The sequence below is a fragment of the Bombina bombina genome, chromosome 4, assembly GCF_027579735.1.
Source record: "Bombina bombina isolate aBomBom1 chromosome 4, aBomBom1.pri, whole genome shotgun sequence".
Lineage (NCBI taxonomy): Eukaryota > Metazoa > Chordata > Amphibia > Anura > Bombinatoridae > Bombina > Bombina bombina.
This window is the reverse complement of record NC_069502.1, coordinates 966,948,425-967,020,513: the sequence shown is the minus strand read 5'-3', so window position 1 is coordinate 967,020,513 and position 72,089 is coordinate 966,948,425. Positions and strand designations below refer to the sequence as shown.

General features: G+C 37.0%; 1 protein-coding gene across 1 annotated transcript; it reads right to left on the bottom strand.

Moving 5' to 3' along the window:
• Positions 1 to 19,768: 19,768 nt before the first annotated feature.
• Positions 19,769 to 67,701, bottom strand: SEC23B (SEC23 homolog B, COPII coat complex component). The gene is made up of 20 exons (XM_053711997.1): positions 67,565 to 67,701; positions 61,744 to 61,979; positions 54,271 to 54,328; positions 48,141 to 48,227; positions 46,622 to 46,858; positions 45,333 to 45,418; positions 44,225 to 44,369; positions 43,912 to 44,070; positions 43,416 to 43,531; positions 42,080 to 42,203; positions 32,775 to 32,855; positions 32,575 to 32,664; positions 32,032 to 32,138; positions 29,960 to 30,113; positions 28,690 to 28,767; positions 26,111 to 26,272; positions 25,929 to 26,015; positions 23,814 to 23,969; positions 23,358 to 23,423; positions 19,769 to 20,238 (listed from the first exon to the last, which is right to left on the bottom strand). Exons 2-20 carry the CDS (start codon positions 61,962 to 61,964, stop codon positions 20,149 to 20,151), a joined length of 2,304 nt encoding a protein of 767 aa, XP_053567972.1. The 5' UTR covers positions 61,965 to 61,979; positions 67,565 to 67,701; the 3' UTR covers positions 19,769 to 20,148.
• Positions 67,702 to 72,089: the final 4,388 nt, after the last annotated feature.

Here is a 72,089-nt window from a genome sequence, read left to right as displayed (position 1 = left end):
CCTTTTGAGCCTATGCATTCTTTGGATATTAAACTACTTTCTTGGAAAGTGGTGTTCCTTTTGGCTATCTCTTCTGCTAGAAGAGTTTCTGAATTATTTGCTCTTTCTTGTGTCACCTTTTCTGATTTTTCATCAAAATAAGGCAGTTTTGCAGACTTCATTTAAATCTGTACCTAAAGTTGTGAATTCTAACAACATTAATAGGGAAATTGTTTTCCCCTCTTTGTGTCCTACTCCTAAAAATTCTTTGGAGAGATCCTTACATTCTCTGGATGTTGTAAGAGCTTTGAAATACTATGTTGAAGCTACTAAAGATTTCAGGAAGACTTCCAGTCTATTTGTTGTCTTTTCTGGTTCTAGGAAAGATCAGAAAGCTTCTGCCATTTCCTTGGCATCTTGGTTAAAGCTTTTGATTCATAAGGCTTGAAGAATGAAGCTTCAGTTGATCAGATTTGCAGAGCAGCGACTTGGTCTTCTTTGCATACATTTACTAAATTCTACTGTTTTAATGTACAGGTAGCCCTCAGTTTACGCCGGGGTTAGGTTCCAGAAGGAATGGTTGTAAATCAAAACCGTTGTAAATTGATACCCAGTTTATAATGTAAGTCAATGGGAAGTGAGGGAGTTAGGTTCCAGGCCCCTCTCAAAATTGGCATAAGTAACACCTAATACATTATTTGTAAAGCTTTGAAATTAATGAAGACTTTAAATGCTAAACAGCACTATAAACCTAATAAAATAATCACACAACACAGAATATATAATTAAACTAAGTTAAATGAACAAAAACATTTACTAAACAGCATTATAAACCTAATAAAATAATCACACAACACAGACTTTACTTGCATTTTTCTGCAAACAGTTCTTTCTATGCATTCCAATCTGGACTGATTTATAGACAGGAAGATCTTGTTCCTTTGCAAGCTGCTCAATAGCTCAGGTCTGGTTAAACTGATTAATTTCAGCTTGCTTGGCTTGCATATCTTTGCTGCAACACAAGCGGACAGCTCCACCTACTGGCTATTTTAATCAATGCACTGCTTCTCAATGCTTTTCAATAGCAGTCACATGACTGGAAAAAAAGGTTGTTATTCTGAAACGGTGCAAATTGAACCGTTGTAAACTGAGGGCCACCTGTATTTGCCTCTTCGGAAGCAGTTTTTGGTTGAAAAGTTCTTCAGGCAGCTGTTTCAGTTTGATTCCTCTGCTTATGTTTTAAGTTTTTTTCTTTTCAATTATAAGAAAAACGTATTATTTTGGTTGTGGATTTAATTTTTCAGCAGAAAATTGCTGTTTTTATTTTATCCCTCCCTCTCTAGTGACTCTTCTGTGGCGTTCCACATCTTGGGTATTACTATCCCATACGTCACTAGCTCATGGACTCTTACCAATTACATGAAAGAAAACATAATTTTTGTAAGAACTTACCTGATTAATTCATTTCTTTCATATTGACAAGAGTCCATGAGGTCCATCCTTTTTATGGTGGTTATGATTTTTTTTGTATAAAGCACAATTATTTCCAAATTCCTTTGCTGATGCTTTTTACTCCTTTCTTTATCACCCCACTCCTTGGCTATTCGTTAAATTGAATTGTGGGTGTGGTGAGGGGTGTATTTATAGGCACTTTGAGGTTTGGAAAACTTTGCCCCTCCTGGTAGGATTGTATATCCCATACGTCACTAGCTCATGGACTCTTGCCAATATGAAAAATTAATTTATCAGGTAAGTTCTTACATAAATTATGATTTCGATCAGAAACCACTTTAGGAAGAAATCCCAACTTCTTACGAAGAACCGCCTTATCAGCATGAAAGATAAGATAAGGCGAATCACACTGCAAAGCCGAGAGTCCCGAGACTCTCTGAGTAGAAGAGATAGTAATAAGAAACAAAGGAGAAAAAACAAATAGCGCATCCGGATTCAAGTGTGTTTATTTACATAGATACATATGACACACGGACAGAGATACACTTACAATGTTCCAATTAAAACGTGCAGTTGGTTTGAGAGGTGTACAGTGCGATGCTGACCGGACCATTAACCACACTTTGACTTGCCACATTTAAAGGTTCCTTTCTTACCTGTCAACCAACTAGAATTATTGTTACCATTTTCCAATTCTTTTTCTAACAATAATTCTAGTTGGTTGACAGGTAAGAAAGGAACCTTTAAATGTGACAAGTCAAAGTGTGTCATGTGTCAACATATAAATAGTTCCCCTACATTTACGAACTCTGATCATACACAGAAGTTTAACATCAAGGTTAGAAGCAATTGTCACTCCACATTTGTAGTGTACCTCCTTGAGTGCGGGTGTGGCCTGTATTACATAGGCTGCACGAAAATAAAAATAAAAACGAGAGCACAAAGCTAATAAGGGGATAGGAAAAATTAACCTATGAGGAGAGGCTAGCCAAACTGGGTCTGTTTTCTTTAGAAAAAAGGCGCTTGAGAGGTGACATGATTACTTTATATAAATATATTCAAGGCCCATATACAGAGATGGCAGAAGCTCTGTTTATTCCAAGAAAATTGTTTCTGACAAGAGGTCATAATTTAAGGTTGGAGGAAAGGAGATTTAATCTCCTGCAACGGAAACGTTTTTTCACTGTAAGAGCAATAAAATTGTGGAACTCATTACCAAAGGAGGTAGTGAATGCCAATACCATAGATACATTTAAAAATAGTATGGATAAATTTCTGTATATAAACAAAATTCATGGATATGATTGCTAGTATTAAAATGGGTCACATTTCAATGGGGTTATTTAAGCTTAAAGGGACATTATACACTCATTTTTTCTTTGCATAAATGTTTTGTAGATGATCTATTTATATAGCCCATAAAGTTGTTTTTTTAAAATAAATGTATAGTTTTGCTTATTTTTAAATAACATTGTTCTGATTTTCAGACTCCTAACCAAGCCCCAAAGTTTTATGTGAATACTGTCAGCTACCTTCTCCAGCTTGCTCCTGTTTGTGTAAAGGGTCTTTTCATATGCAAAAGAAGGGGGAGGGGGGAGTGTCTTATTTGCCACTTGCAGTGGGCTTTCCAGCTACCTTTTCAACAGAGCCAAACTGACAGCTTCCAAGTAAGTCTTTAAACAGTTTTATACTGGATTTTTATATCAGTATCTGTGCATCTTATTCTTTATAGTAGTGTCTATTACATGCAGTTACATGAAAATGAGTGTATACTGTCCCTTTAACTGGAGCTTTTTGAAAGTATTTTAGATTTGTATAGGTTGAACTCGATGGACTTCAGTCTTTTTTTCAACCTTATCTACTATGTTACTATGTATGTATATGAGCATGTTTATAACATTAAAGAAAAATATCCAAAACACAGTGTACCCAGGCATTTTATGGATGCACATAACTGTGACCCCAGTAGTACGCATACAAGTGATAGACTGGGTATCTCCCAAAGAGAGAAACAGACTGCTGAAATTGCGAAAATTAGAAACTCTTTGGATATATAAGATGAAATGTTTAACACCTCTGGGAATGAACATTGATATAGATGTGGCAGCACACATGTAACTACACTGGATGGTCCACATATAAGATTTACAGATAGAAGGGAGACAAAAGGAGGCGCCACAATAGTGTGAAATCGTAGGTTAAAGGGACCCCCACAAAACGATTCAGGATCACTTACTAGATTTAAAGCACTTGAGAAGTGCCACAGGTGCAGGCTGAACTATTCAAAGCTGTCCAGCGAGCTTATCCTCACGGTCCAAAGGCCTAAGGGTTAACTTCAGATTCCCCCACACGTACTCGAATCAAAGATGAAGCCAAAAAAATAGTGGTAATGGATTTCCACTCAGGGAAGAAAATCCAGTTCAAATGGGGCTAAGAGTTAGTAAAAAAGTCAGAGCGACTTCATAAAAGCAATGATAAAACAAGCGTGATGACAGATAGGTAAAAATATAACCAAAAAAGTTTATTTAAACCTCATACACTACGCGTTTCCCGGTCACAACAACCGTTTCATCAGGTGTAAAAAGCTAACAGTCATCACGCTATTTAAAACAAATCTCGGCGTTCCTAAAATTCCCTTGCGCATGCCCATTGTAGCCATGAACCAATGAGATAAGATTCTGAGCCGGCACAATTTGGATAGGTCAAAAACAGGGGCGTGTGATACCAGCCCCCACCAGGAATGTTACCTGTCACTCAAATGACGCCACTAAAGAACACGGCTCGTATCTAATAACCAAAATACGCCGGCATTTATAACACTATAATAACTATGTTATATGGTCACAACGGGAGAGACTACAAAATTAAGATTCCCTCTTGTGATCCCGACTAAGGCAAAAATGTTTCTCTTAAAAAAGAGATTCCTTCTAATTCATCAATATATGATTGTTAAATATATGTACAGACAGTAGGGAATGAGTATATATAAAAAAACAAAAAGTGAATGGATATTATTCCTAACGAAAAATTAAAAATATAAAAATATATAAATATAAAAAATGTAACTCTTCTTGCGAATAGCCCTGAGAAGTATTCCTAGCCTTATATATACTCGATATGGATACATCCAATAAAAATACAAATAAGGTAACACCCCATAGTGGAGGTAGGTAACTTATATAATATAAAAATGTAAAATAAGTGTATTACCACTCGTATGGGAACAAAAATATATGACAGGATGTTGACATAGCCAGCTCAGGGATCATCTGATTGATCATAACTTAATGCTCAAATGTATTAATAGTCTAGCAACTAGGCATATGTATACATATTACATATATTGCACAAAAAAAGTTACATAAAAAATAATAATATTCATACTATGACGTCTAGACCCATAAATAATAACATAAAAATCTCAGATAAAATACATAGAAACAAATACCAAATAAGACAGATGAGAATATATAGTTACAAAAAAACATAAACATAAATGCCAAATAAGACAAAGAGGAATTAATAATGGTCACTCAATTAAAAGCTGCCATGTCAATGTTTTCATTTAGACCATGGGGTTTCAAAGTTTTTAATTTCCATATCCAATAAGTCTCTCTTTGTCGCAAGTATATAAACCTATTTCTACCCCATTTTGGAGCAACATGTTCTATAGGAAGAATACTATATGTATCGCTTTCTCCCAGATGGCATTGTCCCTTATGGCGAGGAACACTATGATTCATCAATTCTTTCTTTACATTTCTCATGTGTTCCCCCCATCTTTTTTTGATGGGTCTTGAGGTTCTCCCAACATACTGAACCCCACATTTGCACTGTAGCAAATATACCACAAACGTTGAATCACACGTGAAATGTGAAGAAACACTAAAAATGTCATTGGTGACAAATGACTTAAATTCGGTAACGTTCCCCATCGTATAGCTACATAGCCCACAGTTATTTTTCCCACATTTGAAGAAACCTATCTTAGTTGTTAAAAAAGACTTGGTATTATCTTTATTTACCACCCTATTTGTGCGCTTTTTCATTAGGATCTTACTCGGTGCCAAACTATTTTTAAGGGTCTGTGCTCTTCTAAAGGTGCAAATAGGAGTATCATCCAATATTTGTTTCAAAACTGGATCATTTTTTAAAATAAACCAATATTTCTGTAAAATATTCTTGATTAAATGATGATTATTATTGTACCTAGTAATAAATCGGGGATGATTATTGATTTTGGACTTAAATAGTAACCTTTCCTCTTCCGAATTAAATGTTTTTTCATATTTGTCCTTTTTCTTACTCTTAGAATTAAACAAGTCAGATCTTACTTTATTTCTAGCTTTTTGGTAGCCTAATTCTATAAGTTTCTGTGGATAATCTCTTGCAAGGAACCTCTCTTTTAATATTTGTGATTGCTCATCAAAAACAGATATCTCTGTACAATTTCTGCGTATTCTGCAGAATTGATTGAATGGAATATTTTCTTTCCACGGTTTGTAGTGGTTACTTTTAAAATTCAAATAACTATTTGTATCTACAGTTTTGAAAAAAGTCTTAGTTAAGACAGACCCCTTTGGGTCCCAATATAATATAAGATCCAAAAATTCAATTTGTTCCTTTGAAATGTTTGAGGTGAATGTTAAACCCATGTCGTTGGCATTCAGGAATTCCACAAATTCCTTTGCCTTGGACTCTGTTCCATCCCATATAAAGAGCAAATCATCAATAAAGCGACCATAGAAGACCAGGTTCGCCCCTGCTGGGGAATTGTAGATATATTCTTCTTCAAAAGCCCCCATAAACAGGTTCGCAAAGCTAGGGGCGAACCTGGTCCCCATGGCCGTGCCCTTTATTTGTAGAAAATTTTTTTTGTTGTTCAGGTAAATACATATCTCTAGATAGAAATTTATCAATGGAGTTGATCCCTAAGTCATGCGCTATATTTGAATAAAGTGCCGACACATCACATGTCATCCAAACTAAGTTTTTAATATCTAAATTGTTTAGTTTAGATAGTTTATTTATTAAATCTGGTGTGTCTTTTATATAGGATGGTAAACACTTAACTTCTTTTTTTAAAAACGAGTTTATGTATTCGGATAGATTACACGTGAGGTTCCCGATCCCCGATATAATCGGGCGACCGGGAGGATTATTTTTGCATTTATGGATTTTAGGGAGGTGGTAATAGTATGCAAGACTGGGGGTACCTGGGTTTAAGAATTCTTTTTCTTTCTTAGTAAGGATCCCTTTATAGTATCCATCATCTATAAGTTTAACCAAACCAATCATATATTTTTTGGTAGGGTTAAAAGATAATCTCTTATAGTACTCAGGATTGAATAAGATCCGGTTAGCTTCACCTACATAGTCACCCCAGTCCTGCAATACTATTCCACCTCCCTTATCGGCCTGTCTAATCACTAGAGACTGATCTTTCGCTAACTTTGATAGAGCTTTGATTTCATAAATATTCAAATTTGAGGCCTTACTTTTACTTCTATTTTGACTGTTCATGGAGCTAAACTCTTCCAAAACTAAATCTTGAAAGAGTTGAATATTATGATTAGTGATGGGTGGATTAAAACTGGATTTCAACATTAGATTGGAATGTACAAAATCATCGAACAGAGAATCACATAGATCTTCTGGTTCATAATAGATAATATCTGTAATGGGTCTTTCAGTCATGTCATTGGTAACTATTGGTAAACGTTTATCTTGTTTCAATTTTTTATCACAGAAGTATCGTTGTAACGATAGCTTCCTGATAAACTTATTTAAATCGACAAATAATTTAAAGATATTGTGTTCATTCGAGGGACAGAAAGACAGTCCTCTATTCAGAACACATATCTCTTCATTTGTCAAAACATGGCTAGAAAGATTGAAGATACCATCTTTCATTCTTTTAAGTTTCTCCTTTTTGGAAGATTTTGCTCTCCCTCTGCTGCCACGTTGGCGTATGTTCTTTTTCTTGGTGGCGGAATATAGAAACCTTCTTTTACATGATTTGTTTCCATTTGTTTTAATCTGATAGGTATTTGTCTTTGATGTTGTCTGTAAAATCTAAATTATGTTCATTTACTAATGACGCTGAATTAACATCAAAATGGCAAAATTTATTATCAGAGTGTTCTTTCAAACTAATAGATTTATTGATTGAACATAGAGAAATGTTGTTGAACAATACTGAATCTTTAATAGAAGAACTCCAAGCAGCTCTTCTTAAATATGAACAACATTCTGAATATGAGAATAAGAACAAAGAGATTTTAGAAAGAACAGATAAATACCAAAAGAAATTAATTAAGATTAAATCTAAGAAATTAGCCAGAGACGAAAAAGACTATTTAGAAGGATGTATTTATACAAATAAAAGTCCTTCTGAAATTGCTATGGAAGAAGGTATAGATTTAGAAGAGAACCCTAATATAAAAAATTCTTCTAAAAAAGAGGATTGGATCAAAGTAGAATACAAAAAACCAAAGGATAAAAGAAAAAATTTAAGTTATAAAAATGGAGAACATGTGTATCATAATAATAATAATTTTAACACTAACAAGGATTTCAATAGGGGATACAATTCTCCTAGACAGTATAACTCTACTTGGAGAAATAAAGAAAGTTTCTATCCCCAAGAACAACATAAAGAGAGAAATAATTTTAGAGACTATAGAAAAGAGGAAAATGATTGGTACAAAAGAGAACAAGACAGGGACTATGGGAACACGAGTCATTCTTACAACAATGGTAACACGAGTTATTATCATAACAAGGGTCACCATTTTAAACCTTCTAGTTCAGCATATTGTAATACAGAATCTGAACATAGAGCAGAAAGACCACAGGTTTTTCAAATAGACAAAAAACAAGATTTTTACAGACAACATCAAAGACAAATACCTATCAGATTAAAACAAATGGAAACAAATCATGTAAAAGAAGGTTTCTATACTCCGCCACCAAGAAAAAAAACATACGCCAACGTGGCAGCAGAGGGAGAGCAAAATCTTCCAAAAAGGAGAAACTTAAAAGAATGAAAGATGGTATCTTCAATCTTTCTAGCCATGTTTTGACAAATGAAGAGATATGTGTTCTGAATAGAGGACTGTCTTTCTGTCCCTCGAATGAACACAATATCTTTGAATTATTTGTCGATTTAAATAAGTTTATCAGGAAGCTATCGTTACAACGATACTTCTGTGATAAAAAATTGAAACAAGATAAACGTTTACCAATAGTTACCAATGACATGACTGAAAGACCCATTACAGATATTATCTATTATGAACCAGAAGATCTATGTGATTCTCTGTTCGATGATTTTGTACATTCCAATCTAATGTTGAAATCCAGTTTTAATCCACCCATCACTAATCATAATATTCAACTCTTTCAAGATTTAGTTTTGGAAGAGTTTAGCTCCATGAACAGTCAAAATAGAAGTAAAAGTAAGGCCTCAAATTTGAATATTTATGAAATCAAAGCTCTATCAAAGTTAGCGAAAGATCAGTCTCTAGTGATTAGACAGGCCGATAAGGGAGGTGGAATAGTATTGCAGGACTGGGGTGACTATGTAGGTGAAGCTAACCGGATCTTATTCAATCCTGAGTACTATAAGAGATTATCTTTTAACCCTACCAAAAAATATATGATTGGTTTGGTTAAACTTATAGATGATGGATACTATAAAGGGATCCTTACTAAGAAAGAAAAAGAATTCTTAAACCCAGGTACCCCCAGTCTTGCATACTATTACCACCTCCCTAAAATCCATAAATGCAAAAATAATCCTCCCGGTCGCCCGATTATATCGGGGATCGGGAACCTCACGTGTAATCTATCCGAATACATAGACTCGTTTTTAAAAAAAGAAGTTAAGTGTTTACCATCCTATATAAAAGACACACCAGATTTAATAAATAAACTATCTAAACTAAACAATTTAGATATTAAAAACTTAGTGTCGGCACTTTATTCAAATATAGCGCATGACTTAGGGATCAACTCCATTGATAAATTTCTATCTAGAGATATGTATTTACCTGAACAACAAAAAAATTTTCTTTTGGATGCCATTTCCTTTGTGTTAAAGCACAATTATTTTGTGTTCCAGGAGCAGTTTTTTCTACAAATAAAGGGCACGGCCATGGGGACCAGGTTCGCCCCTAGCTTTGCGAACCTGTTTATGGGGGCTTTTGAAGAAGAATATATCTACAATTCCCCAGCAGGGGCGAACCTGGTCTTCTATGGTCGCTTTATTGATGATTTGCTCTTTATATGGGATGGAACAGAGTCCAAGGCAAAGGAATTTGTGGAATTCCTGAATGCCAACGACATGGGTTTAACATTCACCTCAAACATTTCAAAGGAACAAATTGAATTTTTGGATCTTATATTATATTGGGACCCAAAGGGGTCTGTCTTAACTAAGACTTTTTTCAAAACTGTAGATACAAATAGTTATTTGAATTTTAAAAGTAACCACTACAAACCGTGGAAAGAAAATATTCCATTCAATCAATTCTGCAGAATACGCAGAAATTGTACAGAGATATCTGTTTTTGATGAGCAATCACAAATATTAAAAGAGAGGTTCCTTGCAAGAGATTATCCACCGAAACTTATAGAATTAGGCTACCAAAAAGCTAGAAATAAAGTAAGATCTGACTTGTTTAATTCTAAGAGTAAGAAAAAGGACAAATATGAAAAAACATTTAATTCGGAAGAGGAAAGGTTACTATTTAAGTCCAAAATCAATAATCATCCCCGATTTATTACTAGGTACAATAATAATCATCATTTAATCAAGAATATTTTACAGAAATATTGGTTTATTTTAAAAAATGATCCAGTTTTGAAACAAATATTGGATGATACTCCTATTTGCACCTTTAGAAGAGCACAGACCCTTAAAAATAGGTTGGCACCGAGTAAGATCCTAATGAAAAAGCGCACAAATAGGGTGGTAAATTAAGATAATACCAAGTCTTTTTTAACAACTAAGATAGGTTTCTTCAAATGTGGGAAAAATAACTGTGGGCTATGTAGCTATACGATGGGGAACGTTACCGAATTTAAGTCATTTGTCACCAATGAAATTTTTAGTGTTTCTTCACATTTCACGTGTGATTCAACGTTTGTGGTATATTTGCTACAGTGCAAATGTGGGGTTCAGTATGTTGGGAGAACCTCAAGACCCATCAAAAAAAGATGGGGGGAACACATGAGAAATGTAAAGAAAGAATTGATGAATCATAGTGTTCCTCGCCATAAGGGACAATGCCATCTGGGAGAAAGCGATACATATAGTATTCTTCCTATAGAACATGTTGCTCCAAAATGGGGTAGAAATAGGTTTATATACTTGCGACAAAGAGAGACTTATTGGATATGGAAATTAAAAACTTTGAAACCCCATGGTCTAAATGAAAACATTGACATGGCAGCTTTTAATTGAGTGACCATTATTAATTCCTCTTTGTCTTATTTGGCATTTATGTTTATGTTTTTTTGTAACTATATATTCTCATCTGTCTTATTTGGTATTTGTTTCTATGTATTTTATCTGAGATTTTTATGTTATTATTTATGGGTCTAGACGTCATAGTATGAATATTATTATTTTTTATGTGACTTTTTTGTGCAATATATGTAATATGTATACATATGCCTAGTTGCTAGACTATTAATACATTTGAGCATTAAGTTATGATCAATCAGATGATCCCTGAGCTGGCTATGTCAACATCCTGTCATATATTTTTGTTCCCATACGAGTGGTAATACACTTATTTTACATTTTTATATTATATAAGTTACCTACCTCCACTATGGGGTGTTACCTTATTTGTATTTTTATTGGATGTATCCATATCGAGTATATATAAGGCTAGGAATACTTCTCAGGGCTATTCGCAAGAAGAGTTACATTTTTATATTTATATATTTTTATATTTTTAATTTTTCGTTAGGAATAATATCCATTCACTTTTTGTTTTTTTATATATACTCATTCCCTACTGTCTGTACATATATTTAACAATCATATATTGATGAATTAGAAGGAATCTCTTTTTTAAGAGAAACATTTTTGCCTTAGTCGGGATCACAAGAGGGAATCTTAATTTTGTAGTCTCTACCGTTGTGACCATATAACATAGTTATTATAGTGTTATAAATGCCGGCGTATTTTGGTTATTAGATACGAGCCGTGTTCTTTAGTGGCGTCATTTGAGTGACAGGTAACATTCCTGGTGGGGGCTGGTATCACACGCCCCTGTTTTTGACCTATCCAAATTGTACCGGCTCAGAATCTTATCTCATTGGTTCATGGCTACAATGGGCATGCGCAAGGGAATTTTAGGAACGCCGAGATTTGTTTTAAATAGCGTGATGACTGTTAGCTTTTTACACCTGATGAAACGGTTGTTGTGACCGGGAAACGCGTAGTGTATGAGGTTTAAATAAACTTTTTTGGTTATATTTTTACCTATCTGTCATCACGCTTGTTTTATCATTGCTTTTATGAAGTCGCTCTGACTTTTTTACTAACTCTTAGCCCCATTTGAACTGGATTTTCTTCCCTGAGTGGAAATCCATTACCACTAATTTTTTGGCTTCATCTTTGATTCGAGTACGTGTGGGGGAATCTGAAGTTAACCCTTAGGCCTTTGGACCGTGAGGATGAGCTCGCTGGACAGCTTTGAATAGTTCAGCCTGCACCTGTGGCACTTCTCAAGTGCTTTAAATCTAGTAAGTGATCCTGAATCGTTTTGTGGGGGTCCCTTTAACCTACGATTTCACACTATTGTGGCGCCTCCTTTTGTCTCCCTTCTATCTGTAGATCGTCGCTGGTGCCATCAGCCGTGGAAGGAGTGTCAGCTGCCGCACACCCACTATATAGTGGACACCCGGAGGAAAATCTCCATCACATGAACTGTGTATAAGGACTATTCGTATATACTTTAATATCCGGGTACCTCATCATTGTATGTATTCTGTACCGCAATAGATCACCATTGTGTGTCCTCAAATATCCTTTGCTACTATTGTATGCTCACAATATCATTTGCATTGATAGTTATTTGGTCATAGGATCATAGCATTTGCTGCTGGAGCTACATTATATTTGTGTTCTCCATCAGAAGGACACATCACACTATATATATATATTTTTGGCACTGTATATTACGCTCACTGCGTTCACAGTATAATTTTTTATTTTGTATACATATATTTTTATTATATATATTTTTTTATATATTTTTTTTTTATATATTTTTATATATATATTAATTTTTTTTTATATATTCAGCACTGTTGTGAAATTTATCCACGCACATTCTTTGTCCTTTGTTGAAGAGCACATCAAGGACACTGAGATATACACATATTGCATGCACTGTATATGTGTGCACGCACATTTCTTGTCCTTTATTGAAAAGCGCATTAAGGACACTGAGATATACACATTTTTGTATGCATTTTATATGTGTGCACTATTTTTAGGCGCCTTCACTTTATCACATCACACATATAAGATTTACCTATGTATTTAATTTGGGTATGAGTATACCAAAATTTTATATTTTTAAATGGCATGTAAATTATTTTAATGTTGATTGTATTGTTTTTACAAATAGAGACCACTTTTATGATATAGTCCCAAAGGGTCCTTTATAATTCCACTGAAATCTTTTTTTAGCTTTTAGGTTTTCTTAGACAAACTAGATTTTAAATCTATTAATGAATTTGTGAGTATTTATGAATTTATGGATGTTTATATATATATATATATATATATATGTAATTTATCTAGCAATTCAATGAAATTTGTTTGATTATTGTGTAGAGTGGATATGAAAGGGTTAAGGTCTGACATCACATAGAAGGGGTGTGTCACTTAATGTCTAAACTGAAACCTGATTGGCACACTACAACTATATATCAAATGGTAATACAGGTTACATTCACCTGTCCTTTTGAGAAAGCCTGTTCGTTAAACAGGGGAAACGCGTTGAGGTTGCTGCTATACTTAATTGGTGTACCTGTACTGGCTGTCTGCTGTGGGGGTCCAGACATCACTTGGAGGGCTTGTGGTTAATGGTCCGGTCAGCATCGCACTACACCTCTCAAACCAACTGCACGTTTTAATTGGAACATTGTAAGTGTATCTCTGTCCATGTGTCATATGTATCTATGTAAATAAACACACTTGAATCCGGATGCGCTCTTTATTTTTTCTCCTATGTTTTTATCGCTGTTGGTGGAGTGCCTAAGATCTCCACATCTGCATCGGATAGTGCTGCACACAGCGTGGCCATGACGTCATCATCAGGCGTCTCAGAGGAACACTTCGAGCGAGGACGCCAATACTGGAGTTGCTCACGGAGCTCCCAGCCAGAATAGGTCTGGCCGTCTAACGAAAAATCCCAGTAACAGAAACCTGAGACTGCCTGACATACTCCCCAGAGACTGGTGGCTGCAAACGGAGGTATTTTTGCACATTTGTATTGAACTAATAGACTGCGTCCACCGGCAAGTGTTGGGACTGTGCTATCATTTGTGGCTACTACATATGAGGATTGTTGTTTTGAGGGTAGATTTATAATAGCGCGGAGTGTTTTCTTTTGTTTTTTAATAAGAAACAAAACCTTCCAAAATAGCAACCTAATATCTATGGAATGCAGTGGCTCAAACAGAGCCTGCTGCAAAACTTAAAGAACAAGGTTAAAACGTCAAGGAGGAGCAACAGACTTAAACACAGGCCTGAGTCTGACCAAGGCCTGACAAAAAATTGAACATCTGGCACAACCGCCAGACGCTTGAGTATCAGCCCTTCCTGGAGAAAAGACAAAATCCTAAGAATCCTGACCCTACTCCAAGAGTAGCCCTTGGATTCACACCAATAAGGATATGTACGCCATATCTTATGGTAAATCTGTCTAGTAACAGGCTAGTAACAATCATGGTCTCAATGACGATTCAGAAAAACTGCGCTTAGACAGAACTAAGCGTTCAATCTCCAAGCAGTCAGCTTCAGAGAAAACTTGATTTGGGTGAAAGGGACCCTGAATCAAAAAGTCCTTCCTCAGCGGCAATCTCCCAGGTGGGAGAGACGATATCTCCACTAGGTCGGCATACCAGATCCTATGAGGCCACACAGGCACTATTAGAATCACTGAGGCTCTCTACTGTTTGATACAAGCAATGACTCGTACAAAGGGAGAAAACTGAGGAAACAGGTATGCTAACCTGAAACCCCAATAGACCGCCAGAGCATCTATCAGAGCAGCCTGTGGATCTCTTGACCTTGAAACGTACCTTGGAAGCTTGGCGCTTTGCCGAGATGCCATCAGATCCAGCACGCCCCATTTAAGGGTTAGGGTTAAGTTGGAGAACACATCCGGGATGAAAAAATCTGGCTGCTCAGGAAATCCGCTTCCCAGTTGACCACTCCTGGAATGTGGATGGCAGATAGACAGCAATTGTGAGCTTCCACCCACTTAACAATCCGAGCCACCTCCTTCATGGCTATGGAACTCTGAGTTCCTTCCTGGTGGTTGATATAAGCCACTGAGGTTATGTTGTCTGACTGGAACCTGATAAACCAAGCTAAGGACAACTGAGGCCAAGCCATCAGAGCATTGTAAATCACTCTCAACTCCAAGATGTTTATGGGGAGGGCAGACTTTTCCCGAGTCCATAGTCCCTCTGCCTTTAACGAGTCCCAGACTGCTCCCCAGCCCGGTGTCCGTGGTCACAATCACCTAGGAAGGTCTCAGAAAGCATGTTCTCTGAGACAGATGTTCCTGAGAAAACCTCTACGGGAGAGTCTCTCGTCGACTGATCTAGGTCTATCCTCAGACAAATCCGCATGGTCCCTGTTCTATTGACTGAGTATGCATAACTGCAGAGCTCTCAAATGGAAATGAGCAAAAGGAATGATGTCCATGGCAGCAACCATCAGACCAATTACCTCCATATATTGAGCCACTGATGGCCGAACAGTAGACTATAGAGAGAGGCAATAGTAAAGAATTTTGGATCTTCTGACCTCCGTCAAATATTTTCAAAAGATAGGGAAACTATTATAGTCCCTAAGAAAACTACCCCTGTAGCTAAAACAAGGGAACTCATTTTCAGATTCACTTCCCTTTGTGGAAAGAGAAAGACAACAGGATCGCTGTGTGAGAGCTGAGCTTGCTTATTGACAAGATGGCGCCTGAACCCAAATGTCGTCCAGGGATGGCGCCACTTCAATACCCCGAAGCTTGCCAAGGGAGTCCCCAGAACCCTCCAGGAATTCTGGGAGCCATGGCAAGGCCACAAAATGAAAGGCAAATCTCAGGAACTAGAAGATGCGTGTCCTTCAGGTCTATGGTCGTCATGAACTGACCCTCTTGGACCCAAAGAGAAATGTAACCCATGGTTTCCATTTAGAAGGACAGTACCCTGAGAACTTAATGAGACACTTTAGGTCTATCCTAATCTATCGCAATACAAAAAGCCTCTCCTATATCTGGTCTGCAGATAAAACTCGAGAGGTGGAACCTACCTCTAGGAGGAAAGGTTTTAAATTCCATTTAGTCACCCTGAGATACTAAGTCCGCAGTCTATCTGGGACATGCCGTATCCATGTTTGAAGAAAAACAGAGAATTCAGCCCACCACTTAATCCAACCCGGGATCGGGGCAAAACCTTTCATGCTGGATGAGACTGAGCTGCAGGTCTTTACTCAGACATCCTGAAGGTCTATACAACTTGTCTTGTGGTATAACAGAAAATTCTGCTAGACCAGGATCAAACAAGGCCTTACCCTTGTAAAGAGACACTCTAAACATGGACATAGAGGAATAATCCATTGACCAAGAGTTTAACCATAGCACAATTAAATCAGATATCTTGGCTTCCAGCCCGAGAACTTAAATGGTAGCATCAGAAATAGAAGAATTGGCTAGCTTAAAAGCCAAATTCTGACCTGAATCTCCGCCAAAGGAGTCTCTACCAAAATTGAAACAGACAAGACGTTGCACCAAAAAGGATGCCTCACTTGACACCGTAGCTTATCCATTGATCGTTCAAGAGCAGCTATCCTCTATAGGGATCGTAGTTCTCTTAGCCAGAGTAGAAATGACCCCTTTTACTTTTAGGCAACGTGAGTCATGATATTTAATGGAGACAGCGAGGAGAAAAGGAATCCCAGACTTCTTTAATTCCTGTGACAAATCTCCTTGTACGGTCTGGAACAGGAAAAACTTCCACAATGAAATCCTAGTATATATTAAGTTTACTATATTTCCTAGGGTTGACAACGACAGGAGTATCAATGTCGTCCAAGTAGCCAAAACCTTCTATAACAATACACAAGGTGTACAAGCATACATCTGAAGGTTATCACTTCAGCATCAGATGAAGCAATTATACTGTCCGAATCTGAGATATCACCCCCAGAGGCTACCGGCGAATCCTCCTCAACCTATGACAAAGAGCAACCCGAGTAGCAGCAGGCAGAACAGAAACCTTACTATCTGAATCTTTACTTTTCCTCTTGCGATTTTCCTTTAGTATAGGAAAAGCAGATCATGCCACTGATATCGCTGAAGATACCTGAGCAGCAATTTCTGCTGGCAAAAAACTCCTCCAGGAGATTGAGAGGAACCGCAGGGCACTGCATGTGACAGCATGAGATGAGGACTTGGGACGCTTAAAGTGAAAGTTAATCCTAGCGTTTTACAAATGCTAGGATTTACTATTGAAACAAAAAAGGGCACTTTCATTCATGAAGTATAAGATACTTCATGTAGAAAGCTCCTTTATTTGATTCAATCGATCGCAGCTCTTAGCTCCTACAGCAGAGCACGTCTAAAAAACTTTTTGGTTTAGAGGTGACGTTTTCTCCAATGGGCGCCAAGCCGGATTTACCGCACGGCTATTGGCTAAGAGGTGAAAACGTCATCTCTTAGCCAAATTTTTTTTAGCTGTGGGCTGCTGTATCAGCTAAAAACAGCGATCAATTGAATCAAATAAAGGAGCTTTCTACATGAAGTAGTTTTTAAGGTTTATTTGTGTATATAAATGCTCTAATTTTGTGTTTTGAAGCCACAACCTAATAAAATGGGTTGAGCTTGTAGGTATAATCTGATCTTATTACTGTATCATATTGTGTACACATACATTCTTCTTTATATTATATCTGTCCATAAAACAAATCACCAGTACTTGGAGAGAACAATGGAAAATCAACATTTTATTACCTTATCTCTGCTATATCCCACTGGAAGTGTAATCTCTTCTGCTGGCTGTGTTTACAAAGCTTATCTATAGCTTGGACCTGCGGCCACAAACTATCAGAATAGCTAAACAGCATCATCCTGAGAGACATTGGGGCTCAGGAAAAGAAGAAGGAATATTCCTTTATTTTAAACAGTTCTCATAAAAATTAGGAGAAACAATCTTATAATTCAAGGCCAAGCAGATGTATGTCCATAGGAGCAGCTCTCGCTCCCTGGACAAAATTCACAGACAAAAGCACAACAAATGAAACATTTGAAAAGTTGTGCACTCACTTTAAATGATATAAAATTGCTTAATCACAAGAACAGACCCTTGTTCTAAAATAAAAATATATTAAAAACTCTTTAATATTACATGTACTGTCACTTTAAGAAGTCCTGTGAAAGCTTTAAACTGTTCTCATACAGCTTTAAAGGATCTATATAACCGTTGAAATACTTTATGTCCCAAATGGTTTAACAGTACCTTAGGATCACAGCCCCTCAGAGCACTTCATCTCTGACAATCATGGACAGAAGCCAAACTTCCTGCTCTGTTCTACGTCTGATAAGGCGGAGTCACATGACCAGGCTGCAGCAACATGCTGAAAGTGGCGCCACTCCAATATTCAGCTAAGAAGAGGAAGAAGGCGGAGTCATTTCAACAGGCGCGCAAACAGTGCACTCAGATTAAAACCTCCACAAATCCCCTTGTATTCAGAATTAAACCGACAACACTGCTCCAATGAGAAGCAGAAGGCATTAAAGACATACATGAAATCTGCATGAAAAGAGAGCTGCGCTTTAACAAAACGCGCGCTTCCAGAGCCAACAGATTCTGAGATACTTTCTGCCCAATATAACTGTTTAACCCCTTCATTACCAATAAAGGGTAAACAGTCACTTACATAACTGTCACATCAAGTGCCTGCACACTGCCTAAGAAATATCCTAACTAGGATATATAAATGTCCCAATAAATGTCTGCAGTTTAAAGTGCACCATCTCCCATACTTAGAAGACAAAAGGCATTTACCTGCGTCTAGCTGTCCGGTAGGACAGCCTACATAGTGTGAGAGGATGCCACTCCTCACAGAGACCTATAGGAAAAATAAAGATCAGAGTAAACCTACTCTGGCTTTCTATACCATGGGCAGCAAGTATGACGCAGCAAGGCCCACCTCACAAGTTCCTGACTGCTTTAAAGCCACCACTACCCTATTGAAGAGATTAACGTTGAGTACGGCTAGACCCAATCCTTGAACAAAGGGAATGGACAGAGTAAACCTACTCTGGCTTTCTACTAGGAAAAATCTTGCTTGAAGCAAATTAAATCCAATTTTCGTCAGACACCAAAACTTCACCTCCTCCATGCACCAAGGCAAAGAGAATGACTGGGGTTTGTGGGAAGGGGAGTGATACTTAACAGCTTGGCTGTGGTGCTATTTGCCGCATCCTGCTGGCCAGGAGTGATATTCCCAACAGTAAATGATAACGTTGTGGACTCAACATATCTTAGGAAAGAAATTATATATTTTTTTTTAAATTTAGGTGATGGTGAAAATTGAGCAGTAGGGTTTGCAATATGGAAATGATAATATTTCGGGTGGTAACTGTGGTTTGGAATTTATGTGCCAGGGGTAAATGGTGTGGGGACAGTTTATCTTTTTATTGAGGTCAGGTCACAGGGTTAAAGAACAGTAGCAGTAGAATTGCATAATTAACAAGTGCATAATAAAGACAATGCAATAACTACTCTGAATTTCAAATAAGCAGTAGATTTTTTTCTGACAACTTTTTTTCTTTTATTTTCTGTCACCCTGTATCATGTGACAAGCATCAGCCAAATACAGACTAGTATACGTATACCCTGTGAGATTGTGCACAGAAAGTGTGAATATAAAATATTTGATAATTCAAGTAAGTTGGTAAGTGTCATGCTCTATCTAAATCATAAAAGTTTATTTTGATTCAAGTGTCCCTTTTAATTACACCGGGGTGTGGTAAACATTAATAATATTTATATTATTTTATGGAGGAAAAAACAACACTTCTTTCACTGTCTCAACCTTTCACATTTATTGCATCACACACCATACAACTTTTTTGAGAAATTACTACAAATTTGGTTAGCTTATACACAGAGAAATGTAAAATTAACAAATGCAGTGTGGGGATATTTACAGCCATTATTATTATTGTGAAACGGACATTATGTCTGTATAACAACAAAAATACAATAAATTAGGACCTACAAAAAAAAAAAAAAAACCTAGACAGAAATTTTTCAACTTCATTTTTCATTTTGGTTTTAACTAAAAATGTTGATTAATTCCTTGAAACAACGTGAGGGAATGTTTTCTTTTTCTAAAATCATCATATTTGTAAGATCTTGTTGCCCGCAGCTGAAACGTTTTTTCCATAACTAAAATTAGGATGCAGTAGACACTGCCAGCTTTTTTAAGTGATCCATGAAGACTTGTAGACTGACATCATCTGTTAGGATTGGTGCTCCGGATTCCTGAAAAACATGTAAAATTATGTTAAAACTACCTGGATAACGGAATAGATCAATGTAATGTAATCTTATGCTCTATAATAGGTGCATAGTGACAGCCATACCTTCAAGGCTATTGCCAATATAAAACAATATATATAAAAAATATTTGGAAGCTTCTTGTTTCAAGGTACTTGTATTTGTAAAAAATGCCTGTGTTAAACATTATGACATCTAGAAATCTTTTAACATGCACACGACCTGCTGTCGATATGTCTGAAGGTTGTGCAAACGTGTATACTTATACCATTCCCATGTATGTTCTGAGGGCTGCTGCGAGATGGATCATGAGTGAGAGGAAAACACAAATGCACACAGCCTATGACCATATCAGCAGCGTATTGTGTGAACTTTAAAAAAAGAACATTCTAACGACGATACGTTTCTGACATGCGCATTCGTTGCTTTCGGGTAGCAACAAAGGCTGAATATGGTGGCTGCCAACAGCATTCGGCTCTATTCAGAGCGGGATATCTTCGTGTGAAAGTGCAACACACAAAGATCTGAAAAGAGCCAATCCCACTGGCAGCCGCCATATTCGGCATTCGTTGCTACCCGAAAGCACATGTCTAGTTTCTAACACAAACATGTTTGTAACACAAGTATATTGTAAAAACAAATCTAATTATATATGAATATAAATATAAATCACATAAAGAAACTTTAGTGGATGATACATCATATACACGTAGCCCTCAGTTTACGCTGGGGTTAGGTTCCAGAAGGAATGGTTGTAAATCTAAACCGTTGTAAATTGAAACTCAGTTTATAATGTAAGTCAATGGGAATTGAGGGAGATATGTCAATTTTGAGAGGGGCCTGGAACCTAAGTAACCTATAATACATTATTTTTAAAGCTTTGAAATGAAGACTATAAATACTAAACAACATTATAAACAGTATCAAATAGTCACACAACACAGAATATATCAAACTAAGTTTAATGAACAAAAACATTTTTCTACTTGCATTTTTCTGCAAACAAAGCAGTAAGGTCTCTGCATTGAAACAGTAGCATACACTGTTAGCTAATATCCGGTCTGCAGATATTCTATGCATTCCATGCTGGACTGATTTTTTTAGGCACCGTGACCTTCAAGAAGCTGGGAAGGAAGATGTAAAAGTTTCCCTCATGGCTGCTAGATCTTGTTCCTTAGAAAGCTGCTCCATTATCCATAGCTAAGGTCTGTGGTCTGTGTACACCGATTCATTTCAGACCTGTTAAGCTTGCATATCTTTGCTGTAACACAAGCGGACAGCTCCACCTACTGGCCTGTCCTTATTTTAATCAATGCACTCTGCTTCTCAATAGCAGTCACATGACTGGAAAAAAAATGGTGTTATTCTGAAACGGCACAAATTGAACCGGAGCAAACCGAAGGCTGTATGTATGTATGTATATATATCGATAGATATATTCTTCCTCTGATGAAGGAGTCGCTCAAGACTTTGAAACGCGTAAGGAACTTTATGAGTGGGCGGACAGGCCCTATTCCATTCGGCCACTTTTTAATTTTGCCTTGCATATTTACATTGCTTTTAGTTACATTTTCCTTGTAGTTTAGGAGTGTACCAACGAACTTTGCACTCACCATTGTGCCGCATTCTAGGGAGGATTTCAGCTTTCTTGAGCTAACTTTTGTGAGCCACTAAGTAATTATACGGGAAGTATTTATATATCCCGTTCAATACTACCTAATCCTCATCTATATGATACACTCAAGTACAGGACATTGCAGTACAGAGTTCCCACATACAGACTGGAGTACTACTACATGTGGTTAACTTACCTTGATTGAGGTTAAACAATGTAAGCACAATTTGTATACACTAAATACATTTTCCTGTTATATACAGTATCACGCTATGTGTGTATTCTTCTTTTCTCCTGCTGTACATTTTGAATGATCGCCTGAGGGGACGAGGTTGCTCACCACCAGTTGAAAGAAAATAAGAGAGTCCAGGATTTATATTGAAGCTACATCTGAAAAGAGGGTTCTACAGGCAGACCAGGATACTAGGAGACTCTTACACAAGAGACAAAGATCATCTTTACTCTCCAAGAGCTGACATCTTACCTCATAGGATTGAGGTACAAGTTGGTAAGCAGTGTAAACTTACCTTAAGTTATTAGAACAAGAAGTGGTCATTGAAGAAAAGAAAAATATTTGTACAAGACCTTTGCTCAAAAGCATTCAATAATTGTTTGAAAGGATCAGATTTGTATTTTTACAGAAAAAAAAAAAAAAAATCACATAGCTTTGCGCCTACCTACCTATCTGTCTGTGTGTATATATATATATGTGTGTGTGTGTGTGTGTGTGTGTGTGTGTGTATAACGGATTTGTATTTCAAGTTTGTTTAAAGAGAAAAAAAAAATTACATTGGTTGCAAGCAATAACTTTTGTGTTTTTAAATAAATACATAAATGCAACATTCCTTGTCCATAAATCAGGAAGCAGCAGCACTTTCCATTCTTTTAGCAGTAAATAAAACTATTTCAGTAACATTTCTGGGAAGAGGTCACTTTTTCTGTTAAATGTTCTTGTTGTAGAGAAAAGTCAAGTGGTAATATATTTCTTTACATTACAAGTGAAAGCACAATGTAAAATGCTGCATAGACTGAATGTTTGAAAGGGACACTAAACACATTTCATGTACCTCCATCTAAACATGGGTGCAGCCATTATGGAACCTAGGTTATACTGCAGGTATCTTAAGAAGAGTTGCTGCACATGTGCAAACACGTCAGCACTGGAATGTAGTGAAATATAGATTTCAACATGGCAAGCGGAACCCATGACTAGAGAGAGAGAGTGTAAGGAAATAATCTCAACACTAAGATTATAAAATGTATTTAGTATTTAATGTTAATGTCCCTTTAAAAAAACTAAATAGCACCACAATACCTAAAACTGTATTTTACTACCTCCAAGGAACAGGTTATAAATTTTACTTGTAGGATGAAATGAGGAAAACTATTTACCACCTCTACTGTCTTCTCATAAACCATTTTTTCTAATGTAGCATTCAGCATTGTACTCGATGGATTTAATAACAAAAACATTCTGTATTTTCCTCACCTGTCCCCAGTTGTACAGATTGTTGTGCGTCTGTGATGGATTTACTTTGGAGAGAAGAAATCTGGCCTATAAAAAAGGATAAAACAAACATTAGCAAAAAACAAAGATGTGAAATAAATCTGATTGATGATACTTCATTTGTGTCCCTATATTATTTTTTTTAGCATCTTGTTAATTATCTGTCATCATTATATACATATAACCTTGTGGCTCTAGTACTTAACCCAGTAACGACGACGTACCATGTACGTTGTTGATCGTTAAGAGCTTGCCTGCTAATAATAGTGTGCGTCTTGCTGTGAGTAGCAAGACCGCGCTTTTAGACCCTCCCTCCGGCAGGCTTCCTAAGATAGCATGGTCTAACAACCCCCATAGAAAGACCAGGGTACGTCACTGGTTGTTAAGGAGTTAAAGCAACATGCTAATGCAACATTTTAATTAAGAAAGATGACTTACTTGACTGCCTCCATGTTCTGTGTGGACATAGCGTGGCATTGGGAATCTGCTTTGTAAGATTTCTTGGGCATCATCTAATGGTGCTTGCAGAAGATGTTTGAAGTTCTCATATTCGGGCATGTCCTGATAACCAGCATTCCTCCACTGTGCAATTGTCTGGAAACCCAAAAGAAAAGAGCTTAAAATCTACATTTGTATAAGAACTACCATGCATCATACCCATGGGCCTGTTAAGAAGTTTTTTGTTTGTTTTTAATCATCTAGGTGGCCAATGTGAAAGGAGATCACAGAGATGGTAGGTTGTAAAAAAGGAGAGTGGAGTTGCAGAGAAAGAAAGTGGCAAAATTTCACTGACACAAAGTGATAAACGGGGCACTTAGTAGGGGGGGTGCATAGATGCAGTGACGAGCATGCCCTTATAGTGTTGTTGATCACAGCTTGCACTCTGATACCCTTTTTTGTTTGTTCAGTATCTCCAGTAGACAACAAAAACACAGCTTTACCATTGCAACTTGTTTTTTTATAGTCTACGATATTTTTCAAACAAGCAGGAGGTTATTTTTTCTTTTAAAAGCTAAAATTGTATAAATGAATATGATAGCTGCAAATAAGTGAAGCACATTTTTATTCATGCAAACACTTCCTTTGGATACTGTGACATTTACTCATTGGCAGTTAAGATTTAAAAATAAAAAGTTAGCTTTAGAGGCCACTTAAAGGAACATGAAACATTTTTTTTCAGATAGAGCACACAATTTAAAAAAACTTTCAAATTTACTTTTATACAATTTTGCTTCATTCTCTTGGTATCCTTTACTGAAGGAGCAGCAATGCACTACTGGGAGCTAGCTGAACACATCAGTAAGCCAATGAAAACCAGTATATATGTGCAGACACCAATCAGTCACTAGTTCCCAGCTTCTGAGCCTACCTAGGTATGCGTTTCAACAAAGGATAACAAAAGAACAAAGCAAATGAGATAATAGAAGTAAATTGGAAAGTTGTTTAAAATTGTATACTCTATCTGAATCATGAAAGAAAAATGTTGGGTTTCATGTCCCTTAAAATATGTAACGTGACTATCTTATATTTTCCATAGACTCTGCATTAAAGGGACATAATACCCAAATGTGGAAACACTTGAAAGTGATGCAGCATAGCTGTAAAAAGCAGACTAGAAAATATCACCTGAACATCTCTATGTAAAAAAGAAATATATTTTACCTCAAAATGTCATAAGTATTCACACCCCATAGTAAAGGGACTTTAAACAGCAAATCAGTATGCTTGTCCCGGGACCTGCTAGGGAGCGTGCCTCATGCACACTCGTGTTATTCCCCTATTCATTTTAAGGAAATTTACTATGAAATCTCATGAGATCACAATAAAAGAGTTCATGACCTCAGCACTGCTGATGCGGATTGGCTGCTTTTCATTTCTTTCTTTCTTTTTTTTTCTTTTTTTTTATCTGCAGCTGGGCTGTAACTGAAAGATAACTTTTTACACAGCACTTACTCTGGTGAGCTGAGGAAATTGTGAGGTAAAATATCTTCCTTTTTTACATAGAGATGTTCAGGTGATATTTTCCCGTCAGCTTTTTACAGTTATGCTGCATCACTTTTAAAGTGATTTAGCATATGAGTATAATGTCCCTTTAAGATTAAATTATGCAAGTTTATTTTTGGAAAGAAATACATATCAAATGATACTTTAAGAACTAATTTCTTTTTGTAACATTAAAAAAAAAACTTTTCTGCAGTCTTGCAATGAATTAATATATGACCAAGTGTGACAACTTTATAAATACATTAAATCGCTCGTTTGGCACAATTTTATTTCTATGGTCAAACTACCCTACTACTTGTTTTATCCAGATTGGTACTAGCATAGACGAGGCTTGCTGCTGTCATTTTGTGGAAAACAAAACATTGTTTTGCAGTTATTTTATCATCTTCGCTTTTACTACACATAATTAGAAATTGTATATTACAATATCAAAGAGGTTCTTGTCCCTTTAACAAACTGAACGCAAAACACATCCACTTATCCGCAAAGCAAATTATATTGTATTAAACACAACTGATAAACACTTCTTGTCTTTTGTAGTAAACTTACCTCACCCAGATAAATTACAATCTGGAAAAAGGTGTCCATTAGCAGGATCCTATCGGGTAAAATGCTGCTGCTGTCTAAAAGAACAGGCTGTAGACAAAATGTAACAAAAAAAAGTTAATACAGGTCACTTCTTTGAATAAATCTTGTGTTTGTACTTCTTGGGTTTTGTGTTTTCTCCTTACCTCTGGTGGTCCATAGAAAGAATAAGAGTAAAGAATTGGCTGGATCATGATAAGAGATTGAGTTAGGTCTTGTCTGGCAAAATGATGACGGTAATATGAGGATTCATCAGGGCTGTTATTAAACACTTGCAGGAAAGGTGATCTTCTCAAATGGAACATGAACTATGCAAGTTACAAAGAGAAAACGTTACATTATCATGAATTTGATTCACACTGAATATCTTTAGTTCATAACACATTCAATAAAATACAATTTAGGATTAATTTAGCACAACCCAAAACTTCATGTTAACTTGTTAACTGACTTCATGGATAGATTGATAACACATGCAAATGGAAACTCGTGATCAGTTTACACTTCTACGTAGTATTTGTTCATAACACACTTATGTTTTTCTTTTCTTTTACTGTATTGTATCACATTTAAAATTCCAAGAATCTGTACTATACTTACTTGTATAACGCATTACTACGAGTAACTTTTATATTTATCTTAATAAAGAAAGATTCTTTAATAAGAAAAAAAACAAGCTAAATACAATATTTATTTAGTTTTCTTTGTGTCTTTTGTTGAAAGGCATACTTAGGTAGGCTCAGGATCAGTAATACACTACTGCTAGCTAGATGCTCATTGGTGACCGCATACAAATGTCTCTTTTCATTGGCTCACCAGATGTGTTCAGTAGTGCATTGTTGCTCTTGAGCCGACATTTATTGTGTGTCAACACCTTTGCAGGTATTGAAAACCAATAGTGCAATAATAAAACGTAACAGAGCACTGTTTGCACTTATGCCCCTTTTTATTTTTTACATATTACTAGTTTATTTCAGCAATTAAGCAAAGAACTATAGAATATCTATATATAAAAAAAAAAAAAGAATGAAAAAAAAAATCACTAATACATTTTGCAGAATTTTTCAGAAATCCTGGCTATCTACACTTGATAATGGCCAATTAGAGCTGCAGTAAATAAGTTTGTGCACTACTCTAAGCAATCAGTGTAGTAAGTAGCTGGGTCAAACAATTTGCACCATACTTAGGTTAAATAATTTGAGCTCCAGGCTCCCTAGGGAGTGTGGAACCTGCAAAAACATTCAGTGTTATTTTACTTCAAAAGGCATGCAAAATAAATTAGAAATGTATACTGCAATGCTGCTTGATTTGTATTAAAAGGACCAGTAAATAAAAGTACATCAACAAATGCATGACAACAAGACAATGCAATAGCACTTAGCATGAATTTCAAATGAGTAGTAGATTACTTTCTGACAAATTTAAAAAATGTCTCTTTCCACTCCCCCTGTATCATGTGACAGCCATCACCCAATCGTAAACGCAAATACATATATAATGTGAATTCTTGCACATGCTCAATAGGAGCTGGTGTCTCAAAAAGTGTAAATATAAAAAGAATGTGCACATTTTGTTAATATAAAGTAAATTGGAAAGTTGTTTAAAACTGCCTGCTCTATCTGAACCATTAAAGTTTAATTTTGACTTGAGTGTCCCTTTAATTAAACATAATTAATGAGGGTTACTTTTTGATCTTAAAAAGGGACAGGAAACACCAAAATTTTCTTTTATGATTCGGATAGAACATACAATTTCAAACAACTTTTCAATTTACTTCTATTATCAATTTTGCTTTATTTTCTGAAGGAACAGCATTGCACTACTGGCAGTAAGCTCAACACATCTAGTTAGCAAATCACAACAGACAAATGTGTGCAGGCACCAATCAGCAGCTAGCTCCCATTAGTGTTGGATATGCGCATACTCTTTCAACAAGGGATACCAAGAGAACAAAGCACATTTGAAAATAGAAGTGAATTTAAAGTGTCTTAAAATTAAATGCTTTATCTGAATCATGCAAGTTTAATTTTGACTTTCCTACCCCTTTAACATTCCTTAAAACCATTTGTGTAATACACTTGTATAAGTTAAAATGCTTCTAGTGAAAGCTATCACTATTTTTTTGCATGCAAGATACAGAGCATCTGATTATATGCCTTGTTTACTCCGTATTAATATCTAATGTCTGGTCACAAAACCAGTATTGACAGGAGCGACATTAGCAATGATGCAAATTACTAGAGATACGCAGCACCGACAAACTCTCCAATCTGCTTTTTCAGTTTTGACTATATTTTTCCTTTAATTAGCCGTTTAAACATTGACAAAATAAGTGTAAAGTTGTAGTGTCTATAAAACAATGAGAGCTGCTATGTTACCTTCTCTGCTGTAGCCAATTAGGGACAGTTATACATAGGTCACTAGAGTGTGCAGCCAATGGCTGTGTGGAATATAACAATGTTCTGCACTTTTCCAACAGGAACTGAAAAGCTTACAATTTCAGAATGAAGTTGCAGGAAAAGGGTACAAAATAAAGAAAGTATATTGAAGAGTTATTTTATATATACGATCATTTTTTATTACTTTCTCAAAGTCTTAAATGTTCCTTTTTATGGGTCTTACTCTTGTATAAAGTAATGTGAACCAACTCAAAGTGCTGTGCATGAGAGAGAATAATTTATAATGTAAGTTACTAAAAAGGGCTTGTACGGTAAATTGTTCTTACCTGTGGATAAAGAGAAAAGGAATCTGACAGCCGGAAAGAAGTCGGGTCATCTTTGTTGTACTGTCCAAATTTCTGGCACTGTAAATGACAAATGAATAATTTTAAAAAACAAACAAACATACAATAGCAATTTGTTATGCTGTAAATCTATAAAATTACTTCTATACTAACAAAACAGAAAAAAGTGACATGGGCAGCTTCTCATATTCGGCATTCATTTGTATAAAAGAATATGGAATATGGCCGCAGGCAGCAGAATTTGACTCTTTTTGGAACCAGATTGTATTCATGTAATAGATCAAAAGAAAATTCAGATCGTTATAAGGTACACTATTACGTGAAATCTGGCTTTCATGTCAAATCAGCATTTGCTTTATGCGAAGCTGCACAAGTCTACACAACAGCACTTTTACATGCTATTGATTAAACTAGTACAAATTAAAGAAACACTTAAATCTTTGTTTTAAGTAAAATAAACTTTTTATTAACTAAAAATTCAAGTAAAATGTCAAAATAAAATTTGTGTATATCAATAAACGGAGAGCAAGCAGTTTTTTTTGCAGTTACTGTAATATAAGGATGTACAAAACTGGCACTAGATAAACATTCAAGGAGGAGATTAAAGGGACGCAAGTACCAGAAAACATGGCTATTGAGCCCCAAATAATTATAAACTAACTAAAAAAAATGCTTGCCTCTATTATTATTAATATTTATTTGTATAGCGCCACCAAATTCTGTAGCACCTCCCAAATCAACTCTTTTTAAATAGCCCTGGAACAGAAGTTGAAGTATACAGAGATTGTGATTGGTACATGTGTTGTGTTCATGTAACATCAAGCTTATAAAAGATGCATATACAAACAATCAAATGTCTGTATGCTACAAGACTATCGGCAGGGGTGTGTGCACAAGAGAACCTGCACGCCGTATTTAACAAGCAGCGGTCATCAGACAGCTGCATCCATAATCTTTTGCCACCTCTAAATTGGAGAAATTCAATCTCTGCTGTCTAGTCCGACCGGGGAGATTGACAGTTGCTGCCTGTGCATGATTGGCTGTGCACGGGCAGGATTGCATGCTAGTGCAAAACTGAATTCCGCCAGGGGAAATTCAGCCCGCAGAGATGAGCTGCGATGGATATGTGCGCCCCTGTCTGCCTCAGCTTGATAAATCGCCCTCTATATATGTGATTGTACATCTAACGTGTGTGGGTTTCATGACTGCTGTTCTAAAATACAGATTAAACAACATAAACCATTATACTTACAAGTCTAATAAGCTGTCTATCCAACCACCTGAGAACATCTGGCCCCTCTTCAGTCTCTGCACGGTACACCCCCAACCGTGCCATCAGCACAGCTGCTGCTTCTTGATCAAAGGCTGCCTCAATATGTTGTATCTGGCTCTGAGCATCTGCCCAGCTAGGAACAGAGGAAAGCAAAACATTAAAAACATGCTCCTAACTTAATGAAATACATTGTTATTACATAATTTATAGTGGTTAACTTTATGACCACCAGATTTTCTATACTTATGTTTCTAAAGATTAATCTTCAGGATTAAAAACAAACAAACAAACCACTAAGCCTTATGCAACAATTTTATATGTAGCTTAAGCTAATTTTAACACAATAACTATTTTGTATTCTTATTTTTTGTTTCCTATATTGAGACAGAATTGCTTTTCTCTCACCTAAAAAAATGCTATTTAAAGTGATAGTAAAACTAACAGAAATAGAGCACTGCCTAACAAAGGGACATTAAAGTAAAAAATGTAATTCTCTGTTATAACAACATTTTATTATTGCACTGCTGCTTGCTTGTTTAACCCTGCAAAAATGTTTAACTCATCGCTACAACAGCAAACCACTGCTGGGACCTAGCTGAACACTTCTGTTGAGCCAATGACAAGAGACATAATTGTCGTCACCAATAATCAGCTCCCAGTAGTACAGTGCTGATCCACAGCCTACCTATATATGCTTTTTAACAAAGCATAGCAAGAGGATAGTCTACTCCAGAATTGTTATTGTTTAAAAGAAAAAAAAGAAATGCCTTTACTACCCATTCCCCAGTTTTACATAACCAACACGGCTATATTAATATACTTTTTTACCTCTGTGATTACTATATATATATATATATATATATATATATATATATATATATATATATATATATATATATATATATATAATCTCTTCAGACTACCCCCTTATTTCAGTTCTTTTGACACTTAAATTTTTAGCCAATCAGTGCCCTCTCATAAGTAACTACACAGCATGAGCACAATGTTATCTATATGGCTCACATGAACCAAAAGCCTCTAGATGTGAAAAATTGTCAAATGCATTGAGATAAGAGGCGGCCTTCAAGGGCTTAGAAACTAGCATATGAGCCTACCTAGGTTTAGCTTTCAACAAAGCAAATTTGATGATAAAAGTGAATTGAAGCGTTGTTTAAAATTGTATGCCCTATCTAAATCATGACAGTTTAATTTTGACTAGACTGTCCCTTTAAGTAAATTTGATAAAACAAGTAAGTTGAAAGATTCTCTTAAAATTTCCTGCTCTGTCGAAACCATAAACTTTTATGGTTGATTTTGATGTCCTTTTAAAAGGCAGTGTATATATATTGGAGTTTTATCTAAAAATAAAAAAGAATAATACCCAGCTAAATTTACTTTATTTGTTTAAACCAAATCAGCTGGCCGCCCTTTTGCAAACAACATTTTTTTTTCTGTTATTACAGGGCAGGCGGTTTAGCCAATGAGAGGCTGTACAGCCCATGTTACTGTAGATTCTAGAAACAGAATGAAGCTAATTTGCCTCTGCTACAGAAGCAAAAGGTTTGCTACAAGAAACCGTTATACCAAGATAAAAATCTATGTCTGCAATACGTGTAACCTGACTTTAAGGGATACCGAACCCAAATTTTTTCTTTCATGATTCAGATAGAGCATGCAATTTTTAGCAACTTTCTAATTTACGCCTATTATAAATTTCTTTGTTCTTTTGGTATCTTTATTTGAAAAAGCAGGAATGTAAGCTAACGAGCCAGTCCATATTTGGTTCAGCACCTGGGTAGAGCTTGCTGATTGGTGGCTAAACATGCCCACCAATCAGCAAGCACTATCCAGGGTTCTGAACCAAAAATGGGCCAGCTCATATGCTTACATTCCTGCTTTTTCAATAAACATTTTCAAGTAGATTGTCCCTTTAACACTGAGTGGACTAGTTCCTTTTACACTCTGGACTAGTAGCTTTTCTCCCCCGACTAGTAAACTATAGTGATATTGTTTCACCCCTCTGTATGTATAAATAATATAAGTAAGCTTACTTCCTAGCAATTGTAGTGACTCTAATTCGTTTTTGCGTGCTTGAGTGTTGGTACTGGGTGACAAACTGCACAGCTCCACGGCCACCTTGAGGAATCGGTGCATTGTGCTGAACAAACAGAGGATATATAAACATTCTTACATGAGAAATAATGTTGAACTTAAGAGTTTAACACACTTAAAAAGTTTACAAAAAAAAAAGTATTTACAGAAAGACTTTTGAATGCTAGTTAACAATTTTGAAGAAATTGTGGAGCTACAAAAATTGTAAAATTAACAGAACTAAAAATAGTCAATGCCATCACAGCATATTAAAAATGTCATTAATATAAATTTGTTCTAAACCCCAATATATATTGGAACTTGTGTTATATGGTACAGCCTTCCAAAATGAAAGACCAATATAATTTGATTTTTATTTTCTGTATATCTAAAAATAAACAAATTAAAAAGAGAATGCTTTCATATATAGACATTCACAAATAGTTTGTGCAATGTTGGTTTCCATTCACATTCAGTTGCACAAAAAATAAAAAAATACATACCTGGTTTACAACTTCAAAATAAACTGCAAGAGTTGTACTGGGATCCAAACTGCATATTTTCCACTGACATGTTCCACCAATGCCCAATTCCTAATAAAACAAATTTACCATATTAGCAGGACAATGTTTCTCTTCAGTTTGCACAAAAAAACTTAAATATATTAACGTGAATGAAAAAACAAAAACATAATTTCACTTACATTTTCAGAAATGCAGGGCCCTTTAACATTTAAGGAAACACATGGTCCAATAGCTCCCGAAATTTTGAGCTCTCTGGAAGTCTGTTTGAAAAAATATATAAGCAAAATTAAATTGTGTTTGTTAAATAAAATAATAAAAACATAACTCCACATTGCTGAAAGTCTGAAAAGTATTTGCACATTCTATCAAATGTTGAGTGGATTGTCATCTCAATACTATCTATCTATCTTGGGTTAACTCAAGTGTTTTGGGGACTTAAATACGCAGATTTCCATCACCAAATGCCTTCTGGACATAATTTTTTATTAAAGGTACATGAAACCCACAAATGTTCTTCCATGATTCAGATAGGAAATTTGTTTAAAATTGCATTCTCTATTTACTTCTATCATCTAATTTGCTTCATTCTCTTGAAATCATTTGTTGACAGGCATTTCTAGATAGGCTCAGCTGCTGATTAATGGCTGCACATAGATGCCTCATGTGATTGATGCCTCATGTGATTGGCATTGCTATTTTTTAAACATATCTAAAGAATGAAGCAACTTAGATAGAAGTAAATTGGAATGTTCAAAATTGTATTGGTTATATGAATCTTGAAAGAAAAAATTGGGGTTTCATGTACCTTTTAATTGAAACATCCAAATAGACAATTGTCTTTTTAGCATTCTAGAATGCCTTAATTGAAATTACTCAATTTAAGCAAACAAAATAAAAAAAACACACACAATGTTATAGGTAATACAATATGGTGAATTATCTTTCTTTTAGACAACTTTTTATACAATCTAGATCATGTATATAAATATTTTATGTAGAATTTGAACTAGGGCGATTAGGTAAAGATAGTGGGTGAATGTTGTGTCATCAGCAGGAGTGCAGCTTATGTGAAGTAAGAAGTGCCCTGGGCTGGCTGAGTCTGGGGGGGGCAATACAAAATGAGGGGGGGGGGGGAGGTTTATTGATGGTCAGTACCAATTAAGTAGCATATATAAAATAAAAATTGAGCCACAAAAAGGTAGCTTAAAAGATTGAGGGATTTTCAAAGATTTTTACTTTCAGAAATCCTAGTCAGGTTGCAAAGTAGGGGAATGTTCTTAAAACATTAATTTAAAGCAGGGGTATCAAGCTAAATGTATCTGAGGGCCACTGGCCAAGTGTTCTTCTCCCAAGGAGGTCGCTTCAACTGAGTAATTGCCCCGGAACTGGATATAATAAGAACTGGAAGTGACATTTATTCGAGACATACACAGTTGTCTATATTTATCTTGTGAGTGCCAAGTGAAGCGATCATTCTGGAACTGTATAACAACGTAAAAAGCGACATTTATCCAAGCAGTGCACAGTGGGAATCTACACTGGACACTTGTCTTTATATTTATCTTGTGAGTGCCGGTATAGAACATCAACTAGTTACACCTCTTAGAATCCTATAAAAAACAAAAAACTGACAACACAAATTAATGGTTTACCTATTAAACAAGGGAGGGCCAGATGAAACCATCTTGAGGGCCGCATATGGGGATGGTACTTTGAGACCACTGATTTAAAGGAATATTGTGGGGAAATAAAAGTTCTGTGCACAAAGAACAGTTAAATCTTAGCAAATAACTCCCTTAAAAGGGATAATGTACTCGGGAAAGTAGTTGATACGTTTTTTGTATTCTGGACTACAAGTAGAGAACTTAAACGCCTGTAATCGCCACTTGTAATGCAGCATTGTGTAAACCATTGCACAAGAGCTCTCCTATGCAATGTCATCCGCTGCTCTTAGGTAACCAATTGTGCAAGAGTAGCGCATGTGAATCACTCTGAACAAGCGAGTGTCAGGGTGATTTACCTCGCCATTTCTGAGGTGGCAAAAAGGCTAAAGAAGCAGTTTTTGCTTCTTAAATTTGTGGTTGGAGGCCCGTCTATACTGCAAAAGACTCAAAAGCTGTGAACGCAGCTTGATACATTTTCCTCAAAAAAAAAAAATTATGCATGGTTATATTTTTTGTAAGCTATTTAAATACAAATACATACAGTAGATCTGCATTCCACACAACATAAGCTTTATTGTTAAGAAAATGTTTTTGCACAAAAAATAACTAACTTCCATTGCCTCAGCTGAGGGTATCAAACACCATTAGCGCTGTGTGCTAAAATAGAGAACATACACATTTTATCAACACCTTGTAAAACAGAGATTTTACTTTGTGAAAAACAAAATTTATGCTTACCTGATAAATTTCTCTCTTTCCAGATATGGAGACTCCACGACGTCATTCCAATTACTAGTGGGATATTCAACTCCTGGCCAGCATGAGGAGGCAAAGAGCACCCCAGCAAAGCTGTTAAGTGTAACTTCCCTTACCCATAATCCCCAGTCATTCAGCCGAAGGAAAATGGAAAGAGAAGAAACACAAGGGTGAAAAAGGTGCCTGAGGTTTACTGTAATAAAACTGCCGATATAATGAAAAAGAGGGCGAGGTTGTGGACTCCATGTCCGGAAAGAAATAAATTTATCAGGTAATCATAAATTTTGTTTGTTTTCTTTCCTATGACATGGAGAGTCCACGACGTCATTCAAATTACTAGTGGGAACCAATACCCAAGCTAGAGGACACGGAATGAACAGGGAGGGAGAAAAAGGCAGGAGGACCTAAACAGAAGGCACCACCGCTTGAAGAAACCTTTCTCCCAAAAGAAGCCTCAGCCGAGGCAAAAGTATAAAATTTGTAGAATTTGGAAAAAGAATGCAGGGAGGACCATGTTGCCGCTTTGCAAATCTGTTCCACAGAAGCTTCATTTTTTTAAAGGCCAAGAAGAGGACAGAGCCCTAGTAGAATGAGCCGTAAGTCTCTTAAGGAGGCTGCTGTCCAGCAGTCTCATAAACCAAACTTCAGACAGAGCAGTAGAAGTGGCCTTCTGACCCTTACGCTTTCCCAAGAAAACATCAAATAGGGCAGAAGATTGCCGAAAATCTTTAGTAGCTTGTAAGTAAACATTTTTAGAGCCCGCACAACATCAAAGTTATGAAAAAAAAAAAAAGAAGACAACGTTCCTTTTGAGAAGAAGGATCAGGACAAAAAGAAGGAACAACAATTTCCTGATTAATGTTTCGATCCGACACCACCTTAGGGGGAAACCCCAATTTAGTACAAAGGACCACCTTATTAGAATGAAAAATAAGGTACAGAGAAATCACACTGCAGAGCAGAAAGCTCAGACACTCTGCGAGCGGAAAAAATTGCAACAATAAACAAAACCTTCCAGGATAATAATTTTATATCAACCATATTCATCGACTCAAACGGAGCCTGCTGCAAAACTTTAAGAACTAAATTAAAGTGACAGTCTACCATAGAATTGTTATGGTTTTAAAAGATAGATAATCCCTTTATTACCCATTGCCCAGTTTTGCACAACCAACACAGTTATATTAATATACTTTTTACCTCTGTGATTACCTTGTATCTTGGAACCTTCTTCCAGCCCCCTGATCACATGACTGTGACTGTTTATTATCTATTGTCTTAAATTTAGCATTGTTTTATGCTAAATCTTAAATAATCCCCTGTGCCTGAACACAGTGTTATCTATATGGACCACGTGTACTGTCTGTCTCTTTGTGTTGAAAAGAGATTTAAAAAGCATGTGATAAGAGGCAGCCCTCAAGGGCTTAGAAATTAGCATATGAGCCTACCTATGTTTAGTTTAAACTAAGAATACCAAGAGAAAAAAGCAAATTTGATGATAAAAGTAAATTGGAAAGTTGATTAAAATTAAAAAGTCCTATCTGAATAATGAAAGTTTAATTTATACTAGACTGTCCCTTTAAGGCTGTATGGGGTAACAGGTTTAAACACAGGCCTGATTCTAACCAGGGCCTGCACAAAGGCTTGAACATCTGGTCTGCCAGACGTTTGTGTAAAAGGATAAAGTAGAGATCTGACCCTTTAGGGTACAGACAGATAAACCCTTCTCCAGGACATCCTGAAGACAAAATCTGGGGAATCCTCACCGGCTCCAGGAAAACCCCTTAGATTCGCACCAATAAAGATATTTATGCCATATCTTATGGTAAATCTTACGAGTAACAGGTTTCCGAGCCGGAATCATAGTTTCAACGACTGCTTCAGAAAAACCACATTTAGACAGAATTAGGCGTTCAATCTCCAAGCAGTCAGCTTCAGAGAATCTAGGTTTGGATGGAGGAAAGGACCTTGAAATAGAAAGTCCTTCCTCTGAGGTAACCTCCAAGGAGGTAGAGACGACATCCTTACTAGATCCGTGAACCAGATCCTGCAAGGCCATGCAGGAGCTATTAGGATCACTGATGCTCTCTCCTGCTTGATACGAGCTATGACTCGTGGAAGGAGAGCAAACAGATATGCCAGAGAAAACCTCCAAGGAACTGCTAGAGCATCTATCAGAACAGCCTAAAGATCTCTTGACCTTGAGTTGTACTTTGGAACCTTGACGTTTTGGCGGGACGCCATCAGATCTAACTCTGGAACCCCCCACTGGAGGGTTATCTGAGAGAACACTTCCGGATGGAGAGCCCACTCCCCGGGATGAAAGGCCTGTCTGCTCAGAAAATCTGCCTCCTAGTTGTCCACTCCTGGAATGTGGATGGCAGACAGGAGACAATCGTGGGCTTCAGCCCACTGCAGAATGCGAGTCACCTCCTTCATGGCTAAGGAACTCTGCGTCCCTCCCTGGTGGTTGATGTAAGCCACTGAGGTGATGCTGTCCGACTGGAATCTGATAACCCGGACCAAAGACAGTTGAGGCCACGCTGATAGGGCACTGAAGATAGCTCTCAACTCCAAGATGTGTATGGAAAGAGATGACTCTTCTCTTCCCGAGACCACAGCCCCTGAGCCTTTAAAAGAACCCAAACAGCCCCACTGCCTGACAGGCTGGTGTCTGTAGTCACAATTTCCCAGGAAGATCTCAAGAAGGAAGCACCCCGAGACAGATGTTCCTTGACACCCACCACGAGAGAGACTCTCTTGTTAGAGGGTCCAGATTTATCCTCTGTGATAAATCCAAATGGTCTCCGTTCCATTGACTGAGCATACAAAGTTGCAGCGGACGTAGATGGAACCTAGCAACTGGAACTATGTCCATGGATGCCACCATCAGACCAATCACTTTCATGCATTTTGCCACAGATGGACGGAAAGCAGACTGGAGAGAGAAAGACAGGAAGCAAGAATTTTGTCTTTCCTGACCTCCGTCAGGAAAATCTTCATGGACAGGGAATCTATTATAGTCCCTAGAAAACACACCTTGGTAGATGGAACTAGAGAACTCTTTTCCAAATTTACCTTCCACCCGTGGGAACGTAGAAAAAACAACAGCATCTATGTATAAGATTGGGCTAGTTGAAAAGATGACACCTGTACTAAGATGTCGTCTAGGTAAGGCGCCACAGCAATTCCCTGTGATCTGATCACTGCCAAAAGCGCCCCAGAACCTTTGTGAATATTCTAGGGGCCGTGGCCAGGTCGAATGGAAGAGCAACAAATTGGAAGTGCTTGTCCAGAAAGGCAAACCTCAGATACTGATGGTGTTCCCTGTGACTGGAAACATAAAGGTATGCGTCCTTTAGGTCTATGGTTGGTCATAAACTGACCTTCCTGTACCAAAGGAAGAATGGAACGAATAGTTTCCATCTTGAAAGACAGAACCCTGAGGAATTTGTTAAAAAACTTGAGGTCTAGAATGGGACAAAAAGCTCCCTCCTTTTTGGGAACCACAAATAGATTTTAATAAAATCCTAGACCCTGTTCTCTTAGGGAGACTGGAACAATAACTCTTAGGGAGTATATTATGTGGTTTGAGGATAGTCTTGACAGAAGAAATCTGCCCCTTAGAGGGCAAGACTTGAATCCCATTCTGTAGCCCTGGGATACGGGACATCGCGTATCCAGGATTGACAAAAAAAGGAGAAAGCCCCCCGATTTATGCCGATTTCTTGTTCCATTTTCCTTTGTTCCAGGGCTGGTTGGATTTCCAAGTGGATCTGGATTGGTCCGGTTCAGAAGAAGAGGATGAAGACTTTTGTCCCTTAAAGTTACAAAAGGAACGAAAATTAGAAGTCTGGCAACCTCTAGGTCTATGCTTCTTGTCCTGAGGTAGGAAAGATCCGTTTCCACCCGTAAACTCTGAAATAATCTCCGCCAGACCAGGTCCGAACAGAGTCTTTCCCTTATAAGGTAAATTCAAAAGCTTGGCCTTAGAAGAGACGTCGGCTAACCAGGATTTTAACCACAGAGCTCTGTGTGCTAGTACAGTGAAACTAGACATCTTAGCTCCCAGACAAATTATCTGCATGGTGGCATCGCAGATAAAGGTATAGGCCAATTTAAGAGCCTTGTTCCTGGATCTCCTCTACCGTAGTTTCCTCAGTAATAAGGTCCAACAAGGCATCACACCAATAGGATGCAGCACCCGCCACCGTGGCAATAATCACTACAGGTTGCCACTATAATTCTTGATAGATGTACATCTTTTTTTAGGTAAGCTTCTAGCTTCTTATCCATTGGATCCTTAAAAGAGCAACTATCCTCTATAGGAATGGTAGTTCTCTTCGCAAAAGTAGAAATAGCTCCTTCTACTTTAGGAACAGTGCGCCATGAGTCGCGTATAGAGTCGGCAACAGGAAACATCTTCTTAAAAACAGGGGAAGGGGAAAGGAACCCCTGGCTTATCACATACCTGATCAGACATCTTCCTAGGGACAGGAAAAACCTCCTCAGAAGATGGGGAATCATAAACGCTATCCATTTTAGAAGACTTTGTGGGGTTGACAGCAACCGAAGGCTCAGAGTCATCCAAAGTAGCTAGAACCTCCTTCAGTAGTAACCAGAGATGTTCAAGCTTAAATCTAAAATTGACCTCTTCAGATTCTAGAGATTTATTTGCTAGTGTGTCAGAGTCTGAGATCTCACCTTCAGAAGATACTGAAGTTTTCTCCTTGTCAGACATCTGGGAAAGATTGGCTAATGCAGTCCTAAAGTTAGAAGCCTTAGTATCAGGCACGTTTAAATTTTCTCTTACGCTTTCCTGATGAAGGGAAAGCTGACAAAGCTGCAGTTACTGGAGAAGAAATCTGCGGGCCAAAAACCCCACGTAAATAAACACCCCCAGGTGGATGAGAGGACACAGAAGGCACAGTATGAGAAACCATTAAAGCTTGGGACGTTTGAGAAGAAAAACAGAGGCATGTCACGCACAGCATCATCCTGAGAGACATTAGGCTCAGAAGGGAGTAATTTGTCTTTAAATTTTAAAGTCTTTGCTAAGCAGGAGAAACAAAACTGCATTGGTAAGACAATCTGAGCCTCTAAACATAGGAAGCATTTATCCACAGACATGGACTGTTCTAATTCTGAGTCCATTGATAACAGAATAAACTCCAAGCCAAATAAAAATATAAGGTTATTAAATAAAATAAAAAATTATACTTTGAGTTGTATAACAAGTCAAAAATAATAGTAGAGTCAGAAACACTCTGAAAAGTTTCCTTAGAAATATCACCTAACCTCCTACCGGACAGATTAAATCCCCACTAGTAGTTGGGAGCAATACTCTCAAGCCCTGCAAGCCGACACAGACCAGCTACGCAGATTTCATAAGCTTTGTTCCGATAAACTGGAAGCACGAAGCGTCACGTGAGCGGGTCTGAATAACTGAGCCACCAAACAAAGTGCACGAACATAAGAAAACCGCTATAAGGAACGTCCTCTGAACTCCTCGATTATCTGTAAACCGTGAGGAGATGTCTACCAACTGTTGCCTCTTAAAAATCCTCTCTATCAGGCACAAGTTAAAATTAACAACAGTCAAATGTGTATAAAATAAAGGAAATCCCTTTCCTCTGAAGCCCTAGCCCAGTCTCTCTCACATACTGTGTCCCACATAAACACTGCTGTTTTAGCCTTCATTATCTGTCCATAATATGAAACCTTAAGATGAAAGGATTACTATGTACCCAAAGGATCTACATGAGGATTAACCTCTTTAGTACACTGTCCTCCAGTACCTAGAGGCAAAGGCACTTACCTTATATCCTGCTGGACAGATGCTTCCCCTTAGGTGTGGCAGGTACTTTACTCCCTGTCATGGACCTGTAGGAAAATAAATAACAGAGTAACCAACTCTGGCTTATTTCAAAAGGGAAGCAAAGTGTTAAAATAAAAGCAAGGACTACCTCGCCGCCTTTTAACTGCTTAAAAAGCCACCACTACTCTTACTAAAGAGATTGATGTTAACACAGCTAGACCCTAATCCTTGCTTGCAGGGAAAAGTACCCATAAAAAGGATTAAAATCTTCAGACACCAACTTCGCACAACCTCCATTGACAGATGCAAAGAGAATGACTGGGGATTATCGGTAAGGGAAGTTACACTTAAAGGGAAACTGAACCCAAATGTTTTCTTCTGTGATTCAGATAGAGCGTGCAATTTAAAGCAACTTTCTAATTTACTCCTATTATCAATTTTTCTTCGTTCTCTTGATATCTTTATTTGAAAAGGAAGGCATCTAAGCTTTTTTTTTGGTTCAGTACTATTGACAGCAATTTTTTATTGGTGGATGAATTTATCCACCAATCAGCAAGGACAACCCAGCTTGTTCACCAAAAATGGGCCGGCATCTTGCATTTCAAATAAAGATACCAAGAGAATGCAGAAAATTTGATAATAGGAGTAAATTAGAAAGTTGCTTAAAATTTCATGCTCTATCTGAATCACGAAACAAAAAATTTGGTTTCAGTGTCCCTTTAACAGCTTTGCTGGGGTGCTATTTGCCTCCTTCTGCTGGCCAGGAGTTGAATATCCCTCTAGTAATTGGAATGACGTCATGGACTCTCCATGTCATAAGAATGAAAAATTTTAATATTGTTTATTTTTTTAAGTTACTGGAGATATCCTATAAAAAAATTTAATTACACGTATCAAATTTCATAAGTGCAATAGTTTATCCCGCCAAAAAAATAAATAATAATTAGAGAGTCACTATAAGAATCCAATACTTTAATGAATACCCCTTTTATGTAGTGTAACAACAAACCACTTATTGTATTTTCTGAAAGAACTATCATCTTTTGTAATATAACATTAACTGTAACACTATCTTTTAACTATTGTGATGATTACGCATGGACCTGCTAAGATAAAGGCTTACATCATTCTTTAGTAAATCTATAGAAAGTTTGGATGCATTTATTTCATGCCAGTGTGAAATTAAAACTATTTAAAAGGACTGATAAGATTTGTTATTTGTTTAAAAATGTATCAGCAAACTCACCTTGACCTCAAGATTTGCCCCAAAAGCCATTTTAAATTCACCATTCAGGTCTTTGCTAAACACTCTCTGAAATGTTTGCTTAAACAATGATGTGTTGAATGAATCACCAATCACAATCTGACCTCTGGAAAGGTACAAATAAATTATATACATTAATAAATAAATAATAAGAAGAAGACATTCAAATTTAAATGAGATAACAGTAGTCTCAATAGGACTTATTTAATGGGCATACAAACCGGTTTATTTTAACTGACCATCCTGCTTAAATTTAAGTCAATATTATACTAATACTTTTGATTCAATGTTTGTTACACAAATTATCATTAAAACAATTTGTTAAATTATGCAACTCATTTGTGCTTTGAATAGATTAAAAGGGACTGTAAACACTTTGTAATTACAAGAAATGTCTGTTGTGTTGCTATAGAATACCATATCAGCCTAGTCTTAATGTTTTAAAACAAACATCCTTTTCACTGCAATTTTTTTTTCAATAGCTAAAACGCCACCCACTATTTGCCTTAGTTGGAGGAGCCAATAGTCTAATAGCTTTAGTCTGCAGACAACAAGGGTAGCCACAGTCTTAAAGTTAGTATAAAGAACTCTGTTTTGCAGTTATCAGTTAAAGCCTATCAGGCACAATTATAACTTAAAGGACCAGTCAGATTTGCATAATCAACACATGCAAGATAAAAATACAATGCAATAGCACTTTGTCTGAACTTCAAATGAGTAGTAGATTTTTTTTTTTACAATTTTAAAAGTTATTTCTACTCCCCCTGTACCATGTGACAGCCATCAGCCAATCAACAAATGCATACACGTTTATTCTGTGAATTCTTGCACATGCTCAGTAGGAGCTGGTGAATCAAAAAGTTTAAATATAAAAAGACTGTGCATATTTTGTTAATGGAAGTAAATTGGAAAGTTGTTTAAAATTGCATGCTCTATCTGAATAATTAAAGTTTATTTTTGACTTGAGTGTCCCTTTAACCTTGAAAAGTCAGCAGGGTGCCTTTCATGTTCTGTAAAGTAGAAAATGTGCAATTTTTGGAGCTAAATTACATGAAAGGGGGGGCAAAATAATGAAAATATATTGCAAAGTTGTTTCATTATGCGTAACTGAAGATTTTACATAAAAATCTCAAGGTGTTTACTGTCCCTTTAAATAACAATAGAACATATTACAATATTGTAAAGTATAACACTGCCCTACTCGGCTACTTCACAATGGCACCCAGCTGATAGCCTTTTCTCTAGGGAACACTAAATGAGAATGATCAAAATTACCACAACAGAAAGCAAACTAATTTAAATAAACTTTAAAACATACCCAGTAAGATTTGAACAACACTTCATCTCCAAAAGTCCAGTCTGATCCAGGGCACAAGCATAAATATCTATACAATGTCCATTGGCTGCACTGCGATTGGCCAAACCTTCATAGTGCTATGCAGAGACAAACCAATGTTGTAATTAGACATAAGTAAACACAGCATAAAATAGACAAACAAGTATCTGTATGAATGTACACTTAAATAGAGAAGGGCTTTGGACACATAGAAAGAGATAAAGGTAATAACTATAAACACAGTACATTGTAGATATTCTAGAATTGCTAATTTCAAGTCATTTAAATCCAGCAAGAACAAATACATAAGATGTTTTCCGAGCATTAGCTCTTTTAATGAATAAGATCATTGTAATACAAAATGGATTGTATTTCACTACATCGCTTTCTAGCAGTGAAAATAGAACTATTGTTAGACTCAAGAAAGCATTTCCCACCCCCAGGAAGTTTCATTAGTTGTATAGTGGGGTGTACATGCCTTAGTAGCTTTCTTCATGAGACGTGCATTGTCCTTTTCTATGTCGTGCCAGGAGCGAATTGGTGTTTTAAGTTCATCTCCCACGACCATGCCGGGCCCTTGTGTTGGAGGCCCACCTGTAAACAGCATTATTCTGGCCCCAGTATTTGGAAGTGTTCCCTAAAATAGGAACAAACAAACACAAAAAAAAAACAATTAGCAGGAACACAAAAATATATTCTTAAATTAAATGAATGAAAAAGTCAGATTCCTTTGTTGAATATTTTTAAAAAAAAAATATAAAAAAAAAGCAACATTTAATATTAGCAATTACCTCCAATAATCCCACAGCAATAGACAAGGCTACACCAGTAGATCTAAGTGGTCTTTTCCCTTGAGTCACAGGCCAGGGGTCACGTTGTAATTCCCCAAGTAGATCTGTTAAATTCATATCAATCTTGTGGACAGGTTGGAGAAACCTTAAAAAAAAAAAAAAAAAAAAAAAAAAAAAAAAAAAAAAGGAAGGGCGATTTGCATTTGTAAATAAACATATCCTACATTACATGAAGCCATGCAAATAAAAAAAACACACATTTAAATGCATTACAGAACTTTGCTGCAGAAATACTGAACTTAAAGGGACATTAAACACTAAATACATGCTAGATAGAATGATGCATTCAAAGAAAAGATTAGTCCATGACTAACATGTAGATGTATTTTTTAAAGTTTCATTAGTTGTTTAAAAAGTGACAAAATAAGTGTAAAGTTTTAGTGTCTATAAAACACTGGGAGCTGCCATGTTGTAACTTGTGTTACCTTCTCTGCTGTGGCCAATTAGGGTCAGTTATAAATAGGTCACTAGAGTGTGCAGCCAATGGTTGTGCTGGATTTAACAGTGTTCTGCACTCCCATTTCTAACAGGAACTGAAAAGCTCACAATTTCAGAATGGAATTACAGGCAAAGAGGACAAAATAAATAATGAAAGTATATTGCAGAGTTGTTTTATTATAAACAATTTATCATTTTATATTACCATCTCAAAGTGTTTAATGTCCCTTTAATATAAAGGTCACTCAATTCTTACTTTATGAGTTTAAACTATCTAGAGTTGGTGGAACCATTGCTCACAAATGTGAGCCCTAAACTTCAAGGTGAATTGCTTTACATTAAAATAATAAGAACACAAATATTCAAAACAATGAAGCATTAAAACTGGCTACAGTAATCAAAACAACAAGAATTAAAAGCTGGGACCACATTGTTTATAGAAGCCAAAAAAAGTTAAAATCTGTAATCTAGGTTTTCAAAATGCTTTGATTGCTGAAACCAGCTATTTAATCTGCAGGTTACAGAATTAGCTTTTTGGCCTTTTATGGATTATGGGACAAAAGGTTATTAAAAAATAAAATAAAAATGAAGTACTAGTTTGCAGACATACCGGCTCGACAAGGAAGGCTGCTCCTGTGGTTGCAGTGGCCTGCCCTGCGGAGCTGAGGCTGCAGGCTTTGAAAGGCCCAACATATCCTATATTTAAGAAAGAACACTTTTTAAACTATTATTTGCCATCTAAAACAGAAGTGTTTAAAGAATCAGACATATGATACATTCTATATATGCATGTAGGTGCATTAGATGTGAAATTTTTTATATGTAGGGCATTTATGCTGGTGAATAAACATAAGAGTGGACTAAAGTATGGAAAATTGAGGGGACAGTATATTTAAAATTGAAGTTTCATGATTCAGAAAGGGCACGCAATTTTAAACAACGTTCCAATTTACTTTTATCATCAAATTTGCTTTGTACTTTTGGTATTCTTTGTTGAAAGCTAAGCCTAGGTAGGCTCATATTCCAATTTCTAAGCCCTTGAAGTTCGCCTCTAATCTCATTCCATTTTGACAGTTTTCCACAGCTAGACAGCGCTAGTTCAAGTGTGGCATATAGATAACATCGTGCCCACTTCAGTGGAGTTACCTGAGAATCTTCCCTGATTGGCTAAAATGTAAGTCTGGAAAAAAAGCACTGAGATAAGGGGGCAGTCTGCAGAGGCTTATATACAAGGTAATCAGAGAGGTAAAAAGTATATTAAATATAACCGTGTTGGTTATGGAAAACTGGGGAATAGGTAATAAAAAGGGATTATCTATCTTTTTAAACCATACAAATTCTGGAGTAGACTGTCCCTTTAAGAATCACTAGCGAACAGAGAGTACAATATATCTTGATTAATGAACTACCTGCATGACTCTTCAAGGCACATTGTACTCTACTTTTTTTTTTAAAAAAAAAACAATAATTTATAGAAAATAGTATTTAAAAACTGGGGGGGGGGGGGGGGTTTTGCGTAAAAGACATTTTAAATGAAACCAATATAGCAGTCTGTTCACTGGTCGATACATACAAATCAGAGACTGTGCATACAGATGAATTACACAATTGAGATACTGCTGTATTAATCTCAAAATGTAAAACGCTTTTACATTGCATTTTGCAGGGAAGGAAATAAACGAGACGTATTTTGATTCATGATAATGACAAAAAAAAAAGTCAAGTATCAAAACAAGGCTAAATATATAAATAAGGTTTTGAAAAGCAAAAATAACGTATAAAGCATATGAAATAATTTAGTAATGCTCAGAGGAATACTTCTCTCTGCATTATACCCAAAGGGCTACTTAACGTATTTAAATTTAGCAGCTATAAAACAACAACAACACAACTGTTTACCTGTATTTGCTTTGCAGTCAGATCTTTGGTCCCTCTGAAAACATAGCTCTTAGAGATCCCATCGCAGCTAAGCTCGTGTACTTGCACCATTCTGCCAAAAGTGATAAGCCCAACCAGGGCATCTGGCGGCAGTAAACTGAGAGACATTTGTAATGATTCCTTGAGAGCCTGTAGATCTTCCTCTTCTAGACAAGTATCCACCACATAGAGAAAGATCAGTGGCGTTTGAGGCCCTCTCTGCAATTAAGAGAGAAAAAGTAGAACATAAGTGTATAGAGTTTTAAAAAGTTGTACTTGAAGATGAATAAGACAAGCGACTCTGTAAATGCAAGTTTTAGGAACTAGACATCTTAACATTATTAACTAGTGACAATTAAAAATGCAACTTGGTGTTTTATTAAATAGGTACAATCATAACTAAACAAAAATATAAACTATGTTTCTCAGCAGAACCAATGATACTTGAGTACAAAAATCAATTTTATGTATAAAAGACTTGTATATTATTGAGTTAGTATTTAGACACATAATTAAACGTGCACATTTTTTAAAAAAAGAGGGAAAACAAACAAACTTGACTGACCCCCTCCCACTCATCCTTATAAAATAAAGTGCTGAGTTTGACGTAAGTAATGATGAATATAGGATAGGAGGTGTTTGAAATATAAGATATTTCATGGAGAAAGCTCCTTTATTTATTTCAACCAATCGTCATTCTTAGCTGCTAAGGAAGCCCATGGCAAAAAAAAAATTTGCTAAGAGGTGACGTTTTCACCTCTTAGCAAATAGCCATGCGGTAAATCTGTCTCCCCAGGGCGCCAAGCCAGATTTACCGAACGGCTATTGGCTAAGAGGTGAAAACGTCACCTCTCAAGCAAAGCAGCGATCTGCTGTGGGCTTCCTTAGCAGCTCAGAGCAGCGATCGCTTGAAACAAATAAAGGAGCTTTCTACATGAAGTATCTAATACTTCATAAATGAGAGTCCCCTTTATTTGTTTCAATAGTCAATCCTAGCGTTTCAAAAACACTAGGATTGACTTTCACTTTAATTGAAGCCTGTTCACTTCCATACTTTTTTTTATTTAAACACCTCCTATTCTAAATTCATCATTACTTACGGGGAGTCAAACTCAGCACTTTATTTTATAAGGATGAGTGGGAGGGGGCAGTCAAGTTTGTTTGTTTTCCCTCTTTTTTAAAAATGTACAAGTTTAATCATAAGTGTCTAAATACTAACTTAATAATATAGAAGTATTTTATACATCAAATTGATTTTTGTACTCAAGTATCATTGGTTCTGCTGAGAAACAGTTTTAGATTAGTTAATTAATAGTTGTTTCACCAAATTAATACTAATCTGCAACTCTAAGGGATCAAAATAAAGGCCTAAAAGGGGAGCAGATATGGTGTAGCGCTATCAAGTACAAACCCCAAACTACAAACTCAAGCCAAGTAAACAGAAACAGACATTAGACAAATATGTTATACAAAATTATTGAACATTATATAAATAAAGTACCTGAACAATGTATTCAATAGTTGAAAACTGAGGCATTAGTTCTGCAGGTTGATTCACTTCTGATATTCCAGAATATGTAGGTGGGAACTATATAAAATAAATAAAATTATTATTATCATTAACAAGAGATAAAATGAACAAGCAGTGCAGGAACCAGGTAACCTACAATTCTAAAATATCACTCACCCCATCCCTTGGGGGGGGGGGGGAAATCTACCTGGCGGATATTCAAAAAAATAAATGCATTTGCCTATCCCTAAAGAACTTTACAGGTAAATGGTTTCCATCTTTTTTGTGTATGCGCGCGCACAGTAGCTCACATTTGTGAATCTAACACAGAAAGACACATTCAAAAAGGAATAGAATTATATATTATTTTTGTCTTGCCAAGGAATATCAGGAGATTTCCAAGGTAACTGTATAAAAACTGAGAACCCATAGTTGAAACCAGGATGCAATAAAAGTTATTGAAGATGAAAAATAGTTTTAAGTGAGATAAATTTATAAAATTTGCATAATAAAACTCAAAAATGGTTCAGCTATATAAAATTGTACACACACACACACTATATATATATATATATATATATATATATATACACATACACACACATGTACGTGTGTGTGTGTGTGTGTATCAAATTCAGTAAAAGTATTAAAAGTATCATCAATACAAATAAAGTGCACTTAAAGGGACAGTAAACACCAGAATTTTTGTTGTTTTAAAAAAGGTAGATAATCCCTTTATTACCCATTCCCCAATTTTGCATAACCAACACAGTTATAATAATATATTTTTTAACTCTGTGATTTACCTTGTATCTAAGCCTCTGCAAACTGCCCCCTTATTTCAGTTCTTTTGACAAACTTGCATTTTTAGCCAATCAGTGCTTGCTCTTAGGAGCTTCATGTGCCAGAGCTCAATGTTATCCATATGAAACACGTGAACCAACGCCCTCTAGTGGTGAAAAACTGCCAAAATGCTTTCCGATTAGGAGGCAGTCTTCAAGGTCTAAGAAATTAGCACATGAACCTCCTAGATTTAGCTTTCAACTAAGAATACCAAAAGAACAAAGCAAAATTGGTAATAAAAGTAAATTGGAAAGTTGTTTAAAATTACATGCCCTATTTAAATCATGAAACATTTTTTGTGACTTTACTGTCCCTTTAAGTCTATATTTCAAATGATCATCATCATCATGAAATTGCAGAGCAACAACATATTCTGCAGCGCTATAAACAAGGTCTAATACGCAAGGTAGCATTTATGGGAGACAAATGAGAGGGCATTGCCAAGAGTTGCACTGTTTTAAGTCAGCTCTTATGAAGGTGATCTACAGCTGGGCTGGAAGGCTTACATGTTTGAAATATTATACTTTAAAGGGAAAATAGCGATTATCACCGTGCATATAGGTGTTAAATATTTGCATTGATATTACCTTATATGCAGAGATTTGTGTATATTCGCTATTGCAATGGACCGGGACTCTCAGTGTTTAGTCCTGTATTGATTATGTTTTTTTGAAACAGTTTCTATTTGTCGGCAGTTCTCTCAAGAGAAATAAAAGGTCAAAGTTCCAATTTTCGCTGCCGTATGATGTCCGTGTCCTGATGTTTGTGATGGCTTTGTGTGCGTATCATATACGCCGTGTCGAATGTCAGCGTGACAGTGAAATCTCTGTATTGTTGTGGGGAGATTTCTCCTTGTGGTTAGTTGCCTCCAAGTAGTTCCGGAGCAAAGTTGAAGAGAGGTAGATTGTTTACTGAGTCCCCGCTGTCTTATTTCACAGCGTTAGTATATAAGAAGGATAGTGATCAGATCATGGGTTAGGAATTATACTTATAGAACTGCACATGCTTATGATTAGTTCAAAGTAACCAGCCTACTGCACTATATCCGACTTAAATGAAAGTATCCAAAAGTAACAATGTTTCCAGTGAGCAAAGTTCTACGCGTTTCAGCCGCTTGGGCCTTTATCAAGATCTTGATAAAGGCCCAAGCGGCTGAAACGCGTAGAACTTTGCTCACTGGAAACATTGTTACTTTTGGATACTTTCATTTAAGTCGGATATAGTGCAGTAGGCTGGTTACTTTGAACTAATCATAAGCATGTGCAGTTCTATAAGTATAATTCCTAACCCATGATCTGATCACTATCCTTCTTATATACTAACGCTGTGAAATAAGACAGCGGGGACTCAGTAAACAATCTACCTCTCTTCAACTTTGCTCCGGAACTACTTGGAGGCAACTAACCACAAGGAGAAATCTCCCCACAACAATACAGAGATTTCACTGTCACGCTGACATTCGACACGGCGTATATGATACGCACACAAAGCCATCACAAACATCAGGACACGGACATCATACGGCAGCGAAAATTGGAACTTTGACCTTTTATTTCTCTTGAGAGAACTGCCGACAAATAGAAACTGTTTCAAAAAAACATAATCAATACAGGACTAAACACTGAGAGTCCCGGTCCATTGCAATAGCGAATATACACAAATCTCTGCATATAAGGTAATATCAATGCAAATATTTAACACCTATATGCACGGTGATAATCGCTATTTTCCCTTTAAAGTATAATATTTCAAACCTGTTTAAATTGCTTTTAAATTGCTTTTAAATTATTTTGATATATTTGTCAATTGTTCCACGTTACATTTGTATACATTGTATTTAACTATCCATATAGAATTGATGCCGGCATCCATTTTAATTTGTATTTTTAATTCTCATAAAAAAATTTAATATGAAACACAATGTTTTTATGAACATCACTATATAAGAAATATTTATAACTCTTAAAGAATTTCGATCTTTACACCCTCTTTAAGCTTTAATTTAGCGCTAACCCTAACACACCTTTTTTCATAAATTCTTTTTTTTGATTAGTCAGGAGGTCTAATCATAAATACTGGGTTAAGTTTAAGGGATTTTTGAGTGTAGTATCTTTAAATATAAGATAATCATTATAAAAAAGGGAGATACTACAACAACCGCAATTAGATTGTTATAATGCATAGACAGGGATTACAGCACATATTTTTTATATAATTTTTAATTAGATTTATCTTTAAATATAACCCCCAACTTTCATGGAAGGCTTACATGCTAAAGGGTTCAGGGGATGAAAAAAGGAGGAGAAGAGGAACCGAGGTAAGAAAATGTTAGTGTATGTATCCCTGAACAGTAGATTATTTAAAAGGGACTATATAGTCATAATTAGACAGAGCATACAATTTTAAACAACTTTCCAATTTACTTCTATTATTTCATTTGCTTCCTTCTCTTTTTATCCTTTACTGAAAGTTTATCTAGGTAAGCTCAGGAACAGCAAATAACCTAGGTCCTAGTTGCTGATTGGTGGCTGCATATATATGCCTATTGCCTCACCCATATGTTCAGTTAGAAACCAGTAGTGCTTTGCTGCTCCATTAACAAATGATACCAAGAGAATCAAACAAAATTTGATAATAGAAGTAAACTGGAAAGTTGTTAAAAATTGTATGTTCTACCTAAATCATGAAAGAAACATTTTGGGTTTCATGTCCCTTTAAGAAGCGCTTGAAACTATGATAGAGCAGAGTCTTGTCGAGCGAGGCAGAGTTCCACAATATAGGGGTCAATCTATTTCAAATAAAAAATTGGATAAATCACCCTATTCTGCAAATAAAATCCCCATTTATAATGCATATAAATATTTATTTCTTAAAAATATTTTTTTTTATTAGGTTTTCATAATACAAGACTGTTTAACAAAAAGAGTAATAGCAAGAAGTGTATGATCCATACAATCCTATGAAACATAGTTGTGAACATATTCAAATATGGTATTCCGAGTGAATTCACTTCTGTCATAACAGATTGCATGTAGACTTTCTAATTTTATGTTTACTCGCTAGGTTATAAACATTCAAAAGTGTTATTTTTGTAGGTAATCTTGTGCCTTAAAAACAAACAATTGTAGACATAGAAAGAGTAATAAACAGGAAGCGTTTCAGAAATGCAGTAAACATGGTATTCTGAGAGAATTCCCATCTGTTATATCATCTAGATTTATGTTTATTTGCTAAATCACAAACATCCAAAAAAATTGTATTAGTAGGTAAACTTGTGCCAAAACAAACAGCCCTAGAAATGTTTCAAACAATAAAAGAGGAGGGAATTACCCCAATTAAGAGGGGAACACTGAGCACAATTTAAGAAGATGTCAGAGTACATTAAGGGGTGGGGGGTAAGAGTAGAAGGAGCCAGCCGGGTAACTTCAATGTTAAACTCTGTATCACATAAATGTGACCTAATTGGGTACATTTTAAAGGGCTATAGTTATATGCAAGGGACCAACCACATTCTAGGGAAGGAAAATAAACAAACCAATGCTATAAAGAAAATATACCACTGGGCTTAAGGAGAGAAAAACAAACAAGCAGATTGCACTGCCTTGGCCGCTGGCCTCGCGACTGCATCAAGTATAGGCGAATGAAATGCAGTAGTTAGAATATTGGACATAACTCCCTATGCTTATTTAGAAGAAAATAGTAATTCAACTAGAAGGTCCTTGTTGGTAAAACTATGATTAAAAATGTCTAAAATAAAATTTACACATATTATACCACATATTATTATAGGCATACTTGAAAATATATAATTGGCACATCAATCCCTGGCATTTAAGTAATGTTGCAATCAGATCGTGTAAGTAAATAATAACTAAAGCAATCATGCAAGTGAAAAAGAAAAGAAGAATCTCAGTGTGGTAAAATATAGTTGAAAGTCCAAGATAAGATTAATTAGACAGCCGGTTGACAATATGGCCAATCTTGAACAAGTCAGCCTACACCAACTCTCACATTTGCAATGCAGAATACTGTTTTACGTGTAGGAAACCGCATATATAGAGTCCTTGAGAGCCAAACAATTCTGTAGATTTTTTATTTCGGTAACCATTTAACTGCTCTGCTTTGCTCAATACGACATCTCTCAAACTGGCAGCTGGAATTGTGGCTACATGTTCCATCTTCGTTAGCTGAAATACTTGTGAGGGCTCTATCCCTGTAGATTCTATGCTACCAAGATCTTCAATATTGTCAAGGTCGATTGATGACTGGTGCTGGGGTCCCAAAGCACCACCACCACCCATATTGTATGGTAATGCAGGGTTTTTAACAGAGTCATTCACAGTAGTTTCTGTGTCAGAAGAATAAACTGCGTTTACCAGAGTTACGGTAATGGAGCCATGATGTTCTTTGAGCAGCTTTGTTAGCTCATCCAGTAATGCAAGATAAATTGCCATGAGATCCTTTTGAATGTACCATAGGAAAAATGGTTGAAGTGATTCTGCACTGCTTGCAGTATTTGCAAAGTTAACTGTATGGCTGCAAAGGTATAGGTTATGCTAGACCGGTGAGGGAGCCAGTAGTGCTATGAGATTGCTCAAAATCCTTCCAGTGTGGTTTTCAAGATCCACATTGGGTAATGTTTGGAAAATCTAACCTCTCAAAACGACACACTTGAATGTAGATTGGAAATACTTGTGGTTACTTGTATTGAGCCCTATAGCGCAGCATGTGAAGATGGCCACCATTTCCACAATCATTGTAGGCCATAAAATTGGGGCGTTATAAGGATCACTCCGTATTCAAAAAAATCATTAGCGTGACCACCGGGGAGTTAAGATGTCTGTCCAGACCTTTAATATTGAAAAGCAATGTTCTAAGAATGATGTTTAAAGCAAATTATTGTATTCCCGGGTGGCTCCACCTCCCGCATATAAATATTTTATCAGTTGCACAGGAAGATATCAATTATAGCAATAAGGACAAACATTGTACCATAATTTGAGTCTTTACAAGGAGGCACAAATCCCAGTTTAACAAAACAAAAAATAAATAAAAAAAAATATATATATATATATATATATATATATATATATATATATATATATATATATATATATATATATATATATATATATATATATATATATATATATATATATATATATTATACAACAAAATCAAACAAGAGCAGACAGAGCACTATAATTCATTTGCCAGATTTGCTTTGAAATTATAGGTTTAGTCGTTGGTGTATCTACTAGTTTATATATGGACGTACCTGATTTCGTTGAAAGCAGAAGTTACATGCCCAGAGTTTGGCTCTGTAATCAACTTGACTGCAGGAAGAAATTTCAAGTATTAATAATAAACCAGTAACTTATTACAATTGCAATATCCTGTGTAGTTCACTATATAAGCTATGATTTACATATTTAGAAAATAACTTCAACAACCAAATTTATAAAATAAACTGTGTCTCATGACTATAAATCATACTATAATGGCATAAAATGAGGCATCAAAGAAGAGAAAAAAACTAAATTTATGCTTACCTGATAAATTTATTTCTTTTGCGATGTACCGAGTCCACGGATTCATTCTAACTTGTGGGATATTGTCCTTCCTGACAGGAAGTAGCAAAGAGAGCACCAGTCTATATAGCTCCCCCCTTAACTCCACCCCCCAGTCATTTGACCGAAGGCCAAGGAAGAAAAGAAGAAACTATAAGGTGCAGAGGTGACTGAAGTTTACATTAAAAAAAAAAAAATACTATCTGTCTTGAATAGACAGGGCGGGCCGTGGACTCGGTACATCGCAAAAGAAATTTATCAGGTAAGCATAAATTTTGTTTTCTTTTGCAAGATGTACCGAGTCCACGGATTCATCCTAACTTGTGGGATACCAATACCAAAGCTTTAGGACACGGATGAAGGGAGGGACAAGACAGGAACCTAAACGGAAGGCACCACTGCTTGCAAAACCTCTCCCCCAAAAATAGCCTCCGAAGAAGCAAAAGTATCAAATTTGTAAAATTTGGAAAAGGTATGAAGCGAAGACCAAGTCGCAGCCTTACAAATCTGTTCAACAGAAGCATCATGTTTAAAAGCCCATGTGGAAGCCACTGCTCTAGTGGAGTGAGCTGTAATTCTGTCAGGAGGCTGCTGTCCAGCAGTCTCATAAGCCAAACGGATGATGCTTTTCAGCCAAAAGGAAAGAGAGGTAGCCGTAGCCCTTTGACCTCTACGCTTTCCAGCATAGACAACAAACAAAGAAGATGATTGGTGAAAATCTTTGGTTGCCTGCAAATAAAACTTTAAGGCACGAACCACGTCCAAGTTGTGCAACAGACGTTCCTTCTTAGAAAAAGGATTAGGACACAGAGAAGGAACAACAATTTCCCGATTGATATTCCCGTTAGAAACAACCTTAGGGATGAACCCAGGTTTGGTACGCAAAACCACCTTATCAGCATGGAAAACAAGATAAGGCGAGTCACATTGTAATGCAGATAGTTCAGAAACTCTTCGAGCTGAAGAGATAGCAACTAGAAACAGAACTTTCCAAGATAGAAGCTTAATATCTATGAAATGCATGGGTTCAAACGGAACCCCCTGAAGAACATTAAGAACTAAATTTAGACTCCATGGCGGATTAACAGGTTTAAACACAGGCTTGATTCTAACTAAAGCCTGACAAAAAGCCTGAACGTCTGGGACATCAGCCAGACGCTTGTGCAATAGGATAGACAAAGCAGATATCTGTCCCTTTAGGGTACTAGCTGACAATCCTTTTTCCAATCCTTCTTGAAGAAAAGACAAAATCCTAAGAATCCTGATCTTACTCCATGAGTAACCTTTGGATTCGCACCAAAAAACATATTTACGCCATATCTTATGATAGATTTTCCTGGTGACAGGCTTTCGAGCCTGAATCAAGGTATCTATGACCGACTCAGAGAAACCCCGCTTTGATAAAATCAAGCATTCAATCTCCAAGCAGTCAGTTGCAGAGAAAGTAGATTTGGATGCTTGAACGGACCTTGAATTAGAAGGTCCCGTCGCAGTGGCAGAGTCCATGGTGGTAGAGATGACATGTGCACCAGGTCTGCATACCAAGTCCTGCGTGGCCACGCAGGTGCTATCAAAATCACCAAAGCTCTCTCCCGTTTGATTCTGGCAATCAAGCGGGGAAGGAGAGGAAATGGTGGAAACACATAAGCCAGGTTGAACGACCAGGGTACTGCTAGAGCATCTATCAGTACTGCCTGAGGATCCCTGAACCTGGATCCATAACAAGGAAGTTTGGCGTTCTGACGAGACGCCATCAGATCCAATTCTGGTGTGCCCCATAGCTGAACCAGTTAAGCAAACACCTCCGGATGGAGCTCCCACTCCCCCGGATGAAAAGTCTGACTACTTAGAAAATCTGCCTCCCAGTTCTCTACCCCTGGGATATAGATCGCTGATAGATGGCAAGAGTGAGTCTCTGCCCATCGGATTATCCTGGAAACTTCCATCATCGCCAAGGTACTCCTTGTTCCCCTCTGATGATTGATATAAGCTACAGTCGTGATGTTGTCCGACTGAAACCTGATGAATCCGGCCGAAGCCAGCTGAGGCCACGCCTGAAGAGCATTGAATATCTTAATTCCAGAATATTTATCGGTAGGAAGGCCTCCTCCCGAGTCCACAAACCCTGTGCTTTCAGGGAATTCCAGACTGCACCCCAGCCCAGTAGGCTGGCGTTCGTCGTCACAATAACCCACGCTGGCCTGCGGAAACACATTCCCCTGGACAGGTGATCCTGTGACAACCACCAAAGAAGAGAGTCTCTGGTCTCTTGATCCAGATTTACCTGAGGAGATAAATCTGCATAATCCCCATTCCACTGTTTGAGCATGCATAGTTGCAGTGGTCTGAGATGCAAGCGAGCAAACGGAACTAATGTCCATTGCCGCTACCATAAGTCCGATTACCTCCATACACTGAGCCACTGACGGACGAAAAATGGAATGAAGAGCTCGGCAGGTGGTGAAAATCTTTGATTTCCTGACCTCCGTCAGAAATATTTTCATGTCCACCGAATCTATCAGAGTTCCCAGGAATGGAACTCTTGTGAGAGGAATAAGAACTCTTTTTCATGTTCACCTTCCACCCATGAGATCTTAGAAAGGCCAAAGTCCGTGTGAGACTTGGCTAGTTGGAAAGTCGATGCTTGAATTAGGATGTCGTCTAGATAAGGCGCCACTGCAATGCCCCGCGGCCTTAGGACCGCCAGCAGGGACCCTAGAACTTTTGTGAAGATTCTTGGCACCGTGGCCAACCCAAAGGGAAGAGCCACGAACTGGTAATGCCTGTCCAGAAAGGCAAACCTGAGGAACTGGTAATGATCTTTGTGGATAGTAATGTGTAGATATGCATCCTTTAAATCCACGGTGGTCATATATTGACCCTCCTGGATCATTGGTAAAATAGTCCGAATGGTCTCCATCTTGAAGGATGGAACTCTTAGGAATTGGTTTAGGATCTTGAGATCTAGAATTGGTCTAAAGGTTCCCTCTTTTTTGGGAACCACAAACAGATTGGAGTAGAAACCTTGCCCCTGTTCTGCTTTCGGGAACTGGGCAGATCACTCCCATGGTAAAAAGGTCTTCTACACAGCGCCTCTCTTTTTGTCTGGTTTACAGACAATTGAGAAAGATGGAATCGCCCCCTTGGAGGAAAATCTTTGAAATCTAGAAGATACCCCTGGGTTACAATTTCTACGACACAGGAGTCCTGAACGTCTCTTGCCCAGGCCTGAGCAAAGAGACAGAGTCTGCCCCCTACTAGATCCGGTCCCGGATCGGGGGGCTACCCCTTCATGCTGTCTTAGTGGCAGCAGCAGGCTTTTTGGCCTGTTTACCCTTGTTCCAAGCCTGGTTAGGTCTCCAGGTTGGTTTGGATTGAGCAAAGTTCCCCTCTTGCTTTGCAGCAGGGGAAGCGGAAGCGGGACCACCCTTGAAGTTTCGAAAGGAACAAAAATTATTTTGTTTGGTACTTGTCTTATTCGACGGCATGACCCTTCCCCCCAGTGATGTCCGAAATGATCTCTTTCAGTGCAGGCCCGAATAGGGTCTTACCTTTGAAAGGGATGGTCAAAAGCTTAGATTTAGAGGACACATCAGCCGACCAGGACTTAAGCCCTAACGCTCTACGCGCTAAAATGGCAAAACCTGAATTCTTTGCCGCTAACTTAGCGAGATGAAAAGCGGCTTCTGTAATAAAAGAATTAGCTAGCTTAAGAGCCTTAATTCTGTCCAGAATATCATCTAGTGGGGTCTCCACCTGAAGAGCCTCTTCTAGAGCCTCAAACCAGAAGGCAGCTGCAGTGGTTACAGGAACAATGCACGCTATAGGTTGAAGAAAACCTTGATGAACAAAAATTTTCTTTAGGAGACCCTCTAATTTCTTATCCATAGGATCAATGAAAGCACAACTGTCTATCCCACTCCTTAGTAACAATGTCAGAAATCCTCTTAGGGACTGGAAAAACATCAGTGTAAACAGGAACCTCTAAATATTTGTCCATTTTACACAATTTCTCTGGAACTACAATTGTGTCACAATCATCCAGAGTCGCTAAAACCTCCCTGAGCAATAAACGGAGGTGTTCTAGCTTAAATTTAAATGCCGTCATATCTGAATCTGTCTGAGGGAATATCCTTCCTGAATCAGAAATCTCTCCCTCAGATAGCAAATCCCTCATCCCTACTTCAGAACATTGTGAGGGAATATCGGATACAGCTACTAAAGTGTCAGAAGCCTCAGCATGTGTTCTTAACCCAGAGCTACTGCGCTTCCCTTGCAACCCTGGCAGTTTAGATAAAACCTCTGTGAGGGTAGTATTCATAACTGAGGCCATATCTTGCAAGGTGAAAGAATTAGACGCACTAGAAGTACTTGGCGTCGCTTGTGCGGGCGCTACTGGTTGTGACACTTGGGGAGAACTAGATGGCAAAACCTGATTTCCTTCTGTCTGAGAATCATCCAATGCCAAACTCTTATAAGTCAAAATATGCTGTTTGCAATTTATAGACCTATCAGTACAAGTGGGACACATTCTAAGAGGGGGTTCCACAATGGCTTCTAAACAAATTGAGCAATGAGTTTCCTCAGTGTCAGACATGTTTAATAGGCTAGTAATGAGACAAGCAAGCTTGGAAAACACTTTATTTAATGAAAAACACACAATTTGCAAAAACTGTACTGTGCCTTTAAGAGAAAAAAAAAAAAGGCATACACAAACTGCAAAACAGGTTAAACAAGCTTCAAATTTTCTGAAATTTTAACAGTGTATCTACTAAGCTTTAGAGGGATTGCACCACAAGTAAATAAGCAATTAACCCCCAATTGACAAACCGGATTGAAAAATGTCTAAAAACCGGTTTAAACCCCTATTAGCACCCTACCTGCCCTTAAGGAACGATAAAATGATGTTAAAGCTTCGATTAGGCCCTCAGGAGAATATCAGGACCTCAGGAGAAGTTGCTTGCTACTAGACAGTATAACTAAATGCGCAACAGAGGCGCGAAAATGTGGCTGGGGCCTACACAAATCCAACAAACCTTGTCTGAAAGCCATGTGGGTTAAAACAACCCCAAATAAGCCAAATGAACCCTCATGCAAATGTCCCATCAATAAAAACCGTTACTCCCAGAACACCCAAACATTTGTCCCAATCTCTCATACAAACTGAGTGCCCCAAAAAACAAAGTAAGCCCTTTATGCAAGCTAGTAAAGCCTCTTAAACCCTAGGATTACTGCTTACCCTTCTCCTAAAGGGGACACTGTCAGCCTGAGTTGACACAGTCTCTGCAGAAAAATGACTGAACATACCTCATTGCTGTATAGCAAGAACCATTCCTCACACTGAAGTTTTCCTGTACTCCTCAGCTTCTGTGGGAACAGCAGTGGACCTTAGTTACAAATGCTAAGATCATCATCCTCCAGGCAGAAATCTTCATCTATGTCCTGCCTGAGAGTAAATAGTACAACACCGGTACCATTTAAAAATAACAAACTCTTGATTGAAGATAAAATAAAAACTAACAGTTTAACACCTCTTCTCTTTACCCTTCCTGCTTAGAGCCAGCAAAGAGAATGACTGGGGGTGGAGTTAAGGGGGAAGCTATATAGACAGCTCTGCTGTGGTGCTCTCTTTGCTACTTCCTGTCAGGAAGGACAATTTCCCACAAGTTAGGATGAATCCGTTTACTCAGTACATCTTGCAAAAGGAATAATAATTTCAGCGATTTACAATTTTAGAAATCAGTAATATAGATGGAAACCAGAAAAATCAGCCAGCACTTTTACCTTTAAAAAAGGGATAGACTAGTCAAAATTAAACTATAAGGATTAAGATAGGGCATGCAATTTTAAACAACTTTCCAATTTACTTATAGCATCAAATTTGCTTTGTTCTCTTGGTATTCTTTGTTGAAAGCTAAACCTAGGTAGGCTCATATGCTTAGATATAAGGTAATCACAGAGGTAATGTATTCATAGATCCAAAAGGAGGCGCACTGCAGGAAAGAGCTCGATAACTCACGGAGTAGTAAAAATCAAAAAAGTTTTATTTCGGGCACAAATATAAAAACATGTAAAGGGCTCAACGGCCCAAAGAAAGCACACAAAATAAAATCATCAGGTGTGTCAGGAAACAACACAGACGCGTTTCGTGAGCATGCCATGCAGTGAACAAGTGAGCATGCTCACGAAACGCGTCTGTGTTGTTTCCTGACACACCTGATGATATTATTTTGTGTGCTTTCTTTGGGCCGATGAGCCCTTTACATGTTTTTGTATTTGTGCCCGAAATAAAACTTTTTTGATTTTTACTACTCCGCGAGTTATCGTGCTGTTTCCTGCAGTGCGCCTCCTTTTGGATCTTTGCATTTACCTTATGGATTTGTAAGCAGAATATCCATGGCTGCATAGCAGCACAGCCGATTTTCTCACGCACACCCACTCTCCATTGAGCCACGGTGGGAGACTGGAGTCTCCGCCTCATCTATTCTCTCTGTGCACAGCGCGCTCCTTAGACACAGATACCTACCTGTTCCCTGGTAGTGTATTCATATAATGGTGTTGTTACACAAAATTGGCGAATGGGTAATAAAAGGGATTATCTATCTTTTTAAACAATAAAAATTCTGGAGTAGACGGTCCCTTTAAAAGGACCACTTAATGCAGTAGAATTGAATATTCAACAACTGCATAATAAAAAGACAATGCAATAACACCTACTCTCAATATCAAATAAGCATTAAAAAAATATTTCTGACTAATTTATTTTTTCTCCTATTTTCCAGTCCCCTGTATCATGTGACAGACATCCACCAATCACAGACTAGTATACGTATACCCTGTGAGCTTGTGCACATACTCAGTAGGATCTTATTCCCTAGAAAGTGTGAATATAAAAAAAAAAAACTGTGCAACATTTGATAATGGAAGTAAATTGAAAAGTGTCTTAAAACTGCATATTCTATCTGAACATAAGTTTATTTTGACTTGAGTGTCCCTTTAACATTTATATTTTAAAATGTCTATAAATAACACTTTCATTTGCATATGATCAGCAAATATTTTTTTAAAAAGTTAGATATTTCAGCATAACCACACATCTGAAAGACTATAGCAAAGTTAAACATGATGCTTCAAAACAAATGTAAGTAACGCATCTATAAAACTTAAAAAAGTGATCTTACCAAAGTGGATTAAGAACAGCTTTACATGTTGGCCTTGTGCAAAGTACTGGCTCATACTGTACAGGTGGGAGGTCGGGACGCTCTTTCAGTGGAGTAAAAAGGCAGCCCAAAGGCACCACCATCCTTGTGGCTTCCAATCGGCTAGAAGGCCACACGTTCCAACTAAAACGGACACCATCTCGCTCTTCATTCTGTTGAATAAACTCCAAGTAGGTAGCCATGGAAACTCAAGATAGCTGTAAAGATAAAACATAAAAAATTAATTTCTACAAAAGTATGGGAGCCATTCACATAATAATAATTAGATGCAAAATAAACAAGATACTTTGTTAAAAAAAAGCTGTTTGAGCACACAAATAACGTATTACGGAAAATTAATTTTAAATGAATATCGTAGTCAAAATTAAACTTTCATGATTCAGATAAAGCATGCAATTTTAAGCAACTTTCTCATTTATTCCTATTCATTTTTCTTCATTCTCTTTGTATTTTTATTTGAATGTAAGCTTAGGAGCCGGCCCATTTTTGGTTCAGCACCTGGGTAGCCCTTGCTGATTGGTGGCTACATTTAGACACCAGTCAGAAAGCGCTACCCAGGTTCGAAACCAAAAATGGGCCGGCTGCTATGCTAACATTCCTGCTTTTGCAAATAAAGATACAAAGAGAACGAAGAGCATTTGATAATAGGAGTAAATTAGAAAGTTGCCTAAAATTGCCAGCTCTATCCGAATCATGAAAGTTTAATTTTGAATAGACTATCCCTTTAAAACATATATGAAAAAATAATAAGGTTCGCAGGAGCAGCAATGAATTAGAAACTATTAACCAATTAATTAGCAATGAGCTTTTGTTGAATAATAAAGTGCACTGAGAAATTAAAGCGTTTTCATATTACATAAGTATGTCTCTTTAAAAACTTCATACCAAAGAAACAAATTCGCACTTTACAACAAAACCTATTCAAATGCTGGTGCAATCATAAAAAGGCAAATACAAAACAGGCTTGATTAAGAGACTTTGGTCAGTTTTGTGACAAGACAACATCTTTCTGATTAGGGCAGTGAAGCGAGAAGTTGTGTCATGTACACTATAATAAATACACATATTGATCACGCAGCTTAAATCACAAATGATACACAGTGACATTAGCTGTTCAACTACATACACACTACTAATGCCTGAATACTAGATAATAGGATCACTTGTACTTTGTCACATTACAAATTAATTTTGGTGATAAGAAGAGGGTAAACCTTCCCCCCAACAAGATGTCAAAGTACAAGCTCCAACTCAGAAGACAATAATTAAATTGTGGAGTTAGGTCAGTGTTAGGAGTGATGAAGGCAAACCAGAAAACGTGCTCTTAAAACAGAATTAAAGTAAAATTATTTATTGTAGGGGAAAAAGGACACCCTGTGATGTCACACACAATTAGAGTGATGGCTGAAACGATCCTATATTAATGCAGTTTTTATTTTTGCATGAACAATTTTTACTGAGAGGTTTTAGAAGCAACATTTAAAATATATTCTATTAAAACATATGCTTACTTTTATATTACGTCTTAAAGGGATATGAAACTCAAATTTTATTTTGTGATTCAAATAGAGCATATAATTTAAAAATAAATTCCAAATTATTTCTCTTACTAAGATAGTTTTGTTCTCATGGTATGGTTTGTTGAATATAAACCTAGGTATATGTCTGGAGCAATATAGGGCAGGAAATAAAGATATAATCTAGTTCTCTTGCAAATCTGCTGCCATATAGTGCTCAAGACAGGTGTGTGTGCTTTTCAACAAAAGATACCATTAGAACAAAGAGAATTTGATAATAGAAGTAAATTATAAAGTTGTTTAAAATTGTATGCTCTAATTCAGTGGTTAGCACTGGCACTCCGACAGGCCTGCCTAGTATTTCTTATGTGTGAAACGGCAGGCCTGTCACAGCTCGCATTGAGGGCATTTCAGGTTGTGGCCCACCAGGAGGGCTATCAAGGCCCCCTACTGGGCTGTGGCCTAGCTGTTGAGAAACCAGGCTCTAATTCATTAAATCAAATTTTGGGTTGTCAAGTCCCTTTAAGATAACACATACATACAATAATTAAATCGAGGCCATCATTAAAAGGACAGTATAGCCAAAATCAAACCTTTATGATTCACATAGAGCAAGCAATTTTTAAACAAATTAACAATTTACTTCTATAATCGTCTGTGCTTTGTTTTGTTAGTATCCTTTGTTGAAAAGGATATATAGGTAGGTTCAAGAGCAGCAATGCACTACTGGGAGCTAGCTGCTGATGGGTAGCTCCACATATATGCATCTTATCATTGGTTCACCTGTGTTTGGCTAGCTCCCAGTAGGGCATTGCTATTCCTTAAACAAAAAATAGCAAGAGAATGAAGCACATTTGATAATAGAAGTAAATTGCAATGCTCTATCTGAATCACACCAAAAAACAAACAAACAAAAAAAAATTAAAAAAAAATTGGGTTTCATATCATTTAAAAAAATCAAAACTTATTCCAAGGGTGCCTCAAAAACTTGTAACTTAGCATAAACATACAAAGCTGTTTGTTAAAAAACAACAACACTGGTAGTACAAACTATTTATACAAAAAAAAGTTTCAGACTTATTCTCTAAGCAGCTCTCCGTAAATAACTAAAGATGAATCCAGTTTGGCAACTAATGATGGGTGCTCTTTTCACTTTTTCAACCCCTTCCTTCATAAAAAAATTACATATTTACAAATAAATATACTAGTAAGCTAGCCATATGTCTATCTAAATAAATCTATTAAAAAGGGTAGGTAATATCTAAACTGCCACTGGCATTAGAAAGGTACTGAATTCGTACACATTGTGCCTTTGGAAAATATTTACACTTGATTTACATTTCATATCCAAAATGTACAGAAAACTATAACAGTGCAAATACTTGATCAATAGAACAGTCGGTTAAAAGTCAAATAGGAAAAATAGAACAGGTATAACAGCAACAGCTATGAAGAGATAGATAGAGACACACACATATACATAAACAGCACTCAGACAATTCATATTTCTCCTTCTCTTCTACCTTCCCCCCTCTAGAACACACATGAACTCTATTCCTATCTCACATCCCTCAGCCAGCCATGCTTCACTGATCCTAAACTTAATCAATCACATAAGACACATTTTCATCTCTTTTCGCTCACCATCTTTCTTCTTCTTCTTGCAGCTGGGGATGTCTCATCTAACCCAGGTCCACCCTCTGCTTCCCTCAGCTCACTACCCCAAATGACACCTCATACACCTTGCCCATATAACCCTCATTAACTGCATCTCTGTTAATACACCCCAATTCTCTTGTGCCCTATGGAATTCACGCTCTGTATGCAATAAGCTTACATCTATTCACAACCTATTTATTTCACATTCACTTAACCTGTTAGCCCTCACTGAAACGTGGCTTTCCTTCTCTAACACAACTGCTGTAGCCTCTCTGTCCTATGGCGGCCTGCACTTGTCACACTCCCAGGCCAGGAGACAAACAAGGATGGGGAGTAGGAATTCTCATATCTCCACAAAGTACCTTTCACTGCATTCCTTTACCCCCCTTCTCTTTCCTTCTCATCTTTTGTAGTTCACGCTATCCGCATCTTCGTGCTGCAGTTATCTATTGGCCCCCTGGCCTAGCATCACAATTGTTGGACCAATTTGAAGCCTGGCTTCCACATTTTCTCTCTTGTAATGTCCCTTCTCTCATCTTAGGGTACTTCAACATACCCATTGATAATCCTAACATGCCTGCTGCCTCTAAACTTCTATCCCTTACCACCTCTTTTGGCCTGTCCCAGTGGACAACTCTCCAACCCACTGTGAAGGCAACTCCATAGACTTGGTCTTTACTAATCTCTGTGCCGTTTCCAACTTCCTTAAAACTTCCCTTTCCTCTCTCTCACCACCATCTACTAACTTTCTCTCTTACTCTACCTGCTACATCTTTGCAAGCCCCCAAGAAACTGCTACCTTACAGGAATTTAAATGACTTGGATCTCACAGAGACTTTTCCACTCAACTGAATCCTCTGCTCTCCGACATTTCATCCCTCTCTTGCTCAAACCTAGTGGCTTTACAGTATAATTTGGCACTAAAATCAACACTTGACAAAGCTGCACCCTTAACTGTTTGAGATACATCAATCACTCAATGGCAACCGTGGCACACCAAACAGACCAGATATATTCAGCGATGTTCACGGGCTGCTTACCGGCAGTGGAGGAAATCACGCACCTGTGCTGATTCCTGGCATTCTAAAGTCATCCTTAAGTCCTACAACTCGGCAGTTAGCCTGGCCAAAAAAGTCTATTTCTTCTCTGTTTTGTCATCTCACGCATCCAACCCCAAAAAGCTGTTGTCAACCTTTAACTCCCTTCTACGTCCGCCTGCACCCCCACCCACAACCAACCTCACTGCTCAGATTATTGCTGATCACTTCAAAAATAAAATTGACACCATTAGAAAAGATATCTGCACCTCACACCCTCTCAAACCCAGCAATCCTTACCCACCCCTTCTATTAACAAAACTCTATGCTACTTTCCTCCTGTAACAGAGGAAGAAGTCTCAGTACTTCTATCCTTGGCTCATCTCACAACCTGCCCACTTGACCCTATTCCTTCACAACTTCTTCCCTGCTTTACTAACCCCTACCCTAACTCATCTTTTTTACCAATCTATCACCGCTGGCACATTTAAGCATGCATCAATCATACCAATCCTAAAAAAGCCCTCGCTTGACCCATCCTTGCCTTCTATCGACCGATTGCCTTACTTCCCTTTGCTTCAAAATTATTCAAACGACTGGTCTATAATTGGCTAACTAAATTTCTCACAACTAACTCCATTCTTGATCCACTACAATCTGGTTTCCGCCCTAAACACTTAACAGAAACCGCTCTTGCTAAAATTAACAAATAAACTGTTATCAGCTAAAGCAAAAGGCCACAACTCCTTACTAATTCTTCTTGACCTATCCGCTGCTTTTGACACAGTCGACCATCCTCTACTCCTAAAAATACTACATTCATTTGTCATCCGAGACACAGCCCTCTCCTTGTTTGCCTCATATCTATCAAACCGCTTGTTTTCAGTTTCCTTTAACATCATATCTTGTGATCCCGTCCTCTTCGATCAACCTGACCTACATAATAATAATAATAATAATATACACACACAGGTAAAAATCCCAAACTCCGTAATTCCAAAATCTAAACTTTTTTTTTTTTTTTTTAATAAAATGTTATCAAAAATTACTATTTGTTCCACTTGTCAGTCACAGATTCACCTCCTTGTCAATCCTAGCTAATGAAAATTGATATTCATTGAATTATTGTATTTTTCAAAGTAAAGTATTTCACATCTGCTGCTTTACTGTTTACAACAATCTTTAAAACCATTGCAGATATTTAGCAGACTAAATAAATAGAGCAGTATCTCTGTGTAGCCAATATATGTATAAAGACAGACATACACCATGAAAGACTGATAAAACACAGAGTGGTGATCAGAATATCTTGATGTCCAGGCCTAAATCAATTTGTCAGTGCTAGTGACTGAGGAGTCACCTTCATTAATCCATTATAATTTTCAGATCGGTTAGATAATGTAAACCACTGTAAAAAACATACATATATATATTCCAATAGAGTATTTAGAATCTTTGCCAGATTACACAGTACGGTCTCAATCACACACATACAGACTTGTATACCCTCCTCTCTATGAAAATACACCCATACACATACTTTACAGTATAATAAGTACGTGAACATACATTCACTGTCAGTCCTCTGTCATTCACAGGACAGCCCGTTGTATGAGATTCAGTTCCCGAAGCTTCCTATCTCGGTGTCCGTGTTCGTTTCCTTCCTGTGCTGGATGTACAGCTCAGCAATAGGCCGGTTTCAACAGGTGACGTCAAAAGGAGGAAGAACCCAACCTATCCGTGACACGTCGATCGCCTGTAGCCAATTGGAACGCGTTGCCTTGGCGACTTGTAGTGACGTTAAACTACAACCCGAAACTGTCTCAGAACAATTCTTGGGACTGGGCGGGGTCTGAGCTGACGTCATTAAGATACCTTAAAGCGGCCATTTTTGTATGTAACTTGCGTGTTAAAGTCGGGAATGTTTCCGTTGCATGGATTATTAGAATGTGTAGAATTAAAAAAAAAAATAGAAATAATATGCTTTCTCGCTCTCTTTTAGTTATATAAAAATGTAATAAATTAAATACGCGTATGGCCTGTGTAATAATGATCAGTGTGATGCTGAGGTCTGTTCTCCAGAAAGAACTCACAAACTGGGTAGTTGTGACAATTTCAAAAGTTTTTAGAGTAGAAAATTCTTTATCGTTTTTCAGTTTTTTATAAAATGGATTGAATCTGACGTCGTTACAATTATATAATTTATTTGATTTATTTTTTTATATCTCAGATTAACTTCCTAAGTGTGGAGAAATGTACAATACCTTTGGTTTTCCAGCTAATAAGAGCAGTCATTGGTAATTCACCATCATTATCATACATACAAGTAGTTTTATCCCTTGGTCTGTAGTAGCCAGCATTGAGCAGTGAATTTACAAAGTTGTAATTTCACCCCATTGTTGACTGTACTCCAAAAAAATTACTTGGTTTTGTACATTTTTTCACGCTAGGGTAAAATCTTAGTTTAGCGTTCTAAATTATTTTCTCAGTCATATCTTATTATTTTCCTACAAAAATTGGCGTGGGGGTTCACATGAGGGCTACCAACAATGCTGCAGTGTTTGTATCTCCATGAACAAAAAGGGGAGCCATATTTTGGGGTGTAAAGTCCCTGTTTTCCCCATAGACTTTCCACAGCCAGCCAGCTCTGCTCACCTACCTGGATACATTGTATCAAACCCTCAGCCTACAGCTTTTTATACATTTGTAACAGTTTACTGTACACAGACACTTAAAGGGACACTGAACCCAAATTTGTTCATTTGTAATTCAGACAGAGCATGCAATTTTAAGCAACTTTCTAATTTACTCCTATTACCAATTTTTCTTCGTTCTCTTGCTATCATTATTTGAAAAAGAAGGCATCTAAGCTTTTTTTTGGGTTTCAGAACTCTGGACAGCACTTTTTTTATTGGTGGATAAATTTATCCACCAATCAGCAAGGACAACCCAGGTTGTTCACCAAAAATGGGCCGGCATCTAAACTTACATTCTTGCATTTCAAATAAAGATACCAAGAGAATGAAGAAAATTTGATAATAGGAGTAAATTCGAAATTTGCTTAAAGTGAATGTAAATTTTGATGCTAAAGTGCCCGGTTTTTAAAACTTTGATTAAAAACAGGGGCACTTTAATTCATCAATATTTTCATTTCACTCCTGTTGTGAAAATAAACTTACTTTTTAATCTTCACAGCAGCTCCAGCTTCCTCCACCTGTTTCAAAGCCTCTTCCTGGGTCTAAAATGAGGTATCTGGCTTCCTCCAATCACAGCAGTGAATCAGACACTGAATCCCCCGGGGGGGAATCTGTGATTGGAGGATGACCTATCAATCATTTCTGACATCAGAAATGGCTTGTGAGACCGGAGGAAGCAGCAGCTGCTGTAAAGTTTAAAAGGTAAGTTTTTTTGTCACAACAGGAGTGAAATGTAAATTTTGATGAATTAAAGTGCCCCTGTTTTTAATCAAAGTTTTAAAAACCGGGCACTTAAACATCAAAATTTACATTCACTTTAAAATTTCATGCTCAATCTGAATCACGAAATTAAATTTTTGGGTACATTGTCCCTTTAAAGGGACATGAAACCCACATGTTTTCTTTCATGATTTAGAAAGAGCATGCATTTTTAAACAACTTTCTAATTTGCTTCTATTATCTAATTTGTTTTATTCTCTTGATAATCTTTGCTGAAAAGCATATCTAGATAGGCTCAGTAGCTGCTGATTGGTTGCTGCACATAGAAGCCTTGTGTGATTGGCTCACCCATGTGCATTGCTATTTCTTCAACAAAGGATATCTAAAAAATTAAGCAAAATAAATAATAGAAGTAAATTGGAATGTTGTTTAAATTTGTATTCTCTATCTGAATCATGAAAGAAAATTTTTGAGTTTAGTGTCCCTTTAAAGCAGCCCTCTCAGTAACAACTGTACAAACTGCTGAGGAAATAATGTTCACACAGCCTTAAAGGGCAGGATAGCACCTGGTCACAGAGTCTTAAAGGGACAGACAAAAAAAACACACAGCCTTTGAAGGGTCAACTAGCACCACACGCACACAGTCTTAAAGGGATAGAGAGCAGTAATGTTCATGCAGCGCAACCTTTTTTGTTCCTGGAGACACAAACACTGCAGCATTGTTGGTAGCCCTCATCTGAACCCCCACGCCAATTTTTGTAGGAAACTAATGAGATATGGCTGAGAAAATAATTTAGAACGCTAAACTAAGATTTTACCCTATTTTCTAATGGATGATTAGAATTTAAAATAAAATACTTTCTTGCTATTGGCCCATTAGATTTTCACACGATGAGTACAAACTTTGGGTTTAGTTAGGGCTTTTTTTAGGTGTTTTTTTTATTTTGAAGAATATGCTTTTTTGTTTCAATTTATTTTTTAGGATAGTTTTTTTTAGGTAGACTTTATTATTTTGGGGGGTGGGGCTTACTTGTAGATTTTTTTTATTCTCATGTAAGTTAGGGGGTTTAGTTTAGAGTGGGGGTTTAGGTGTTAGTAAGTCAAGTTCTAGTTTGTGTTGGGAGGTGGCGGTTTAGGCCTTGATCACCTAACTATCCCCCATACCTGTATTGGGGTTTATTAGGTGATTATTGTTGGTTTAGCATGTAGTAGGCCTTAATCACCTAACCACCTCCCATACCTGTATGGGCGTTTATTAGGTGATTATTGATGTTTAGCATGTAGTAGGCCTTAATCACCTAACCACCCGCATACCTTCAATCTATTGCGATCTATGGGAACTGTGTGTTCCCTGTAAATATATATGAATATGCTTATATACTGTACATATATACTGATGTGTTAATATGTGTATTTATACAAATTTACACATAAATATATATGTATATATGCATATACATATATATTTAAAATTGTTACCATCGCTGTGCTACTTACCCCCTTCGATGTGCTGAAGTTCTGATACCGTCTCTGACGGCATGAGAATGAGGCTCCGATAGGAGCAGATAAAAGCATGCTATTATGAGGTCGCGTTCGCGTCGCTGTGAACTTGTAATACCAACGTGCATTAGCCTGCGCTGGTATTACACAGTGGAGCGCAAATATTGCTTTTAAGAAAACTATATTTAGCGCTCCACTTGTAATCTGGCCCTATATCTTTTTGAAGGGTCTGCACCACTGTGATATAAGATAAATATATAATAGTATTTGTCTTTAGTCCCTTCAATATATTTTTTTAAAAGGATATATTTTTGTGTCTCCCCAAGCTGGTTGATATTTTTTAAATTCTTATATACATATATATATATTTATATTTTATTTTATTTATTTTTTCTCTGTAGTGTAGCAGCAGAACGCATCTGCCTTAATATGGTAAGGGAGCACTGATTGTGCTCCCTTACCATGAGAAGGCAGATCACTGAAGGTTACAGAGATTGACACTTCTAATAAAAGTATATATTTTTTTGAAGGGTCTGTACCACTGTGATATAAGATATATATAATAATATTTGTCTTTGGTCCCTTCAATATATATATTTTTTTAAAAGGATACATTGCCTTTTGCCCCCAGCAGCTGACAGCGGGGACCACAGTATACCGTTACGCCTTTCTGTGTTGGACGTAGGTACTACATTAACATAGTATGCTAGGCAAAGTACTCTATGACATAGTACCGACGTCCAAATGGCGCAAGGGGTTAAAAAGGTTGTACACTTAGTCGTACACATATATGATGAATTAGCAAAGAACTTTAAAGGGACACATTCCTGTTTGTCAGCTTATTTATAACTGGCCTCAGTGGGGATAAGAATAACAGGCTTTTAAATCTAGGATAACTAAGTTACAACCTGTTAGCGCATATAACTATATAGAAATTGAAGCTTTAAACTTATTTCTTTAATATTTAAAAACTAATATAAAGCTAAAAATACACCTGCCTTTTTTCACAGGCTGATCCTAACAGTGAATACATTATTATATGTAGAATTTATTTACTGTTTAATGTCCCTTTAAGTAACACAAAGGGCTGCCATCAGGGAGTGACAGGGGTGACTCCTGTCAGGGGCCCAATGGGCCAGGGGGCCCCATGAGACAAGAACAACCAAAAAAAAAAATGT

Bases quoted from the DNA above. Each gene is read 5' to 3' on its own strand.
- SEC23B (XM_053711997.1), bottom strand. From the start codon at position 61,964: ATGGCTACCTACTTGGAGTTTATTCAACAGAATGAAGAGCGAGATGGT. The intron at 48,228-54,270 runs GTACGTCCATAT...TATTTTATATAG, and splicing joins TCTGCTTTCAACGAAATCAG to TTCCCACCTACATATTCTGG. The intron at 20,239-23,357 runs GTGAGGAAAATA...CATGTTTTTCAG, and splicing joins ATCTGTACAACTGGGGACAG to GAATCCGGAGCACCAATCCT.